A 71964-nucleotide genomic window follows, 5' to 3' on the forward strand; every position below is an offset into this window, starting at 1 on the left:
TCCCCGCGTTCGCCCCATGCGTACCAGTACGGCTAGCACAAAAAACTTTCGAGTCCGAATCGTTTGCGTATTCGAATCGCCATCAAAAGATTTAGTACGAAAACTACAACAGCGCCCTTGTGAACGTGTCGTAAAGTGAACTTAGTACGAGAAATGGTTGCATGATTGCTTTTGAGAATCAAAATTGTCACGTTATCGTTTAATTAGAAGGCTGAAAATCGAATTTTGTCGAATAAGCAAACGATTCGAAGACGAAAGTTGTTCATGCTAGAGGTACAGAGCGTCGATGTGACGTCACGGCTGCCTGGTGCGTAGTTAACTCGTCCGGATTGTATGTAATCAATCCACTGAAGTGGCACGCCCTACGCTATACATAATACGGAATTGACCACCGTGTTTTCTGTGAACCCAATACAAAATACCACCCAATTCAAATTGTATTTATATTTAAAACAATTTTTAGTAAACTTACAAAACTAATTTGGCCAATATATTGCACTACAAGCTAACTATGGCGTTATTTTTTATTATGACACGATATTCTTTAGTAAAAAATTGAGCTTTTGGGACTTTAGTTGAACTTGGCCCATGACACTGTTGTGCCTACGACTATACAAAACTATGTTTGTACATAATTTGGTTAGTAGCTTAATGTACATTAATTTTAATAATAAATGTAATTTAAAAGGCACTTACATTTTAAGAAATAAATAAAATGACGGAACTTTTTACAAAAAAAAAGAGGTCATTTAACCATTTAGAATTTATTCAGTAATTTAACGTTAATTTATGAACAGTGTTGCCAGTATATCAAATTTTAATAAAAAACAAAAGTGTGCGGTTTTACAAGCGCTCAGACGTATTTGAAAGAGCACTAAACACTGAATATGTTTGCCAAATTAAAAAACTACCATTAACATTTACATTTTCGCTGCTGGCAACACTGGACTCTTACCCAGGGGCGTCTTCAGCCTACTGGGGACCCTAGGGGCCTTTTTATAGTCAAAATAAATGGTGGCAAAACGAAAGAACTCTTTATTTGAGACAAGGGCCCGATTGCGGGGCCAAAAAGTAATTTCAAATAGCCCTTAGGCATTTAATATTTCTCCCAAACCAAAAACTACCATTTTTTTACATTGTGCATTTTCATTTATGGCAACACGGGCTAAGGCCGTATTTAACCTACTTAAGACCCAAAAAGGGTAATTGCAAAATTGAATAACTTTTTATCTGTTACTATTAATTTTTAAGGACTTAATTTCAAAAATCCCTTACAGAGGGCCGAGTGTGAGTTTTTTTCAAACGTGCTCACTAGTGAGTGCGTCAAAAAATGACATTAAATGTATGACGGATTGTACAGCGCCCCTAACGGGAAACTATCAAAAACTAAAATTTTCATACAATTTTTAAACGCGCTCACTAGTGATGTAAACTCACACTCAGTCCACTGAATATTTCTGCCAAACCAAAAACTACCATTCACCTCGCGTTTTCATCACTGGCAACACCGATCTTAGCCCGGCGGCCAGCCCATCTGCCTTCCTCCCAAGACATGCAGGTGCAAGTGGTAGACCGACTGCGCGCCGTCACGGCCGTTGTTGATGACCAAACGCCAGCCGGACGGAGCGCGTGCGCATCCTAAAGAACGAGCTACTAGCATCAGGTGCCCGAGCAGCTGGAAACGAGAAAAAAATGAGTAAATAGTGACTGAGTTTCTTGCGCTGCTTCTTCTCAGCACTGGCCCATTTATTGTCCTGAAGCAGTGGTAGGGTTAATACTGGGACGTGTAAAAGTGCTTTTTTTAAGCCTATTTACAGAAATAAATGAGTTTTATGAGAGTTTTTTATGTTAAAAACAAGCTTTATACCCGGAGTAGCAGCCGCCCGCGACTTCGTACGCGTGGATCCCGTTTTACCCCCTTAGGGGTTGAATTTTGTTTTCTTTATTCAGCACAATATGGTGGACAAAGCAAGAGTAGACATGATTAACTTAATATTAAAATATGCTGAATAGGCGCCCGCTCAGTAAAAATCGCGACATGACACAAACGTCATGCCGAGAAGTTGGTTTTCAGCGGGAACCAACACGTGATGAGGATTGCGCGCTCTTCTGGTAGAGACGGTTTGATCAGACAGTGCCAGACAGGAAAATCCCGTCTTAGTGAGCACCCTACGTTCTAAAATTTTAGACTCCTAGCACTTGTAGTTCCTTAGATTTTGTGATGAGTGAGTCAGTGACCTTTCGCTTTTATAGATACAGATCTATGTATCTATAAATAAAATAAATAAATCTGTTGTTAGGTAAGAGGACTAGCGACTCAGTATCTTAGGGTAAAGGGACCCTAAGCTCACGTAAGGCATTTCCACACTTACAATCACTGCTCCCTGTGCTAATTCTCCGATGTTTAATTTTTAAGTTTCTAAGAGCTGGTCCTACATAAAATTATCAATTACAAATTCAGCCTAAAAACATGACCCTCACATCCACAGTCGGATAAAAATGAGTTTTTAAACACCACGCCTCGGCCGGCAATCGCGTTATCAGCAATAATCAGCGTTATCGCGTGCCTTTCAGTTAACTCACAGATAACGGCCGGGAGACTATCACCCATTAGCTGAGATAATGGATTTCACTAGAAAGGGGCGTAATGGTTGCAGTTTAGACAAGGCTTAATGGAGAAATCTGGTAACCAATTAGAATAAAAGACGTTCGTTTCAGCCAAATGACGTCCACTGCTGGACAAAGGTCTCCCCCAAGGATTTTCGCTGCGCTGCCCGCATCTAGGCTCTTCCCGCGATCTTTACCAGATCGTCCGTCCACCTAGTGCCCAGAAAAACTCCGAACATAGCCCGCTCCATCGCCCTTTGGGTGACCTTGAGCCTTCTTATGAGGCCCATAGCAAGCGACCACGTCTCAGGTTCTCGGTTCAAAGACTTGTCTTGAGACACTGCGGTATTTCGGACGCGAGCATATCGCGACGGTTCCCGAAAAACAAAGCAGAGTACAAAACAGTAAGGGCTTAAATAACGGTGAAGGGGTCAGACTGGCTGTTTGTTTCATCCGGGAAACGCGGGTTCGAACCCCACTGACGCGCGACTTTTGTGATGAGTTCACTCGAGTACAAGGGGCTAAATTACTAATTTATGTAGACCCGTTAGCCCCTCGTATTCTAAAAAATATAGTAATAAAGATTTTGTTTAAAATCAACCCATTGTATCAAAACAAAGTCCTCCGCCGCATGTCTATTCGCAAGAAACTTAAGCTTTTCAAATGGATACGCATCTGTCTGTGACAGACCAATATTCACACGGGTGAAGACATGGGAATAAAGTAGTAAGAAATAATTGAATTCTCAAACTTTTTGTGCCTGTTTAACTCTTTAATGATAATACCCCAAATTCCAATTCTTATCAAAATTGGTGCAATGATTAGGTAAGAAACAGATACTTTCCTATTTTATCTACATATATCTATAAAAGCGATAGGTCACTGACTGACTCACTCATCACGAAATCTCAGAAATTACAAGTGCTAAGCTTACAAAGATGGATTTACAAAATTCACCCCCTAAGGGATCCACGAGTACAAAGTTGCGGGCGGCCGCTAGTAGTAATATAGATTTATTTGTCATACAATATTTACGTACTTTACAGACAATGGAATAAATAATAGTACTACGTAGCTCAATGGAATGCACAGCTGATGCTTATCTTTATGATTGTGACAAATAACTTGATAGCACGTTCTTAAAAGATACCCGAGAACGATGAGTATTACGGTTAATTAATGTTGTGAAAACTAATGCAATTCTGTACATTAGCTATAATAGCCAAATACAATATTATAGTTTTGCAAATAATACTAAAATTTTTTTCGCAAAATAATAGCTGAAAAAACTAATTTAATGAACAATGACAAGATACATTCAAATAATTTCCACCTTGTAGTTGTTTTTTTATACATATATTTCAGATAAGTGCAAAAAAATTAATAAATTTTCAATTAGCTGAAAAATAAAATAAATCATCATCATCAAAATGAAATAGGCACATAAATGCAATGCATAAATGACCTAGGCTCATAAAGGATATTTGTGTTACCTAAAATTTCAGTATGCAGAAAAAGAATCTAATAAGTCCATGTTATAAAAATTTTATCACACACAATCATGGCAGATCATCTCATTTACGGACATTACTGTAGTTCAGCACAAGACTATAGAAAATAAAATAAGAACGAACTGACCAGAGCAAACAGAAGAGACATACTCAATTTTCATTTTAATTCTAGCTTACAGCGCGTCAAATATTCTGATACCATGTTTCTGTCTCAGTTGTAATCATAAATAACAAAAGCTAGCACTACTATGCATATTACTGTAGCTGTCCAAAAAAAACTAAGAAATCAACATGCTAAAATTTCTATGGACAAAACTGGTTAACCTTGAGGGTAGTGTAAAAGCATCTTAGGTTATCACCAACAATCAGAAACCTATTCTCTTATTTTACTTAAGAAAGGCACATTCTAGAATTTTAACAACAAATAGCTATAAAACTACGTGGTTTCTAGTACATACCTCTTTATCGGAATCCACTGAGTCTTGAAGCCTAGCAATTCGCCTCTTAGGTATAACCAGGAAATGTACAGGAGCTTGAGGCGAGATATCGTTAAAAGCGAGGCAGAACTCATCTTCGTAAATGATATCCGCCTTTATTTCCTTGGAAATGATCTTGTCAAATATCGTCGGGCCGGGCGTCGCGATGCTCTGGGCTTGAGCGCGTCGCACCTCGTCGCTGTACGGCCTCTTAACCGCAATGGCGGAGCCCCGAGACAAGTCATAGATGTTTGTGGGATAGCTCTTCTTCAGCCGGAACTTGAGAGCGCGTTGGAGCACTTTGTTAAACATTTTGCGCAAAATTTTTCGACCTCACATCGTTTGGAATGTTGACCTTTGTTTTGACATTGACGTTTGTGGAATGTAGAATTCGATTTTGACATTTAGGTTCAGTGTTGCCACTATCTTGGAATTACTACTAAACGAACATCCGCTTTTTCATTGAAAATACTATATCGTCGAACAGGGCCGCATTTTAAATTGAATAAATATTAATTTGGCACACAAAAAAAATATAAACATTTTTTGCTGATAATAGTACAAGTTTTAATTAGGGGTGTCCACTTTGAAAAAACATCGATGTTTTTTTCGATTCGATATATTGAAACTGTACATCGATTTCTTTCGATGTATTGGAAGAAAACATCGATGTTTTGTATAAATCGAGTACTTTTTTAAGATTTTTTATAATCCACTAATTTAATCATTGTATTATTAAAAAAACCGGCCAAGTGCGAGTCAGACTCGCACACCGAGGGTTCCGTACCATTGATTTATGAAATCAAAATTATTATTTTTTATTTAAGTTATTAGTATGAAAGATTACGCGGTAATAAGCGGTTTACGATTTACGAGGTATTAAAAAAATCTCGTTCAAAACAATTTTCGTTGGTAGTTTTTACTTTTTATAGTAATGTTCATCATATGTTTTTTTTAGATTTTTCATTTTCTTATTTTAGAAGTTAGAGGGGGGGGGGACCAGCTTTTTTCCACTTTGGAAGCGTCTGTCACGCAAACTATTCGGTTTAGAAAAAAAGTATTTTAGAAACCTCGATATCATTTTTGAAGACCTATCCATAGATACCCCACACGTATGTGTTTGATGAAAAAAAATTTTTTGAGTTTCAGTTCTAAGTATGGGGAGCCCCCAATATCTATTCATCAACAGCCCTTTACAGTCCACTGCTGGACTATGAGCCTCCTCCACTAAAGTGGAGGTTCTTCACCATACCATTTATATGACCATGTTAACTTGGGCTAGTGTCGGCTCAAATACCCATTTACCTAACACCCTGTATATTAAAGTAAGAACAAAAAAAACATCCGCATTTATTTTTATAAGTTGTTGTTTTGTTTTTATTTTTATTAGTTTGTTATATCCTAAGTATTTCCAGTGTTCTTTTGGAAGACTTTGCAAAAACAACAGTTTATTTAAACGTTTGCCTTTCAGCCTATTTCTTTGTTGATTGACACAAACAAACTCGCCAACCGACACGCGTGACGCGACATTGACATAACAGTTTTTTTTATTGTCACTAGAGACACTACTCACTGCACTCGTACGCAGTGTTGCCAACATTTTTAAAATACAAGTTGGGTTGTCCGTATAAGTAAAATTTTAGTGGTCAGCAGACTTGAGTTTTATGAAATTTTAATTGGTTATAATCGATTCGATGTTTTAACACTGAAAACTTAAAAACATCGATACATCGAGTATTTCAATAGCTTTTCAAAACATCGGATNTTTCAATCTTTAATAGTTAAAAAATATACTAGTAAAGCAAAGGTGACACATCCCCGAACAAAGAAGCTTATCATGAATATTGGATTATTTCCATTATAGAGGCGAGCCCCGGAATTTTTCCCATCCCTCGTGCTTAATCTGACGCTATTAGGATGTGTCCACGCCGGCCGGGATTAAGCGTGAGCTACTAAACCAATTAGTCCTCCCGGACCTGATACAAAACGGACATAGCTGATGAAGAGGAGCTAGGATTCCTAGCTGCATCTATCTGTAGGTATTAGTACTACCGTTTTAGAACGACCGTTTTTTCTCGGGCAGATACAAACCCCAAACGGCTATGGAGCGTGCTATTTTTGTTGCGTGTGAGTTTCCCTGCGTGATCGAATCAGAAATGAGGACATCCACAGGAGAACCAAAGTGACCGACATAGCTCGCAGAATTGTTAAAATCGAGTGGCACATAATTTGCAGAGCTGATGGCTGCTGGGGCAGAAAAGTTCCCGAGCGGCGACCACGGGCCGGAAGATGTAATATGGGCAGGGCCCCCACCTGATGGACTGACGATCTGGTAAAGGTCGCGGGAGGTACCTGGATGCGTGTGGCACAGGACCGGTCGTTGTGCAAATTCAGGCCTTTGTCCAGCAGAGGACGTCATTTGGCTGGAACTAAGATTCCCAGCTGTATCTGTCTATTACTTACTAAGTTTTATAACGACTGTTTTTTGTTTCCGAAGCTACCACCTACCTACCTACCTATCCACGAACTAAAAGAAAATCAGGTTGCTTTCTGTATTGGAAGATACAATATTAACATTTTATTCAAGATAATGGATACTTTACTGCATTGCATCTTGGTACTTTCGATCGCCTGATAGCGCAGAGCTAGAGACGCAATAAACTAGCAAATGTCTAGCAAATAAAAAACTAACTTGATTTTAGGTTGTTTCGAATTCGACTACGTAAGCTCAATATACTTAGCTATCTTTTTTTAAATTCGCACGTGTCTAGTTCGTGAATCCTCATAACAACATTTCTACAGATCGCTCAAATGGGAAAGAACGAAATTGACTTCTCCGATCTCGTTTATGCATGAACCTTTACTATTCCCGAAGAAAAGCGCTGTATTTTTTCCCATCCAACGACTGCGCTTAATCTGACGCTATTAGGAAGTGTCTGCGCGGGGATTAAGCGCCAGCTAATAAACCAATTAGTTCTCCCGGGCCAGCGACAAACACGAACTAGGATTCCCACGGTGTACTCTAATGCAGTCTTCACACCAATCCCGCCGACATGAGCCGTTGATTTTTGCGTCGGCGGGTTAGTCGGCGACTTCACATCTCTTTCAAATTGGAAAACTTTATTCGTGGCACGACATCAGCAACTTTTTTGGCAGTTACTATCAACTCTCAACTCGACAGTTACTATGTAGTGTTGTATTTCTCTAGTTTCGGCGGACAAATGAGCAAAGTCGAAGAAATGCCGCCCACATGTTACCACAACTCGCCGGGCGACACGCGTTCGTAAAAGTTGTCGACATGATTCTTTTGAAATGAAGCCGCCGACACCAAGCCGGTGTTTCGACGGTATTGGTGTGTAGAGTCCCTAAGATTTACAACGACCGTTTTTCGCTTCATGCAGCCGTTTGCATAACTTGGGAAATACGATAAAATTGCACTTTGCAGAATGGAAACTTTAATGCTGCATTTTGAATATTAAACATAACGTAAGTTAACGTGTTTGTATGAGTAAGTAGACGTCCCACGGCAGGACATAGTCTTTACCTAAGTAGTGTTTAAACTGTATAAGTGGTTATACTAGCCCAGTGGGGACTGCTCAGCAACCGGGAGTGACGCAAGTACCTATGTGGAACTATGGAATGTAAGCAAATTATAATAGGCCATATAATTTTAACTGTTAGGGGCCATCCATAAAGTACGTTACACGAATTTCATGATTTTTTGACCCCCCCTCCGTCCTTGTCACAGGTGGTCACATTTCTGAGACCCCCCCCCTCCCTAGTGTGACGTCACATGTTTTGCAATTTCACATCGAAAAATTATTAAATTAACGGCAGTTCCGAAATTAGTTTTATTTCCATTTAAATTAAGTACATTTTTTTATGAATACAACATTATGTATATCAAACATTTAAAACAATTGAAATGTGATGTCACGAAACTTAGGACCCCTCCCACCCCTTGTCACACTTTGTCAACCCCCTCCCCCCCTCTTTACGTGTGACGTACTTTATGGATGACCCCTNTAGAAACTTCACCTTAGTTAGATTCGACAGCTATGAAATTAACACATTTCATCCAAAAATTTGTAGTAGGATACCTACTTGCTTTTAAATGGACCGGTGGCTTAAAGAAAGTTAGCTGCAGCTGGATTAAAATAAAATGATAGGTATTGCTGTTTACCTAAATATTATAAATACAGAATGTCTGGGAATTGGATCTCATTAACTGTGAGTTTAAAAACAAATATTCCCAAGCGGATAACTAGATAAAAATGGTCGGTTAAGTATAAAAGTTACAAAGGAATGCTAAAATGGATGAAATGAATGGCCGGATAACTTAATAAAGTAAAAATTGGAGGGCTCCATATTAAATTTTGATTTAATCAAACCTTTTTCGGAGCACCCATTGGAGCGTGACGACTAGCTTTCCTTCAATATGCGCCTTGTTCGAGTATCTGCCACTTATGAATTTAGGAAGTTAAAACGAAAATTATCTTTTGAGGAAAATTATTCTTGAACGAGAGGATTTTGAATAATTAATTATGTAAGAATGAAAAAATAATATAAGAAGTGTAAACAATAAAATATCCTATTGGCGTGATTATACCTAAATAGACTCGTGGATCTTACTTACTCAACTCAAAATTACAAATAAAATTTTTTGTAGGTATTATACTATCTGTACACTGTCAATATTTCAACTTTATTTGTGTTACAGTTCATGAAATCAGTCCGCTAGCAGACAGACTGATGGATGTACTCGTACAGCAGGGGCTAAACTAATATTGGGTCCCGTTGGCACTCTTTTGTACGAACCGCCAAAAACCAAAAATAGGTTGTTTAAAACCTCTTTATATGCTACCCTAAAAATATATAATGTGGTGAATCGTCTATAACAATGATGAATTTGTGCCGGAGTGTTGCCAGAGAAATGAAAAACTCCTTAAGAATAGGTAGCCTTATTATTCATGGGTTAAATCGTGCGGGTAAAACAATTCAGAGGGCTGTAGGCGTTGATGGCTGCCATTAATCGCACGCCCCTAAACCAGATGCAAACAACTCGTTTCTACTCTTTTTTCCCACCAAATAATTTTGCCACACCTTTCTTCTGTCATACATTTCTGAGAGTAAGTTAGTATAGAAGCTTTAAAGGACTATCTAATCATTTGTGATTAAAAAATAAATTAAAATTCCGTTGAAAACACCACCTAAACTAGGTTCAAAGTAAGTACCTAAGTGATCCCATTTGGCTGAAACAAACGAACAAAGTAAGTGATCCTTCAATCGACAATTCGACACCGAAACCGCTGGACTATTTGTCGCCTCTAAGGAAATAAATAATGCTTTAATTACCACTACCACATCTGAAAACTCATATACATACATACATTCTAAAAACATAGGTTCTTAGGCAATAGCAAGTGTTTCTACAATAAACAACGAAATCAAGTTGGTCGGCAAATGACACAGCTAAAGCCGTGTCATTTGCCGACCAACTTGCCCCTGGACGCGGGCCTACTTAGGCATGGACGCGGAAAAACTATCCTGATCTACATAATCTCTGCTCCTCTAGTGTCTGCTTTATTTATTATTTATAAAAAACTTTTACCGACAGAGGGCAACCCTACCATAAGGGTCTTCAGTGTCACGTACACGCAATAATAGGCACAAGGGATGCCTACAATTGAAAATGTATATTCGTACATTGCTCCAAGCGATTGTGTCGGCGGCTGGAAGGTTCAAATGGAATGCCAGGGTCATTTTTGCGTCACACGCTTGAGGACTATTGAGTATCTTAGTACGATGAGATTAGGTATTGCGACTTTCCTTCTTATCTCATTGATTACAAATTAATGGTACTAGTCAAAAAATATTTTTTATAATCATATGGGTTTTCTTTCCTCACGAATACTTACTTATACCTATTCAACCAACAAAATTTTCGGAGCGTTGAAATAGTGTTGAACATCCTGCCCTATATAAAACGTCAATTAAACTTTCCAGAATAGTTAGTTTAATGGTTTGTAAGTGCTTATTGCCTTCCAATTTCGAATGTGTCGTCCCGGAAGGGTCCGCACTACCCTAATTAATCGCTGTCACCCGACAAATTTCCCATGACTATGAACTCTGTGTTAAACCCTAATTTTAAAAAACAGTTTTGGTATATACCATCTGTCTCTCTCTGCCCTAACATATGTAAATGGGATGGATAATTATCCAGAGTCGACACCTATCGAATACTGTGCACGAGTGAATCGGTAACAGACGGGCGCACTTGTCGTTTGAATTGAAGAGTAAATACCCGAGCGTGAGGTGATGCTGTGATGTGGACACGGCTGCGTTCACATGGTGCATTCGATTTTAACTTCCTACCCTTAAGGTTCCATTTGCCATGTGCTTTATAGACGCCTGTTTACAAAATCTTTAGTTAGTTAATAATTAAGCTAACTTTATGCTTGTGACTATGTCAATACACGGTGCAGCGCGCATTTAGTAATACAAATATGCTGCAAACCGTTAATTTAGGTATTGCTTAAAAATGTGACTAACTAAACCAAAACGCATTACAGAAACTGCATCACGGCAGGAGCCTGATGCATTAGCCATGCATTAAGGTATTATGCCACCCTAATTGGATTTGGAAGTGTGTTTAAGTAACTCGCCCACTTAAGCACTTAGTAATAGTATTTAACTAAGTGTCTCTTGTTTTCCTTTTTATCCACAAATAATCGTTATTTCTCTGGAACGTGTAGACATAATAGGAAAATCATTGTTAAGAACTTGGAAGCTTCTATCGAAATTAGCGTGATAAAAATACTTGCTTCACAAGAATCCAAAAACCTTTGCCAGTTCTTGCGGTTTTTCACAAAAAAAACACAGTGCTTGCTTGCCTTATAAACTGTTACTTTTCTCGTATAAAAGTAACCTTCATTTTAAATTCAATATTGCCAAGAAGATTCAATTGGCCCATAAAACACTTGCATAAAAGTAAATCTATACAGAATCCTAATAATATTCTCCGTGGATGACGCCTTTATATAGCAACAACCTTCGATTTAAATCTACTGACAAAAATATGAATTGACTTAAAAGACGAAGAGGTTGTAATACTCAGTTATAGAGTCTAAGCGCTGGACGCAGGCCGCTACCAACCGGGTAACATGGAAAGCATTGGGGGAGGCCTATGTTCGGCAGTGGACGTCATATGGCTGAGATGATGATGATGATGATGATGATGAGTGTCTGCAAAAATCTGCAAAAGTGTAACGTCCTAACTACGCCTCTTGTAAACATTGCATGTGTACATCAGACATAGGGTTTCTGCTCGAGCTTTCTCGAACTCGAGAAAACTCGAGAAATTTGGCTTCATTCGAGACGAGAAAAAAATTACCGGAGCTCGAGAATTCTCGAGTTTCGATTTTGAAGCTTTAATATTCTTGAAAGCCTATTTTCTTAGACAAAAGTAAGTTTTTAATTATTTAATAGGTTAATGTTGCGTTTNACTGCTTAGTTTCAAAGTTATTACGTTTTCTTTACAATAAGTAATTGGAAGAAAAAAAAATCTATAAAAAATTAAAAAAAAATCTCAAAAAAATTTTGACCACTTTTTTGTCGATAAAAATAGGTCTAGTTTCATCTATTTTCATATGTACACTTTAACGTGACTCACACTGTATAAAAGAAAGTCGTGTTAGTTACTCCACTTATAACTCAAGAACGGCTGAACCGATTTAGCTGAAAATTGTCAAGGAGGTAGTTTAGAGCCAGGAGAAGGACATAGGATACTTTTTATCCCGTTCGAAATAAAAAAAAGTTTATTGCCATTAAGGCGGAACAAAGTTCGCCGGGTCAGCTAGTGTCTAATAAACTTTACTTTTGTGCGTTACCAATTCATAATCATTCATTTGACGAAACAATTTACTTAGTATGTGAGGGATAAAATTTAAAAACAAAACAAATGGTTGAATCATTTTATATAAAAAATATTGCACTTATAAAATACCATTAAAACTAATATCACCATTCACCATATCAACATAGGGTGCCTCAAAAAAGACATGAAGTACAACTTGTACGTTTTATTTGATACAAATTCACGAACAGACTTAACTTTTTTGAGTAACATTAAAACGATGAGCAATCACAATATTATTAACATTAAATTATTTATAACAACTTAGATACATAACACTAAACAAACATCCTTTTAAAAGTCTTTGATGCTTTAATTAAAAATTTTCCTGTTAAATAAAACTGACATAAATAAATTACAAAATATTACGTCTATTACAGCACCAGGTTTTTTTGTCAATATCTAATTTTATTTAATAACTGACTCCAATTTTATTATTAACATGATTAAGTAGCTAATTTCTTCAATCATTTCACAAAGAATATTCAATCACTGAAATTATAGTTATTGTGGCTAAGATCTTCCTTTCATGATGCCTTAACTTTAGCTGTCATGTAACAGTACAAAGTGAACATAAATCGGACAACGCCGCGGACGAATTCGTAGATTAATGCATTTTTAAAAGTGAGTCGTAGAAGCAGGGTTAAAGTGAAGAAAATTACACCATGGTGTAGTAGTTTCATTCTGAAACAACAATGAAAGATTTTTTTATTTAAAAAATATTAAAAAACTATAATCTAGATCACATTACATAAATAATGTTAACTGACCAATATAAATTCAAGGTACACAAAATATACGAACGACACAGACATAAGAGGAATAACTTATACACCACTACATTTTTATCACCGAAATTTTTTGAACAGGTTATGTAAAAACGTGTGAAAATTTTAAAGCAAAAGAAAAAAAAATGTTTTTCATAAAGTTATTTTTTTTATTAAATTTTCTTTGGTCCGTATTTTACGCGTCACAGCTTTGTCACTCCGCTGCTCGCTAGAGTAGTCGTACGCGCTCGCACATTGCTCGGTCTCGCTCACGCCTCGACCACGCTTCCAGTGTTATTATTACATACTTAGCTAACTTAGACCATTTTGAGTTCTAATAAGTGTTACATTAGCTTACGTAAATAGTGCTAACGACGCGTGTGTCCATAAATTACCAATTTTAGGATGAAATTTCGAGTAACTTTATTTAACTTTTTTTGCATAAATGAGTCGTCTAGTTTCAAAACCCGCTAAAACGCTCCTGCAACGAATTTCTGTTTATATCTCTAAATGACGTTACTGCAATTTTCTCATCATACTGTTCAATCATTTTCGATCAAAATTCACAAAAAGACTACTAAACTAGCACTTAAAATTTGGTTTGTGTTACAAACTCCGCTAAAACGCCGTCCGTTTCTTTCAAAACCCTCTAAAAGTTGATTGACCAATGGCAGCACGGTATTTTGGTCACGTGACTGCGAAATCAGTATGGAGATTTTTTCATAACATGCTTAAAGTTGCTGCGGTTTTTTATTGTTTTTGATCCAAAATAATGGAAGATTTGTCTCAGTTCGTGGAAAAATGTAACCCTAAAGACGCAAGAAAGAAACCACGTAATGAAATAGCCTGGAAACGCACCAAGGAGCGCCAGAAACGGAAAGAGAAATTTGTTAAAAAACTACTTTTGAAGCAGCTTTGATGGTGTTATGCAAAATTAACCATTTAGCTGTCGTTGGTTATTGTTACTATTAAGTGTTGGTGATCACTACTGGGATTATAGAAACTTCACTAGCTCAATGCCTTTAGACGAATTTAATTATAAAGGTATGTTACTTTTTACCCGAGTGCAGGAGGGTAATGTGTTTCGAGAGTAGGTAGGTATGTATGTGTGTAATGTGTATGTTTATATCCCTGTACAGTCAGTCAGTGAAGTAAATATATAAATATCGTGGGATGTTTTTTTTTATGTGACAGGAGGCAAACGAGCAGATGGATCACCTGATGTCCAGATGTCTAGGAATAAATATTATGTTATAAAAAGGCAAAGACAAGATTGAGAAAATAATTTATAAAAGTTTCTTATTTACATGCTGTAATTTAATTGTTTTTTTTTAATAACCTGATAAAACTTGATTAATCTAATAACCTAACCAATAAGTGCAATCGCTTTGAATATTATAGAATGGACAAATTATACGGACAATTATTTATTTTATCATTTTTTGGGTTATTTAATATTAGACTTTATTGTAGAACGCCATTCATGCATTAAAATTTGTTCTTATCAAATCCCGCTAAAATACAACATGTCCGTTTCAAATCCCATTAAAACGGAATGTTCGTAACAAAGTACGCCAAAATGAAAATAGTTTTCATTATAATTCAAATTATATTTAATTTAAAGGTGAATAGGAATTACTGTTAGTATTGCCAGATGACAATAATAATTCGTATCATATATTTTTTTGCCTAAGGCCAAAGCTATATGGATAAGCGGTTTTTTTCAATTTCTCGAAATCTTATCAAAATCGTTTTAGCGGGATTTGAAACTAGACGCCTCAAATAGGATCAGTATCAATAACTCATTACCCAGAATTTTTTTTCGGTGATAAAAATTTAGTGGTGTATAAGTTTTATTTCGACGTTCATTCATATTTGTCGGCCGTTTGGTGTAGTGGTTCGAATCGGACTACTATTCCGGAGGTTGCGGGTTCGATTCCCGCACAGTACAAACATTTGTGTGCATGAACATATTTGTTTGTATTGGACTGGGTGTTTTCTATGTATAATATGTATGTATTTACAAAAAAAAAAAGTATTTAAGTATGTTCATATCCGTTGTCTAGTACCCATAGTACAAGCTTTGCTTAGTTTGGGGCTAGCGGCGCAGTGTAAAATGTCCAAGGATATTTATTTATTTATTTATTTATTTACCTCTGCAGATGTTTCTTGGCCTCTGGAATGTTTTCGTCTTTCTCTTTGAATATGTATTTCTTGGTTCCCTTTATGAAGTTGGCGCACAGTTCTTCCCAGCTATTTAAAAAACAAACAAAATATATTAGTTTCACCCTTACAGTTGAAAAGTTCAGAATGTAACATAGTCAACACGGAACTTGGCTGCCGATAAATTCTTTCAAAAAATATTTTATTGCCAACTAGCGACCCGTCCCTGCTTCGCGCAGGTACAAATTAATTAATTATACTTATATACCTTCCTCTTGAATCACTATGCATTAAAAAGAACCGTATCAAAATCCGTTGCGTAGTTTTAAAGATTTAAGCATACATAGGGACAGACAGACAGGAAAGTGACTTTGTTTTACAATATCTAGTGATGTGTTCTAGCAATGATGATAATTATGGCTTACTTGATAGTTTTAACGTCGAGGTTAAAAATAGCAGCATCGGCAGGCGTCAGCCGCTGTCGTAGCCGCTCCATGTTATTAGTAATGAATTTCCATTCTCTCTGTGAGAAGAATTGAAGAACTGTGTTCATTGCTTGCAAGCGATTGCTGACCATTATAAAACTGAGTCTGAAATAAATAAAAAAATATTTAAGTAAACGATATTTTACACTAGCTAATTATATGACAATAACTACTATTATGGTAGTTTTTAAAAATCTAGCAACTCAGACATTTGCAGTTCCTTTACACGCATCAATAGTACCTATTTTCAGCAGTCATAAATTGGAGATTTTAAAGCATATTAAAATAAAATTTGCACATCAAATAACTTATCGCATATCAATTAAATTATCTTTAACTTACTTCGTTTTTATGCCAAAAATGCGGGAACAATAATCAGCCAAATGAAGTGGCATCGTTTGAAGTAACAACTCCAAACATTTTTGTGCAACTCTGAAAACAAAAAATAACGTAATGAAAAAACAACATGAAAAACTAACTTACCCCACCAAAAACATTTGGGCTATCGTTTTACCGCTGACTAGAGTGACGCCATAAATAATGTGTGTTTTGTGGTAAATAGGCCAATGACAGGACGTGCGACCAATGACAGGACACGCGACCAATGACGGGACGCGCGACCAATGACAGGACACGCGACCAATGACGGGACGCGCGACCAATGACAGGACACGCGTCCTGTCATTGGCCTATGCACGCCAACTAACTCACCCATTCTCCACGATACTCCCGTAGGGGTACCAGAAGACCTGGTCCATTGGGTGCTCGCGTATGTAGCGGCTCAGCGCCGCCTCGAAGGTGCGCCACGTCGTCGGGTTGTTGTACGAGCTGCAGTTGTACACGCGGACCTCGGAGGACCTGATGGACAGACGATTATCATGGTTAACTCGCAGAAAGAATCGTGTGGAACGCATGTGTCTTATGCTGCGAGCGTCCACTATCCACGTTAAATCATAAAATTCATTTTTCTTTTCTGCTAACTCAAGAGCAGGGTGAGCAGGATAATATCAATCGTGTCTCGCGAGCCCAGTGACCGGTGTGGATGCAGCTTTGGGAACATAGACACAACTGTAGTACCTATCTGGATATGTTCGTTAGCTGCTAGAAAGCGCAGCATCTGTTACGAGACTATTCCCTCCTTTCGTTTCCACCGCTGCAACTCCTGCCTTTGGAGATGAGACGGGACTATTCCCACCTCTCGTTCCCACCGCTGCAACTCCTGTGTAGCCAGGTGTACGTTAATTTATACCCGATGTACGTAATTATATTAATATACGTTATATTCAGGTATATTATTGTTGTTGTCCACTTATAAGTAATGTCCACTTTATAAGTTAAGTCCACAAAACGTACGTCAGAAGGTTGGAACAGTAAAACATGTGATTTCTTTAAAGGTGTATTTGCGACTAAAATAAAACTGGCGGGCTCAGCCGCCGACACATACAAGGAACAGTATAACTATTGTTTTCTATTGTTGATTGTATTGGGCAATGATGTGGGAACGCAGGACGCTACTCAATACGCTCTGTTCATTCATGGAGTTAATTTATTACTCTGATTAATGTGTACCTACACCAGGATCTACAGCTTGACCTGGAGATGATACGGGGCTAGTTTGAATCCATGAAGCCACTCACCTGTCAACAGCAGTCTCCCAGCCCACCGCCAGCAGTGCGTCGATGACGATGTCCACCGGGATCATGTCTGCGCGCGCGTCCCTCCGGCACGAGAAGAAGTGCAGCAGGCCTTTGCCCACGCCCGCTATCACTCCTGTGGGACCGTTCAGGTTCTCTACCCAGCCTGGGAAGGGAGTACGGAGCGCCGAAACCACTGGAACAAACACGACACAAGTTGTTGATCATCCATCTATCTATACCTATCTATAAAAGCGAAATCTCGGAAACTACAAGTGCTTAGAGTCTTAAATTTTGCATGGGGTTCCTTTTAGAACGACGTAGGTGCTCACTAAGACGGGATTTTGCAAAATTTAACCCCCTGAGGCTGTAAAAGGCGTACGAAGACGCGGGCGGCCGCTAGTAAAGAAATGAAAAGCGCGTAATCCCCGTTTCGCTTTGGTACCCGAAAACCACCTGAGTGAAATGGTTCCGGGATGAAATGTGTAGGTATACTAAAAATCTGGGGGCACGGCAGTGCCCCCACTAAGTCGAGCAAAAAAGCGGCACGGCCCGTACCATCCTTTTCTCGAAGCAATTCAGGCCATTTTCGACCGCCTGTAACTTCGTTGTGGATAAAACTAGAAGGCTGAATTTTCATTAGCTATGCAGGCATTGTAAAGACACGGTATATTTAAAATTTCATTCAATTTGAACCAGTAGTTTAAGAATTATAACGGGTCAAAGTTACTTAATTCTTTATAACTCAACAACTATGATTTCTTTAAAAAGTTGATTTTTCAATAGGTTCTAGTAAATAACTAAACACGTATTTTTTATTTTTGTTATTTTTTAATTATGAAAGTAACAAAATTACAAAATAGGGAGTGTGACATATCCGTTACACTGTCTTAAAAGCGCTTCATACGTATTAATGTTTTCTTTAAGACGTATGAAACGCTTTGAAACAATTGTTTTGTTTGTTGTAGCATAATGCTACGCCACACTTTTCACATAATGTTTGTGATACGCCAGCGCAGTTAGGGTACTTGCAACGAATCCTCTTTTCTGCCCATACAGGCCAATGCCCAACTTGGTCCTGTCGCACAGCTATCGGAGGGACATATTGGGCTGGACCTTTTCGTTTTTTGGCCTGAATTTCAGGTTCAATGGTTCGCCGTGTTGTGTTCGCTTTGGTACCAATTTTGCACAATATTGTAGCAATCTCTTCGCGAAAATCTGCTGAAGACAACAGCTGCGCATCTTGCGGGTTGTTCGCCTTGCGTACCCTTTTATATAAAATCCAGGCATTAGACATGACAAGGTCCAAGAGATGATAGAACATTCGTACCTGCCATCTCTTGCTTCTTAGTTTTATTTTGTATCGGCCCATTATGCTGTCGATTAGATCAACACCACCCATATGGCGATTGTATTCTCCCACGATGTTTGGTCGGTCAATTGTCACATACCTTTTATTCACTTTGTCATATCTTGAGACTTGTGACTTGGGCAGCTCACCCACAAAACTTGATGCAAGTGTGACTATTTTATTGTCTTTCCAGGCGACTGTGGATATCTCCGATTCTTCTACACTGCCAACATACTCAACCGAGTAGCCACGATCTTTTTTGGAGATCTCTTTATCCGTGGGCAGTTTGCAGTCTGGAATACGATTGCGTCTGATAGTGCCAAGACTTAGAATGCCTTGTTTGGTCAGATATCCCAGTAGTGGTAAGGACGTAAAATAATTATCGAAATACAAGCGGTAATTTTGATTTCGCGGTATTTCCCGAGAAAGCCTGACTACAACGTTTGATGCAGCACCTAAGTCCGGTTCACTAGACTCAACAATGTTTTCTGCTCCTGTCTCGGGCTCAAATTTATATGCAAAACCACTTACACCACTAAGGACAAAGATTTTATAACCCCATTTATTTGGCTTTTTAGGGTTGTATCTTTTCAAATTGTGTCTTGCTTTGGTAGAACAAATTTGTTCATCAACACAGAGATACTTTTCATAGGGCACATTCTGGAATGTCTCATTTAGCCTTTTTACTATTGGCCTAATTTTGAATAGTCTGTCGTGGTTATTATTATCGCGAGGGACAGCTTGCGAATTATCGTTGAAATGTATAAATCGCCTGATTTTCTCGAATTTATTTACTGGCATTGTACTTTGTACTAGAGATGTTCCTATATTACCGTTCCAATGCTTTGTTACTCTTGGAAGGTGTACCAGCGACATAATATAAACTAGTCCAATGAATTGTTGGATTTCCGTCTCTGTAACCCGAAAAGTCATATTCGGGTCTTTCTGAACTATGTAAAGATTCGTTTGATTGGCTATGTCGGTAATCAATTCCTTGGGAAATAGTTTGAAAAAAAACTGGATAGGATTATCGAGTTCTAAAAACTCCGGTGACAAGGTTTCAGCACCCGTAAAATGGAGTTGTTGCTCATTTCGTTGTAAGTTTTTCTTTCTCCAGCGTACATTCAGTTTAGGCTTGCTTTGACGACGAGCTGATGGTCCTGGCTGAGAAGAAGATTCTATGGTAGCTGAAGGCTGAGAAATACTTACATCGTGCTCTAGGTTCTCAATAATATCATCGATATCTAATCCTTCAACCACTTCAACAGCATCATCTTCGAACGGGTGCTCCAGATCCGGAATAAAGTCAGGGTCCGCAACGCTGTCGTCATCATCTTCATATCCATCCTCGCTGACCTCATAATCAAAAAGATGTTGCTCAATTTCTTCTTCTCTTAGGCTCCGAGAAGCCATTCTGTCAAATAATAAAACAAAGTTCAATGTACTGCACTAAGGGAACATTATAACGCAATGTAACAGAAATGTCACAAACAAATATTCGATGAATTTATCAAGAATTACGAAAGATTATGCGTTACTAACAACAAATAGTCATAATCATAAACTTACCTATTAGATTATACAACAGCTTCGTAGTTTACTTCGAAATCGTATTTTTTTTCAATTTTTCCATTTACGACTCGCGAACGGTTCTTACAACTGGGCGGGAAGTGACTTTCGTCCAACTTTTGATACTAGTAACGCCATCTCTTATGCACAAAAGGCACTAAAATGCATAGAACGGTTTGTCACCGTCGTGCGACATTGATTTAAAATGGAATAAAATGTATGTTTGGAATTTTATGACGAAGTAATTGGTTTGTAACTGTTATGTCACACGGTGATATAAAGGGTTAAATTCATTACAGAATGTAATGTTTAATTGAACTAATAAATATAAGTGGTAAAACTGTTTTTGAAGTTGACTCAGACTTGATTGTGACCATCTACAGAAATCATATCACTTGGTAACTATGAGACCGAAAGGGGTGACATATATCGCTCCCCTTTTCAACAGCAGGTTATATTTGAACAGCCGCCATTTATAAGGGAGAGTCCGCTAATTTGGACCAGTTTTTTTCAATCCCATTTTACACATAGTTTTATTTTGTTTTTGCTAATGTCCGTGGTATATAATAAAAGATACATTATTCAACTTACTATTTCATAAGTATTAATTAACATGATTGTTGTATATTTAGCACAAATCAACAAAGTACGAGTTCAGAGCTTCGGTCCAATTTAGCCAACCGGTTCGATAATTTGTACCACAGGGTTACTAAATTGGATTTCAATAAATTTCAAGCCTATAAAAAAACTATGGCAAAATAATATACGATACATTCGTAACAAATTAGAAAACGAAAAGGAACAGTAGTTAANCCTAGAAGCTTCAAATTTGGAATATAAGTAGTGTTTGGTGTATGAATCAAGGAAAAACTAAAATATTTGGGGGCACGGTAGTGCAACCGCCAAGTCGAGTAAAATTTTTCAATTTCGGTCCAGTTTTCTAGATACATAACTGCTGTCTACAAAATACAAAAAGAAATGAAAACACGTGTAAATTAAATTATTTAGTGTGATGGCCAAGTCAATATATTATGTAAAACGTTAAAGATTTCCTGGCCTGGACTTGGTATTACATGGATCTCACAACTTTTTACCGTAGAACAACTGAGTTGCGAGACTTGGTTTATTTGACAAGTATTGTTTTTGATGGGTTAAATTTTCTTCACCCAGGTTTCATAGTCGGAAGTAGCCACGGCCACCTCTCGTTCCCACCACTGCAACTCCTGTGTAGCCTTTCGTTCGTTCGTTTCAGCCGAAAGACGTCCACTGCTGGACAAAGGCCTCCCCCAAGGACTTCCACAAAGACCGGTCCTGCGCCGCTCGCATCCAGGCACCTCCAGCGACCTTCACCAGATCGTCGGTGCACCTAGTGGGAGGCTTGCCCACGCTACGTCTTTCGCCACTCAAGAACTTTCCTTAGCCTTGACCGCCAATAAAACCCAAGCAGTGAAGGTCAAATTTGGACCGGGGGAAAGTTTAACTGTGTGTGTGAATAAAATCAGAAGAACATAGGAGGAGTTCGTAGTCTAATGAAACGGCATATTGTTCTGGTATCTGTACCTAAACTGGTTATGTTTACTCACCGATGGTGGGCCGGAAGATGGCGCGAGGGTAGCTGCTGTTATGCTGCTGTACAGCCACCTCCGCGATCGCCTTCGTGAAGGTGTACGTGTTGGGCTTCGGGTGGATGTACCTGTAGGAGAGAAAATGATGACTTTTTTCTTTTGGAAAAGGGTTGTGGAACTCTGTAACTACAATACCCGAACCCGGAGCAGTTAATAGCCATGTGGCTCCAGAAAAGTAGAAGAGAACTGTTACCACTTTTGCCGTGGAATGGATGTCGTAAAAAGCGACTAAAAGGGAACCATAGGTGCGAACATCAGGCCTAGGCCTCAGCCTCGAGTTTAGCGGGCAGCGGGGCGGGAGCGGCGGCGGCGCGGGAGCGGCAGGATCTTATGCGTAAAATCAAATAGACCGGTTCTCGAAAACAGCGGCGCGGCAGCGGCGCGGGTGCGGGCAACGAGCGGGCAGCGGCGCGGGAGCGGGCAACGAGCGGGCAGCGCACTCCTTCTTCTGCCCACAATAAATCGAGCGTTAGGAATAAAGGATGATGGGCACTTTTCTATGGAATCTGGGCGTAAAACCAACAGAAATGTAACTACTATTATTTGTTAAGACTTAATATCAGAAATATATTTTCTTATAAATAACTACCAAAAACTCCCGGGTTTGCTTGGAAATTGGCATAATGTGCAATAGTAATAGGTGCTTTATTGCGCAAACAAAAAATATTATTAATTAATATACTTATCTACTTACATTTTAAATACATTACGTTATTTATCCATTATTATGTCCAACAGTTCAGGAGTGGGGCCAACAAATGGTATATTTAAACCATGTTCTACATTATAAGCGTAGGACCATACCTAGGTACCATTTAGAGAAATGACATGAACACAGTCATGTTTCAATGGGATTTCTACCAGTTAAGTTGTAGTGTTGTCGCGTAATCGATCACGGTTCGATTATTAATAGATATTGCCAAATAACGATTAATCGATTAACAATTCGATTAATCGATTTTATTGATTACCATCATTACTATCATTTGATTGTTAATTCAATTCCTTATTTTCAGCAATATAATCGATTATTGCAATCGAATAATCGATTATGATTTATTCGGTATACATACTTACTAAATAATCGATTAACAATTCGATTAATCGATTTTATTGATTACCATCATTACTATCATTTGATTGTTAATTCAATTCCTTATTTTCAGCAATATAATCGATTATTGCAATCGAATAATCGATTATGATTTATTCGGTATACATACTTACTAAATAGATAGAATCGATAGTAAGATATGATACAATACTCTCAATATGATCGATAAAAGCAATCTAATTGACCTAATACTATTTTTATGACCCTAATGTGATGTGAAATACTATGGAAACTTTGCATATTCAACGACCTCTATCTCCGTATCCCCGCGTATTTCAGGATTGTTGTCATACTATGAAATGAAGTACTAGTATTAAGCTTTAATTTAGTGTACTTTTTGTTTCTGTTGGTTTAACGCCCAATATGCCCATCATCCTTTGAATCGAAATAAAATTGTCGCCGTTGTTCAGCAGATATTTGGTTTCCGAATAAAAACAAATATCTCGACAACACAACCCCGAACACAACACTTCGCCGCTAAAGTGCCGCGCGAGCTGCCCGCTTGTTTCGAGAACGGGTCTGCGTTGCCCGCCCCGCTGCCCGCTAAACTCGAGGCTGAGGCCTTAAGGGTCTAGTAAGGTTGAGGAATGTAGACTAAATTCTCCATTTTCAGGTTGCACTCGTCTTTAGGACCTGATAGGAACATGAGGACTAAATAAACTGATGATAGTGAACGCCTTTGCGATCGCGATTCGCGAATCTTCTAACTGATCATAGCTAAGCGCTTCAGAGTGGGAAACCTGCTTACGCTTCTAACGGCCATCAGTTCTACAAAATCTGCTTACTGCTCAAGTTTGGTAAGTCTGCATTGATTTGATCGCGCTCGTCGCTGACTTAGGACGTCTCATGATCCTATCATGTAAGGAAACTTAGTGTGATGTAGTTGTAATAGGATCTAAACACTTATGTACTTCCCTAGTGACCATGAGGTCTTCATGGCCCAAGCTAGAGCCAGCAGTTGTTCAATGCTACACGCACACAGCATTGTGACTTCTATGCAGTGGTAATAGAGCTTACTTCCTGGTGACGGCAGAGTAGAATACATTTTTAACCAACCCCTACTCTTCCCGCGGGTATCATAAGAGGGACTTAGGGACTACACATCAAACAGAGAACGAGCAGAAGCGCTCTCTGAAAAACATCCATCTTTTAAGAGCGTTTACGCCGTTTGGCGCAAAAACAGTACTTTTTCAACTCGTTACAATCATTAACCAGTAATACTACAAATATGTTATAGGCATAAATATTTAGGCAATTTCGTCGTCTAAATAGTTAATTGAGAAAATATTGCGATTAGTTGAGTATTCAAGAATTATATCAAGATAAGTCCACACAGGTTTTGTAAATTTCCACTTTAGCGTCAGTTTACAAGCTGAAATTTGTATAAAAATACTGTGAAAACGATTTAACAAACATTTATATCCTATAGCATAGATCCTTGGGCAAATAGTTATCTGAGAAAATTTTTAGATTTAAGCATTTTACAATAAGAAATCACAAATTAAAAAAACGTGAAATACCCAAAAATCAAAGTGATTTTTTCACCAATATTCTTCCTTTATTCAACACAAAAATAGCTTAATACAATAGAAGAATATCTTATCTAAAATATTTACTTTAAAATTTAAAATAATTCATTGTAATTTTTTTTCTATGAGTATTTGAAAACTACTATAAATCGCCACGCACGAATCGTTCAAATTCAGTCCGCCTCGAGGCGTTCCAGAGTGAGGTCACGTCGCTCGGTGCTCTGCTGACATGTGTCACGCGTACGTTGATCTTTGACAGGTAGCTGGACTTTTATAGTGTATCCGCAAAATCTTGGTGGTAGATTTTGCGATCACGTGGTAATTAAAATATTTTATTGTTATTTTTCATTACAGTCTATTTTTACTACAAATTCTATTTCAGACGTAATGAAAAATAAAATTAAGTTATTTTTAGCGATGAAACGAAAACGAATGACGAAAATTTGGAACAGCAAGTTATGTATGTATACCTACTAATATTATAAAGAGGAATAATACTAATAATTTATTTGCCATAAATAGGTGGTTACAGAATAGTTAATAGGAATGCTCTGCCAGCAGGGTCCCACCTAGTTGTAGGGGGAACATACACAACATATTACAGTCGGAAAATCTTTGCGGTAGGTACCTCGGATTGTAGTTAGTTGGACAGTGGTCATTTGACCGCCACTTGAATCGTCTCACCCCTAAGCTTTTGGCTACCGCCGGCGCACTAAGCCGGTTGATGCCTAATCTCGGAGGCCCGGCTGCACTGAGTCGCTGACTATACTTTTGCGTCGCGCGTTATATGGTCCTATATGGGGCTCGAGTATGGCACAGTGCTGTGTAGTCGTGGAGCATCCTACTGTTCAAAAAAGCGCAACGCATGATATCACTGAGGCACAGGCTGAGGTAATTCGTGGATACCGCATAGTATCCGCAGTCCGTCTATTCCCGGTTGTGGACACTGACTATGTCCCTACTGAGGATAAATGGGAAAAAAAATATTGTCATTAGTGGCGACGTATAACAATCCTACTAATATTATAAATGCGAAAGTTTGGATGTCTGGATGTTTGTTACTCTTTCACTCAAAAACTACTGAACGGATTTTGTTGAAACTTTACAGTATTATTGTTTATAAACCAGATTAACATAATTATAGGCTATAATTTATGACGATATGTGACAAATAAATTTCAATAAATAAATAAGACGTGTCTAAAAAGCGCAATCTATCGTCATTGGTTAAAATCTACAGTGCTGGACAAACTACTGTTTTTGACGTTCGTAAATATTCATGCGGGGGAAGCCGTGAAACGCCATCTATCAACATGATATCAAACAACAGATTTTACGAACTAAGGAGTAAAACGAGGTCCACGCGTACGAAGTCGCGGGCGGCCGCTAGTTCAAAATAAAATTAATAATATTTGTATTCATCTGGTCTTACTTGACTTTTACTTTACGTATGTCATGCACGATGACATTTGCGTCAATATTTGTGTACGTCCCCACTAGGCATAATTGGGATGTATTATTCTAATTTGTCATACCTAAGTTGTGAGAAAGCCTGTAGCTACAACTGGGAAAGTATGTGTCACCACTGGTGACAATCGATATTATTTATGCCATTTATCCTCAGTGGCGACAAAGCTAGTGTCGACAACCGAGAATAGACGCCAGTTGCGAGGTGACCATAGGTCCCAAGGGGAAATGTACGTGTACGTGCACCACGAGAGGTGGAAACCAAAAGGTAGAGGCTTGAGGATCTAGGCCCCAGAGTGCTGAAGGGTACGCCTGGCCGTCAGCCAAATTTTACGTCGCACCATAGAGGCAGTTCTGCCTGTATTAGAGGAGTGGGTGCGACGGCATGATCGCCTCACACAAAGGGCGACCCAGGTTCTACCGGGCCATGGGTGCTTCGGGCCATTCCTCCACCGTATAGGCCGAGAGCCTGTAGATGGTTGTCAGTTAACACTACAGTCTTGGCACGTGAGTCACCGCAGCAGACTGACACGCTCCAACAGTGCCCAGCCTAAGCGAACGAGCGGCGGTTGGAAATGACCTCTCCCTACCAATCGGGAAGAGGCGTGAGATAGATAGATAAATTGTTTATTTGTTGTAACACACTTTTTTTAATGCTTTTAACACACACATTATGTATAGTTGCTATTGAAATTCAATTCAATATCGAAATAAAGTTAGTTAGTCAAGAAACACACTAGGTGACACCACTGGTATTTTGTTACACAGGTTAGTAATAATTTCAACAGTTGCAACATAACAAAAGTGACAAAACAACATAAGATAAAGATGACTAGCGTTTCAAATAGTTCCCTGCGTCAGAGTGATGTGTGCCGCAGCGATGCAAAAAGCAAAGAGCTCAGTATAAACACTACCCTCAAAAGGGCAGAACACTGATTTTCAGCTTTTGCTAGAGAACGCATGAAGCGTACAGGTACGGAATGAACCCGCTCGCTTTCGGAAACAATATCTACATTAGTAGGTATAAAATATATGATGAGACAAATAATCTTATGGTATAGTGTGCTTACTTACGTGCTGAAAGAACACTTTCACAGAAAGAAGCAGTGGAAAGGGGGAGCGAGAGGCCTCAGCCGACACTCCGGTTATCCGCCGCCGACACCCTGGGCGCAAGAGGACAGCTTATGGTCTCCAACTGTCCCTTCCTAACAGGCCTCGGTCGCTAGACATGGAGGTGTCTGGTGGCGGCTAAGGACGAATGCTACAGGCAACAGCCAATGGCGATGTCCCGCGTTCCCTCATATCACTCATATGGATCATGGCAGAAACAGTCAGGTTTTTAGTGGGTGTAGGGGCTACCCACCTTCTGGTAGGAAGAACCCCACATAACCCACTAGCTGCCCCCGCAGCTGGTGGGTATGAAATGTTATGCATTTTCCGGATAAAAAAAGAATAGTAAACAGGAAAAGTTTGTTTTGAATAGAACCGATTTGAAAAAATCTCTCACCATTAAAATTCAATTTTTTTTCTGCTGAACATAGGCTGTATAAAATATTCTCAAAATAGTAAAAAACCTTTGATAATTTACTATTTGATAAAGAATTTACGTATTTATTATTGATTAGGACTAATGTATACCATTATTTATAATTATGGAGTCGGTGTTGGAAGATTTGAAGATTTTATAGTTTCTTTGGGCTGTCACTTGACAGCCTGGCACACTTTTACGATGGTGGATCAAAGTATTTTGGTTTGACTATAGAGCGTGAGAACACGCACACAGTCATAATTATTTTAGTGTGAATAAAAATAGCATCGAAATTACCTAAACTTGACATGCCACGCTAGACGTAAACGCTCTAAGTAGTTGTAAGCTATTTGCATGTCAGTTGTGGTGATTTGTGCGAACTATTTTTATATTGACATCTGCTGTACCGCTTATCAAGCAAATACTAAATGGATTTTGATTGATTTGATTTGATTTTAAACTGCGATCTCCATACACCTGCCAAGCGTGGAGATTATAGCAAAACCCTCCACTATAGTGGAGGAGGCTCATAGTCCAGCAGTGGACTGTAAAGGGCTGTTGATGATGATGATGACACGCGTACCTACTCCATTATGACAGCTATGCAGTGCATAATAGAGCTTACTTCCTAGTGACGTGGCCATCCATCAGGTCTTCAGGCATGGCCCCCGCCAGAAACTAGTGGTTGTTCAATGCTACACGGCCACAGCATTGTGAGATCTATGCAGTGGTAATAGAGCTTACTTCCTAGTCACGCTAGCCATCAGATCCTCAGGCATGGTCCCTAGAGCCAGCAGTTCAAGCTGCGCAGACGAGTACATGCGTATAGCATTGTGGCAGCTAAGTATGCAGTGGTAATAACGGGACTATTCCCATCTCTCGTTCCCACCGCTGCAACTCCTGTGTAGCCAGGATCTACAGCTTGACCGCCAATAACCCAACCAATGAAGGTCAAGTTTGTCCCGGGGGAAAGTTAAACTGTTATTGGACCCGCAACGAAATTAAACAAAACATAGGAGGAGTTCGAAATTAACAGTGCAGTGGTAATGAGCTTACTTCTTGGTGACACTAGCCATCAGATCCACAGGCATGAGCCCCGCCAGAACCAGTAGTTGTTTAATGCTACGCATACACAGCATTATGGAATCTATGCAGTGGTAATAGAGCTTACTTCTTAGTGACGCTGGCCATCAGGTCTTCAGGCATGGCCTCTGCCAGCGCTAGCACTTGTTCAAGCGGCGCAGGCGGGTACACGCGCACAGCATTGTGGCAGCTAGTGGTAATAACGGGACTATTCCTACCTCTCATTCCCACCGCTGCAACTCCTGTGTAGCCAGGATCTACAGGTTGACCACCAATAACCCAACCAATGAAGGTCAAGTTTGTCCCGGGGGAAAGTTAAACTGTCATTGGACCCGCAACGAAATTAATCAGAAGAACATAGGAGGAGTTCGAAATTAACAGTGCAGTGGTAATAGAGCGTACTTCCTAATGACGCTGGCCATCAGATGCTCATTAATGGCCCCTGCCAGAGCCAGTAGTTCAAACAGCGCAGGTGGATACACCCGTATAGCATTGTGTCTTCTATGCAGTGGTAATAAAGCTTACTTTTTAGTGACGCTGGCCATCAGGTCTTCAGGCATGGCCTCTGCCAGCGCTAGCACTTGCTCAAGCGGCGCAGGCGGCGGGTACACGCGCTCCTCCACGACGCTCAGCTCAGCGTTACTGTATCCAGTCGATACGTATACGAAGGCCTGAAAACACATGGTTAAAACCTAGTAGATGCTGGATGCGATACGGAGAGCCGAGCAAGGACCTGTTTATCACCAGGACCTCACAAGTAGTCGCAGTAACTGGACGCGTGAATTCGCGCACTCCTGGCGCACAATCAGGCGAAGTTTCGAGAAGAAGTATGACATTAGCAGCCCGACGCGAAATACCGTTTTTGTGGTGTCAAGCCCAAGATGGGGGAGAATTGACTATAAAAAGGGACATGGATTAGTGTTTGTAGGGCAAAGCGCTCGGAGAAAGGAGCCCAGAGCAAGTACCCGCGCGCTCTCCCGAGATTCAGGCAGGAAGTACATGGGCTTGATCAAGAAAAAACGAACACGAAGAAAAGTCTTTACCTTAAGTAAGTATTTTTAACAAATCAAAAACTAAGAAACCACTCCACGTCCCCATAGCACAATTCGTGTATGGCTCAGTCCTATTAAAATCAGTAAAATAACATTTTTCTTGGCCAGGTTTCCGTTTAAGGCAGAGAGATGAAATAATAATAGAAAATTAAAGGACTCAACATGTAAAAAAGTGGCCTGGTTTTGAATAAATCTATCATACATAAATGTGTTTTGTAATCACCACAATATCGTCATACCTGCATGTTGGGCAGCATATCGCACAGTTCCATCAGTCTGACCACGGAGCGGACGTTCTGGTCCACCGCCAGGCCGAGGGCTTCATCGAACTTGAGGGTCGCAGCTGAGTGGAACACCACCGACACCTGTGAAGGAAGGCATCATTATCATTATCACATCACCACGTCATCGTGATGACTTATGGCTAGGAAACGTGGCCTCTTACTATAGGCCTTATACAGAAGCTCAAAGTTACACAGCGGGCTATGCTCGGTGTTTCTTTACGAGATCGAATCAGAAATGAGGAGATCCGTAAACGAACTAAGTCGCTGACACGGATTAGCAAGCTGAAGTGGCAATGGGCAGGGCACATAGTACGCAGAACTGACGGCCGATGGGGCAGCAAGGTTCTGGAATGGAGACCGCGTACCGGAAAACGCAGCGTGGGACGTCCACCTACAAGGTGGACCGAAGACATCATAAAGGTAGCAGGGAAGCGCTGGACGCAGGCCACTACCAATCGATCAACATGGAAAGCATTGGGGGAGGCCTATATTCAGCAGTGGACGTCCTGTGGCTAAAATGATGATGATGAAAATGATGACTTCATCATGTGCAGTTTCCCGAAACACAATTAACATGTTGCACTTCTTCTTGTCGTGTCGACAACAAACCTATTCAGTGTCAGTCCAAAACTCCGCTACAAGAGTGGCGTTATCAGTAGCACTCTGATGGAACCTAACCTAAGAACCCTCAGACTGCTGACTTTTAGTCGGCCCGATTCTAATTTGTATGAAGAATCGGCCGATAGTGTAATTTGCGCACTCTCATACATGTTCATACTGATTTAGATAATGTCATCCACGCAGACGCGCCCATCCAATGTTTGGTTTCGTTCGCGAGGGATGCGGGGAGTTTGATCCGAGCAATCCGAGCGTCATTATTGTAGTGTGCGTGTGCATCATGGATTATTTAGCGAGTACCGATAACACTCAAACATTAGCGGAAGATGGTGGGGCGCGTCTTCGTGAATGAAACCCGACTCAACTATCGGCCGACAAAAAGTCTGTGTGCTAGGCTAAGAAAACACGACATGTACTTGTAATATTGCGGATGTAGAAATAACGTCAAATCCAAATACAGCCAATACACATAAACTTCGATTTGTTTGCCTAACTCTTTAAATGCAACGTGACTTGGTAGTTAGGTACGGACAGCGCGCATCAAGCTCATACAAAGTGGCGGTTTATTTCTTTGAAATATAGGCTATTTTGCGAAAAAATTGTCTGATGTGCTTGAGTATACCTGATCTTTGCATCTATACCCAGGGCCACACCATGAGTTTCAGGGGCCCCGGGCTAATACTACTTAGGGGCCCACCTGATTACTCAAATTATAGAAAAAAATGAGAGAAATATTTTTTTGACTTGACTTAGCTGGGGGCCTTAGATCCACGGGGCCCTGGGCTGAAGCCCAAAAAGCCATATGGTAGATCCGGCCCTGTCTATACGTAGGTACTTATTAACTACTTAATCCAGAATATCAGTCTGTCACAGAAAGAATAACGAGTCCGTTCGTTCGTTTCAGCCAAATGACGTCCACTGGACAAAGGCCTTCCGCAAGGATTTCCACATGACCTGTGCTGCCCGCATCCAGGTAGGTACTTTCCGTGACCTTCACCAGATCGTCGATTCATCTAGTGGGGGACCACTACGTTTTCCGGCCCCAACGGCCATCAGCTCTACAACGATAATATTTATAAAAGTGCGTGTTCCCTTTTTAAAACGCGACTAATGCCCGTATGAGGTCTCACAGTGTGGACGCAAAGGGTGACACACAAACCAATCACAGAGCTCTATTCAACGCTGTGCGTTCGATTTGCTGCTTCACTTAAGCAAGCATCGTTTGTGAATACGGGCGTTAATTACTTTACCAATGTTATTATTTTGTCTTGTCGACCACTTGTAACTTCAAAGTAACGTAAGTTCAATGCACTTCAGACTCGAGTATTTGCGGACTGCCCACACAAAGTTTAGTTTGAGTCTATGTCACGTGTACTTCAAAATACAGGGTGTGTGAAAAATACAGCCTGTGAAAACGGTAAGAAGCAAGGTTGAAAGGCATTTGATTTAGGTAATTTTGTAATAAAAAACACTCATAAAGTAATTTATTTTTGCAAATAGGCTTTTAAATAATAAATTAAAAAGCACTTTTACACGCCGCGTCCCAGTATTAACCCTACCAACTGCTTCGGGACAATAAATGGGCCAGTGTTGAGAAGAAGCAGCTCAAGAAACTCAGTCACTATTGTTAGCCTCCTTTTCAAGGTTTTACAGTCTTTAAAATACACAGTCATAAATATTGATGCGAGCTTGGCAATTTATAACATTCCAAACATATTATACTAACGTAATATTCCCTTTATTTATTTGTTACTAAAAATAAGCCACCCAGTCTGTGCACCCTGTATAATTTGTTAGAACCCCTGTTAAAACATTCCGAACCCAAACATAGTGCGTCACGTGGGCAAACATTTCTCGAATATTCGAGCTTTTCATGTTTGCGGTCTTCAATAACATCGCTTGTGTCTTAATTACCACTTTACAATGATGATGATGAGTTTTATTGCCAATTAAAGGTTGATTAAGGTCAAAGTGTGGCAAAAAAGATTAAAAAAAACGCGCGGAACAACGCCATCTAGTAACGAGACTGTGAATTAAGTACTAACTTAGATGGTTTAGAAGCAAGTACAGAGAGCCATCTAGTAACGAAGGTGAGAATTACTTACTTACATGGATGGCTCAGAAGTAAGTAGAAGATGCAAAAAAGAATTATGGAAGTTAAGTTCAAAAACGGAAGAAACAAGATTCAATTTTTATTGATCGCAGAGGTTCCAAAATGGCGACGTAGTATGTTGTTTATGAACTGGTTCATAAAAATATCAGAATAAACATGTCTAACACGATGCTTGCAAGTGAAACAGCAAATCGAACGCACAGCTGTGGCACAGCGTTGAATAGAGTTCTGTGATTGGTTCGTATGTGACCTTGTGCGTCCACGCGCACTGTGAGACCTCATAGCAATGTTTGTGAATACGTGCTATATTAAAGCAAATCAGTCTAAAAATGCCTAACGGAAATATTTGAAAATCATATCTAATTATTTAAAGAAACAATTTCGATTTATTTCCTATACTTTGGTTAGCACGCCCCAGGGTTTTCTTAGAGCCTTGTGGGTAATTCAAACACACACAAGGCTAAAAGTACGGTAAGCAAATATTAATACAGCAAATATACGATGACGATGTTTACGAATAACTTAGGATCACTTTAGAGGCACTAGCCTTTACCTGTGTTATGTAGGCACTATAATAATGTAAGCATCATCATAATGTGGAAGAATTTTAAAGATAATTTTAACTGATTGACTGACTCACTCATCACGAAATCTCAGAAACTACAAGTGCTAGAAGTCTCAAATTTTGCATAGGGGTTTCTTTTAGAACGCAGGTGCTCACTAAGACGGGATTTTGCAAAATTCAACCCCTAAGGGGGTAAAACGGGATCCACGCGTACGAAGTCGTGGGCGGCCACTAGTTATACAGTGTGTCCGGGCATGTAGTGATCAAACTTTAAGGGCGTAATCTATGGACAATTTTATCGGTGAAAATACTTTAAATTTTGGGCTTAACCCATTTCTCGCATATTTAGAAGGATTTAAGTTTTTAATTTTAAGTTTTCACTTCTTCCTTCAAAAACAAGTGATAGCGTGGGTAACTTAACATTAATAAGCAAATATTTTATATCATGCGATAGCCAATAAAATTATCTATTCGTAGAAGTAGAAAACAGACACAAGTTTCATACAATTTTAAGGGAGTAAGAATGGATTTAATTAGAAAAAAACACGACTTTTTTCACTTAATTTTCAGATTTTTCAGTTATTTTCCAACACAAGAAAAACCAGGTCGTTAAGGTATGTTTTATTTGCATTGTATTATTAGTATTTGAGCCATTCTACAAAACGAATGTAAATTTATTAGTCTACGTCTATTAGTTTCGACGTAATTGTTGAACAGAGATACCCCTTCCCAGCGGTTTCCATAGTAATCAGAATAGGTTGTGTGATTCTTTCAGGCAGTGCATTTTCGCATGTCGCGTGCGCTATGGAAACCGCTGGGAAGGGGTATCTTTGTTCAACAATTACGTCGACTCGAAACTAATAGACGTAGACTAATAAATTTACATTATTTTTGTAAGATAGCTCAAATACTAATAATACAATGTAAATAAAACATACCTTTACGATCTGGTTTTTCTTGTGTTGGGAAATAACTGAAAAAAATGTGAAAAAAATCATGTTTATTTCTAATTAAATCCATTCTTACACCCTTAAAATGTATTAAACTTAAATCTGTTTTCTACTTCTACTAATAGATAATTTTATTGGCTATCGTATGATATAAAATTTTTGCTTATTAATGTTAAACTACCCACGCTATCACTTGTTTTTGAAGGAAGAGGTGAAAACTTAAAATAAAAAACTTAAATCCTTGTAAATATGCGAGAAATGGGTCAAGCCCCAAATTTAAAGTATTTTCACCGATAACATTGTCCATAGATTACGCCCTTAAAGTTTGATCACTACATGCCCGGACGCACTGTATATTATGGGTAGGTACTTGATGGGCACTCAACATTATAATAATCATGTGTTCACGTCTCTTTGTTTTTACTTTATTATTATTTGAACTTTGTCACAAACGACATAATATCTAAATGTTAAACTAACTATTTTAACAATGTCTTAAATAGGTATTCTTACCTACAAACTTATTATTGTAATTAGGTATTTGCATTTATTGAATAGTACCTAGTTATGTGAACTATGTACCTACTTCATTGTATGACTGCATTTATGAACCTAAGTTTAGGTAGGTATAACAATTTGTACGTAGCCTCAATTTTCGTGCGCTTACTATCTACGTATTCACAAACATTACTTTGAGGTCTCACAGTGCTCGTGGACGCACAGGGTGACACACGAACCAATCACCGAGCTCTATTCAACGCTGTGCGTTCGATTTGCTGCTTAACTTAAGCAGTGTCCCAAAATCTAAGACAAAAGGGTTGAGCCAAACTCGTAACACAAGCATATTTAGAAAGAAAGAAAGAAGAAAGAAAGAAAATATTTTTATTTAGCTTACCACGAGGGGCTATAGGGTTAGGGACTAATCTTTTTAAAACATTAAAAAATAATAATAAAAGAACTCTAGGGACTAATAATCTTTAAAAAATAAATGATAATAATAAAAAAAACTCACGTTTCTCAGCTGCGCGATGGACTCCCCCGTCATCCCGAGCTGTGGCTTGGTGATGTCCCCCGGCACGATGCACAGCTTGTCCAGCTGAGCAGGACTGCACTGCCGCACGTTGTCGAACACCTGGGAACAATCGTTCAAGGACACTGGATTTAATTCATCATTTAAAGCCGGAAGAAGAAGATAGTCAGAAGACTATAGTCATCATCATTTCAGCCACAGAACGTCCACTGCTGAACATAGGCCTCCCCCAATGATTTCCATTATGATCGGTTGGTAGCGGCCTGCATCCAGCGCCTTCCTGCGACTGCTACCTTTATGATGTCGTCACAATACTGAATTATCATCTAATCTACATATAATTGCCAAGTTTCATGATGATACAAGAAATAAGTGCGTGTAATTCAGATTCTTAGATTCCATTACATGGTTAGTTACATACACGCCGACGACCTAAAAGCGTGTTAAAAATGTAACTTAAGATACAAAAGACAATCGTACCAAAACCAAAGGCTACTGACCTGCGACTCCTTGAGCTGTTGCAGCCGCTTCTCCGGGCCCACGTCTCTCTTGGTCCGCATCAGCAGGAACAGCTGGTCTACATCGGGGCACGTCGTCAGCAGGCGCTCCACTAGGACCTGGAGACAATGGATTGTGTTCTAGTGTGGTTCAAATGTAAGGTAATCCGAGTCTCATCATCATCATCTCAGCCATAGGACGTCCACTGCTGAACATAGGCCTCCCCCAATGCTTTCCATGCTGCCCGGTTGGTAGCGGCCTGCGTCCAGCGCCTTCCTGCTACCTTTATGATGTCGTCGGTCCACCTTGTGGGTGGACGTCCCACACTGCGTTTTCCGGTACGCGGTCTCCATTTCAGAACCTTGTTGCCCTATCGGCCGTCAGTTCTGCGTACTATGTGCCCTGCCCATTGCCACTTCAGCTTGCTAATCCGTCGAGCTATGTCAGCGACTTTAGTTCGTTTACGGATCTCCTCATTTCTGATTCGATCTCGTAATGAAACACCGAGCATAGCATAGACATAAATCTCATTGGCTTTGTCACATATTCAGGGTAGATTCTTAGTTTAAAAGGATGCCAACGATTTAAAAGTCACCCTGTATTTTAAATGTGAAAGAAACTGCAAGATTTCTAATTTTCTTTATCCATTACATTCTCTGAAAGCAACGAGACTCAAACTGTTTCTCTGCGTGATGGAATCAGTAATGAGGAGATCCGCAGGAGAACCAAAGTGACCGACATTAGCTCGCAGAATTTCTAAAATCAAGTGGCAGTGGGCGGGGCACATAGCTCGTAGAGACGATGGCCGTTGGAGCAGAAAAGTTTTCGAATGGCGACCACGAGCCGGAAGACGTAGCGTGGGCAGGCCCCCAGCTAGGTGGACCGACGATCGGGAGGTGCCTGGATGCGAGCAGCGCAGACCCGGTGTTTCTGGATATCCTTGGGGGCAGCCTTTGTCCAGCAGTGGACGTCTTTCGGCTAAAACGAACGAACGATACCCTCTTCAACAATGGTCACTAAGTATTTACTGAGACTACAAAGATATTGTAACAAAGAAAGGGCACAGGTGCTGCCCTCTGCCCTCGCTGCAAGTTTGTAACTAGAAAGTGAATTTTTATGCAGGTAATTTGTATTTCTATGCAGGTATTTACGTTCCGCTGTTTTAATGTCTCGCTTGTAGGTGATTGATAAATGAGTCGTTGATTTATGTTTAAAGTAATACGTTAGCTTTGCGGTTTCGGCCGCGCGAATTTCGATGTTTTCCCTGGGTCTCAAACTAATCAATCATCATCATCATTTCAGCCACAGGACGTCCACTGCTGAACATAGGCCTCCCCCAATGACTTCCACATCGCACGGTTGGTAGCGGCCTGAGTCAATGCGAAAAAACGCTCAACGGTTGGAATGTGCAGGGGTCAAAATGTCCATACGGACCGGCTGTTAGTGTGGCAAAAAGTATGAACGTCAAAAAGTCCCATGGTCAAAATGTACATTATCACCATGGTTATAGATGACCCACGCTGAACTGTCCCACCAAACTCAATGACAGGGGGGCGCTACCATCGTTCAACTATACAGGGTGGCCAAAACAGTGAGGTCTAAAAGAAAAATTTAGATTCCTTACATCAAGGTGTACCTAAATCACCCCCATGTATGTAATACGATTGTGCTTAGTTTAGAAGATAGAGTTAATTTTGTGATATTTTAAAATTTTATGACCTAGTAGGCTTTAAACATTTTTATCTTTTTTTTGGGTTGACTTTTTTCAGATTTCTTTTTTTCGACAGATTTTTTATTAATTGCAGATGTTTGAAAAAAATAATCACCTTCCTATCTTTGATTCAAGATACAAAAGTTTTGCTAGAAACATTAAAATTATGCTTTTATCAGAACACTATCAAATTTTCAACTTCAAAGTTTAAGTAAAAAAAAGAACTTCCATAGGTCCAAAACCATTTTAAAAACTGCGCCGTTTCCTGAACATTCATAATAATACAAAAAAACATGTAGTTAATGGGCCACTATTTTCTGTAATCAGTCCACTAAAGTGGTAAGTCGGAGATTCCGTTACATGTTTTTGACTTTCTTAGAGTAAATTAATATTGGGAATCCTCGAAGTTTACATTACGTAGAACAGATTTAGAGCAGTAACTGGACAGAACATGATTTTATTCTAAACGAGGAAGCTCTTTCCCTTCATCACTCCTGGCGGAAACTGATGATTAGGCTGAAGGTGGAAGGGAACTTCAATTACTAAGGAACTATGGCCTCCTACCTCCAAATTCCGGAACACATTGTTATTTTAAGTAAGTTTTAATGAACATACACCAAATATCCCTCCTTCGTCTTCTCACTGTAGTAGGTATTTCAAGGGTAATAGTAAAATGTAACAACTGCCTCTGTCTTCAAGTGGTAAGAGGTAAGCTTCAGAGGTCCCGGGTTTGATTCCCAGTGGAGGTGAAATTTTCTGCTCCGTTTGGTTGGTGGTAGGGTTTGATCTAAGTCTGCCTGGCTAGCAACTCTATTTTCCTAAGTCTGTCACTATAAAAATAATGTTAATGGCATTACTGTATTCCGGCATTTGGAGGTAGGAAGCCATAGTTCCTTTGTAGTTGAAGTTCCCTTCCACCTTCAGCATAATCATCAGTTTCCACCAAGTGTGATGAAGGGCAAGAGCTTCCTCGTTGAGAATAAAAACATGTTCTGTCCAGTTTTTGCTCTAAATCTGTTCTACGTAATGTAAACTTAGAGGATTCCCAATATTAATTCACTCTAAGAAAGTCAAAAACATGTAACGGAATCTCCGACTTACCACTTTAGTGGACCGATTACAGGAAATAGTGGCCTATTGAGTACATGTTTTTTTGTATCATTATGAATGTTCAGGAAACGGCGAAGTTTTTAAAATAGTTTTGGACCTATGGAAATTCTTTTTTTTACTTAAACTTTTAAGTTGAAAATTTGATAGTGTTCTGATAAAAGCATAATTTTAATGTTTCTAGCAAAACTTTTGTATCTTGAATCAAAGATAGGAAGGTGATTATTTTTTTCAAACATCTGCAATTCATAACAAATCTGTTGAAAAAAAGAAATCCGAAAAAAGTCAATCCAAAAAAAAGATAAAAATGTTTAAAGCCTACTAGGTCATAAAATTTTAAAATATCACAAAATTAACTCTATCTCCTAAACTAAGCACAATCGTATAATATACATGGGGGTGATTTAGGTACACCTTGATGTAAGGAATCTAAATTTTTCTTTTAGACCTCACTGTTTTGGCCACCCTGTATGGTTTCCAACATGGCAAAAATCGGAACCAGCGATTCGGTATTGACGGTGGCGCCCCACTGTCAATGTCAGGGATAGGACAGTTCAGTATTTTGGAACTATACAATGGTTTAGTGACAAGGTACACATCACAAAATACAAGTAGGTACAACAAAAGGTGTGATAGATAAAATGATCAACTGATATATTGTGCTCATGATTAAATTAATAAAATTAAATGTCAATATGTTCAATGTTCTTGTAGTCCAGTCAATAAAGAGTTTTTGGACATTTTTACCTTGATGCATTTAAACACGTGTTCACGTTAGCTATTAATACAATAGTACGCTTGTTCGAATAAACCCGAAGACATTTTAACTTCAGATAATTTTAACCATTGCTCATTTCGACGTTCATACTTTTTGCCACATTAACTAACAGCCGGTCTGTAAGAACATTTTGACCCCTGCACATTTTAAGCGTTGAGCGTTTTTTCGCATTGACTACCAACTCCCAGAATGCCAAATATCATTAACTAGCTTTCCGCCCGCGGCTTCGCCCGCGTGGAATTTTGTCTGTCACAGAAAAACTTTATCGCGCGCGTCCCTGTTTCAAAAACCGGGATAAAAACTATCCTATGTTCTTTCCCGGGACTCAAACTATCTCTATGCCAAATTTCATCAAAATCGGTTGCGAGGTTTAAGCGGGAAAGCGTAACAGACAGACAGACAGACAGACAGACAGACAGACAGACAGAGTTACTTTCGCATTTATAATATTAGTTGGGACTAGTTGGGATTTAAATATTTGTCCGATAGTTGCCTCCTACGAAGTCTACTGTATAGCGGTCAACATGTCGGAATATCATGCCAGAGGTCCCGGGTTCGATTCCCGGCCGGACAGAAATTGAAAGTCCAAAGATTATTTTAGCCATAGGACGTCCACTGCTGAACATAGGCCTCCCCCAATGATTTCCACAATGCAATGGCCGGTTGTTAGCGCCCTGCATCCAGCGTTTTCCTGTTGAGCTAACTTTATGAGGTCGTCGGTCCACCTTGTGGATGGACAAGTTTTATTTGGGACTTTGCAAGCTATGCCATTGTCCAAAAAAGAAATAAATAGGTGTAACATCTGAGGGTGTAACAGACAGACAGACAGTGGATTTTGCATTTACTCGTTATATTATTAGTATAGACTTCCCGCTAGCAGTTCTAAAGCCACTTATAGTTTTATGAACCTATTGTATCACAGCTGGGCCAAGGTTAATTCTTATTAAATAAGGTACTATAATATTGGCAGAGAGCTGCTGTATTATATTAGACAGCTTTAGCCAGCGGCTTCACCCGCGTGAAATTTTGTTTGTCACAGATCGTCATAAATTATAGCCTATATTTTATTCTGGTTTCATCACAGAATACATAATAGTAGCAACAGAAATTGCACTCCTTTGTGTAGGATCAGTGTGCCTACCATGAGTTTACGTTAGGTGTGCTCGCTAGCGACTGCGTAAAAAAATGACATTTAAATGTATGACATATTGTGCAGCGCCCCTAGCGGCTACTTTCAAGAAATAAAATCTTCATAGAATTTTTTGACGTATTCGCTAGCGAGCTCACTTAACGTAAACTCATGGTAGGCACACAGATGCCGACATTTTAACGGTAATAATAATAATGCAAAATACCCAACGCACATGGTGCATTCGAAATCGCACCTTACTACTACGCTCACAAGAGCGCATTTTTTAGGGTTCCGTAGCCAAAATGGCAAAAACGGAACCCTTATAGTTTCGTCATGTCCGTCTGTCCGTCTGTCCGTCTGTCCGTCTGTCCGTCTGTCCGTCTGTCCGTCTGTCACAGCCGATTTACTCGGAAACTATAAGTACTACAGTGATGAAATTTGATGGGAATATGTGTTGTATGAACCGCTACAAAATTATGACACTAAATAGTAAAAAAAAGAATTGGGGGTGGGGCCCCCCATACATGTAACTGAGGGATGAAAATTTTTTTTCGATGTACATACCCGTGTGGGGTATCAATGGAAAGGTCTTTTAAAATGATATAAAGTTTTCTAAAAAACATTTTTCTTAAAGTGAACGGTTTTTGAGATATCAGCTCTCAAAGTCGTAAAAAGTATGGTTTGTCCCGGGGGAAAGTTAAACTGTCATTGGACCCGCAACGAAATTAATCAGAAGAACATAGGAGGAGTTCGAAATTAAGGTTCGACTTCCCTCCATCGCAAAGCGGATGACAGGTGACAAACAAAGGTTTAAAACCTTTAAGAAAAGATTATGCACCACGGACAATAAATTAAATTAAGGGGGCCTATCTTATGAGCAATTAGCAACTACCTGCCAATAATATTTTTCACAAAATCGCTTAAAAGCACGGAAATTTTTCCTTGTCGCGACAAGATCGGTGTAATAAATTGCGGAAACAGATGTATGTTATATTGAATTAAGCATTGTATCACGTTCATGTTTCCAAAGATCACACTCCCACAAGAAGCTAGCAAAGCTTCCCACTGGAAGAAGCTAGCAAAATATAAATTTGTATACACACCTGGCGATAATTTCTGCTTCCAGCGCGAGGTGTTTCTTGAGAAGCGCCTGCGACTCGGCTAAGGCGTTGCCGTATTCCTCCGATAGCACAGCCGCCTCGCGCTCCTTCAGCCTTTAGAAGAAAATAGAATACATATTTACAGAAAAAAATAGAATACATGTTTGTTGCGGCGCTTCTTCTCAGCACTTGCCAAATGTTGGTCTCGAAGCGCTGGTAGGGTAAAAAGATTATGAGACATGTAGAGGCTCCTTAAGAGCAAAATGACGATTTGTAAGAACTATTTATTAGTCTAAACAAATAAAGAAATTTTGACTTTGACTTTGACTTTGACAGTAAGAAATAACATCCATTGAGTTACTTTGAGATGATAAAAATTCACTCAAAATTAATAAAGAAACATCCCATTCGAGTAAATTAATTTGAACCGATTGAAAACCGCCTTTCTTGGAGTCAATTAACCTTTCAACTCAATTTTTCTATTATTATTATTATTCTGTCTAATGGCTTCAATGGTGCAATTTTAAGCACACTGGTTTTGCCAATGTCGAGTGTTTATAGAAACACAGTGGACAGTAATTTTCTTATAACAAATGGATTTTTTGCCGGTTATAACCGGCAAAAAATCCATTTGTTATAAGAAAATTACTGTTATATGCCGGGAGTCGGTATTAGCTACAGTTGAGGAGTTAATGTTTTTTAGGATTCTGTAGTCACGACAAGGAACCCTTTTCGTCATGTCTGTCTGTCCGTCCGAGGTTTTTCTTAAAAACTATTGGCACTAGAGGGCTGTAATTTTTTTTAAAGAAACTTTTAAAATTAGTAAATTTTATAAAATTTCATCACGCTCACTTTACTTTGCGCTCACTAGTTGTAATTTTACTGTTTTATTACCCTTTTTAAATACATTTGTGTGTGATACCTGTTTTCATCATCGATCCCAAATTTTCAAGTGACCCCTATAAAAACTAAATTTCTGTTATGTGTCATAGGGGTCACTTAAAAATTAGGGATTGACGGTGAGACTCACCACTTGAGTTCTTCGTCGGCGTCCCTCTCCCAGCGGTGCAGCAACGCAGCGTCTTCTAAATTGTCACGTCTGATCTGCATGGGCTCCTGGAGTTGGCGGTATCTAGGGAAGACACGGGATACATTTATAATAGCGATTTGAGTGAACATGTGAAGACTTTCGAAGCCACGATAGCCAACCAGTGAAGGGGTCGGACTTCTTGCCGGCTCGAGATCAGAGGAACGCGGATTCGAATCCCGCCGCCGCTCGACTATTGTGGTGAGCCTACTTGTAACACAAGCTTATTTAGCTTACTAAGAGGGGCTAACAGGAATATTAGTAACGACTGGTCTGGCCTTTAGCTATGGAAGTACGGATCCATTTTAATTGATTTAATGTGACATTTTTGTTAAGTTTTTGCATGCCGACATTCGGTAGAGCACGCATTGCACTTACATACTGCTTTATGTATAATTTGAACAAATATGTACCGTGTCTCTTACGCAAATAAATGATTTCTATTCTATTCTATTCATTAGTAAATCTGTGAAAATCAAAAGTAGTGAAGTGGATTATTTTGAGAAAGAGGCGAGTAGTGTCGCTGTTTCGCTTGCTGCCCACTTGTTGTTTTAGACGAGTGTGTTACTGGGGCTAGATCCTTGCCTGGTTGACTGCCAACTTACCTCAGGAACCTTTCTGAGCTGCCCGATGCCATAACTATTTTTTGGCGTCCATGCCTCAGACGAGGGAGAAACACAACACATTTCTTGCGCTTCGACCAGTATAAAGCGTAAGGTGGTTGGTGGATTGTCGGCTCACCTCTTAACAGCGCTGTCGGCTTTGTCCAGTATCTCGTCGGCCATGAAGTGTCCGCTGTCGGCGAGTTGTCGGGCCGTGTCGGCGAGCTGTGCAGCTGTCTCGCTCTTGCTGCCCACTTGCTGTTCTAAGCGCGTGTGGCGCTTGAGGAGAGCTGTCACTGACGCTAGGTCCTTGCCTGCGGATGATAAAAAAGTTCATTCTCAATCACAAGTATGGATGAAAAAATAGAATTTTATTTTTAATCCACTAAACGAATATTATGGGACTCGTTTCTGCTAATCATGGACAAAAATTGAGAATGCAAATGTAGATTAGTTCAGTGGATAAAATCCGGCTCGAAGGACCATGTACGCACAATATTGAGTTGGAGAGCGAACTGTATGATAATTCAGGCGATTATAATACAGTAACAGAGATTAGAACAGAAAAATCTGCCCCCAATGGGAATCGAACCCGGGACCTGAAGCAGGTGACCTTGCCACTAGACCACAGAGGTGGTTAAGGTCCAACTGACCGTGATCCTCGCTGAGCAGCTGTGCCTCGACGTCGTCGAGCCAGGCCGTGAAGTCGTCCAGGCTCCTGGTAGGCTTGTTGTAGGCGCCACGGCTGTCTAGACAAGTCTAGAAGTGAGAGGTCTAACTGACCGTGATCCTCGCTGAGCAGCTGTGCCTCGACGTCGTCGAGCCAGGCCGTGAAGTCGTCCAGGCTCCTGGTAGGCTTGTTGTAGGCGCCACGGCTGTCTAGACAAGTCTAGAAGTGAGAGGTCTAACTGACCGTGATCCTCGCTGAGCAGTTGTGCCTCGACGTCGTCGAGCCAGGCCGTGAAGTCGTCCAGGCTCCTGGTAGGCTGTTGTAGGCGCCGCGGCGGAGCTCACGGCTGTCTAGACAAGTCTAGGAGTGAGAGGTCTAACTTACCGTGATCCTCGCTGAGCAGCTGTGCCTCGACGTCGTCGAGCCAGGCCGTGAAGTCGTCCAGGCTCCTGGTAGGCTTGTTGTAGGCGCCACGGCTGTCTAGACAAGTCTAGAAGTGAGAGGTCTAACTTACCGTGATCTTCGCTGAGCAGCTGTGCCTCCACGTCGTCGAGCCAGGCCGTGAAGTCATCCAAGCCACGCAGGTACACGCGAGCCTGGTAGGCTTGTTGGAGCCGCTCACGGCGCAGTTTCACGGCCGCCTGTACAAACATAAACACTTCATTTAGTCATTATGGTCATAAGTTGAGACTTTGAGCACAGAATAATAATAAGTACTACATACAGAAGTTTTACTCCGCGAAGGTATTTTAAAAAAATTATGCTCAATGTCATTAACAATATGGTGTAATTTAGCCTGTCTCAAGAGTCAAGCACCATTTTGTTGACAAACGTCAGTGATCGGCACTGCGCCGAAGCTATAGGGCTGACTTCGGTAAAATGATGTGACGTGAGGTGCCAAACTGCGGAAAATGGCGGAGGGAATACATGATTTAGCATGAATAACATTAACTACTTATTTACCTCTCAGTGTCTTGAGGCAACTTAAAAAAGTACATTCTGTGTTTTTATTATTATTTAGGCAGTTAAATACTGCACAGTATTTAGTACACCATTTTCTTTATTTTCTTCCATCATACACAAGAATACGCGTGCGTGAGTCAATGTTCGCTCGTATGTGAGGCCTTGTCGAATAGTACCCTGTAGGTGGGCCATCGTGCGTGTTTTGTTTTCGATGTAAACTCGCGGAGATGAACAGGCCTGCTTATAGTTTAAGATCACCATCAATGTACACTTATGAAGCAATAAATGATTATGATTATTATGATTATCTTAATGTAGTTTAGTTTCCGCGGGAGCACGCAATCAGTCCATGTTTTAGGCCCCTCGCCCACGGCGACTTTTTGTAGCGATTCTGTCGCGCGGTTCCATCGATACAGTCGTAATNTAATCGTACCATCTCTAAAGTACCTATTAATAAACTTCAGTGTTGCGATAATTCGATATTAAACAAACAGTTTTAAAAGCTGTAGTGTCGGAAAATAGACACGGTGAAGTAAAGTTAATGTTTTTATTAGCTAAAATAATTTTTTTGCTATAGTTTTTTGTCATAAGTATTTCAAAATAATTTATTATTTAAAAAGTGTAGTTTTTTTTATTATTTAAATCACTACAGTTAATTATGATTCCTAAATATTACAATTTTTCATTAAAGAAGAATAACAGTGCTGTTGGAACAATAAAATTTGATTGAGACTATGATCGACCGAGCGTGTATAGATACGCGTGTGCAAACAGGCGCGTGGCGGCCCGGACTGATTTGCAATGTTTGCAACTTGAAGTTGTCGCGCGCTGTAGGTAATTATCTCGGCCGGCATAGGCGAGTGACGGAGGCCTGGTTTCATCAAAATCCGTTCAGACGTTTTATCGTGAAAGAGTAACGAACATGTTAACATCCAGACATCTATACAAACTTTCGCATTTATAATATTAGTATTTAGTAGGATTCTAGACTATTGACCCTTCCAAAAAAGATCCCGCGTTTCCTTATTATATTTTGCCAAGGATTTAAAAATGTTATTTAGTTTTAACAGAAAATTTAAAATAAGCTGGTATTTCAAGTTATTAATCATTTAGAATGGAGGCCGCGTAAGCGTAAGCGAGACGTCCACCCACAAGGTGGATCGACGACATCATAAAGGTAGCAGGGAAGCGCTGTACGCAGGCCGCTACCAATCGATCAACATGGAAAACATTGAGGGTGGCCTATGTTCACCAGCAGTGTCCTATGACTGAAATGATGATGATGATGATGAATCATTTAGATGTTCATTGCAGGGGATTCCCTACATAAAATCGCAAGTTGCTCCAAGAAATGTGACGACACCAATTTTACTGTGCGCGAACGGTCATCAAACCGAGTAACGTAACATCCAATGTCGTGACATTGAATATTTACACGCAATATCGACAGGTAAAATCATCAAATGCCGATGCATGATGCTGCCGATGGGGCAGAAAGGTTCTGGAATGGAGGCCGCGTACCGGAAAACGCAGCGTGGGACGTCCACCTACAAGGTGGACCGACGACATCGTAAAGGTAGCAGGGAAGCGCTGGACGCAGGCCGCTACCAATCGATCAACATGGAAAGCATTGGGGGAGGCCTATGTTCAGCAGTGGACGTCCTGTGGCTGAAATGATGATGATGATGAAAACCATCAAATTAACGTATTTACACCGGCCGACAGTTTTTCCCCCGGGACAATCTTGACCTTCACTGGTTGGGTTTTTAATGGTGGTCAAGCTGTAGATCCAGCCTACACAGGAGTTGCAACGGTGGGAACGAGAGATGGGAATAGTCCTTGTACCAGCTGATATTCTGTCCCGACGGTGGTAGAGGACAAACTTGACCTTCACTGGTTGTGTTATCGGCGGTCAAGCTGCAGATCCTGGCTACACAGGAGTTGCAACGGTGGGAACGAGAGGTGGGAAGTGTTGTGTATCGAGAAAATAGTGAGTTAGTGCATGGCGCGCATGGGAAGGGCACATAGTACGCAGAACTGACGGAGGATGGGGCAAGCAAGGAGGCTGCGTACCGGAAAACGCAGCGTGGGACGTCCACCCACGAGGTGGACCGACGATATCATAAAGGTAGTAGGAAAGCGCTGGACGCAAGCCCCTACCAAACGGGTAACATGGAAAGCATTGGGGGAGGCCTATGTTCAGCAGTGGACGTCCTGTGACTGAGATGATGATGATGATAATGATGATGATGAGTGAGTTGGTGAAAGGTGGTACGTGAGGCAATTGTAATAAAAGACTGCGAAAGAGGGTGGACCGATATGTCTGCCCTACATACTACTAAAAATTTTGAATTTCTACGTAAAGACATTAATGAATCATCACTAACCTTCCCCATGAATCCCGTGGCTCCCGTGATGAAGATGGACCTGCCAGCGTAGAACTGTGGGATTTGCGCCGTGACGTCATCCTTGCAGCTCACCATGGTGACGTCTGGAAACAGAAGATCTTAAATAAATAAAGAGAAAATAGTTTATTTAGCACACGTCATCTTCATCAGTTCATTTAGTTTCCACAGCAGGCGACCCTCTTTATTCTTCTTGCTCCCCTCATTGATGAGGATGCGAATTGCGACCACATACAGGGTGGAAACGATAAGACGTGATCTCACTCAATATTTCTAAACTATACAGGATATCGAAAAACTGGTTATTTTGTAACCTATTATTGGTACCGTTGGATAGAGCTCGTGAAGCACTTTCAGGATCAGTAACAAGTTTTGGAATATCTTTATAGTTTAGAAATAATCGAGTGAGATCACTTATTTTTTCCACCCCGTATAGTGTTCCTCCACAGACTGCGGTCAAACGCTGCCCACCGTTTTCCTCACCGCGTCTGACCATCTCGTCGGTGCCCTACCGAGCACGTCTGCCTTCCATTTGTCTCTCTAATTTACTAGAAGAAAATGTAGAATTGGTCTTTTTCTAGTTTTTTTATTTAAAATCACATTTAATATTTAATGAGAATGTTGTGTATGATTCCAGCAGAGCTAGTATATAGAGCCACTCTCATTCATCTCGTAGATGTCGCAAGAGGGCACTTAGGGACAAATAATGCGAGGATCAGGCTTCACTAATCCTTCACTGGCCAGTGGGGGAGTTTAGGCCAAATCACTCTCTGAATTTAAGACTAAATGACCTGACGATGGCTTAAAAATTGCACGTAAGTAACATCTATAAATAAACCGCCATTAAGACTTGCTATAATGAATTTATAGCGAAAAAATCGTCAGTCGTTATCGTTAACATGTGACGCAACAAGCCCTGTACAGTCAACGTAGTCAACCAACCGCCTCTGTGGTCTAGTGGTAAGACCACCTGCTTCAGACGCAGAAGTCCCGGGTTCGATTCAGTGGAGGCAGATTCTTCTGTTCGGTTTGGTTGGTGGTAGGGCTTGTTCTAAGTCCGCCTGGCTAGCTACCACCATCGTACCTAAGTCTGTCGCCATAACAACAATGTTAACAGCATTGTTGTGTTCCGGCAGTTAGAGGTAAGATAACCAGTTCCTCCGTGGTTGAGGATTCCGGGTGAAGCTCGCTTCCACCTTCGGCCTGATCATCACTTACCATCAAGTAAGAACAGACCAAGAGCTTCCTCGTTGTGGATAAAAAAAAACCGGCCAAGTGCGAGTCGGACTCGCGCACCGAGGGTTCCGTACAAACCTGCAAGGTTTACAAAGTTCGTTCATTACGACAATCGAGTCATAACTATGGTATTTTTATTGCAAAATTTAGTTTGGGGCTAGCGGCGTAGTGTAAAATGTCCAAGGATATTTATTATTTATTATTATTATTCCTTTATTCATCTTACTTTCTTATTTTTATTTTTTTCTTTTTACAATGTAATTATTATCAAAAAATAAAAATACATTATAAAAACAAAAATCTTAAAAATAGTTAACCCGCTGGCAGCGGAGCAGGGCCCAGGCTACCGGTGGTCAGGGTCACAGGCTGAGGAACCTCCGGACAATGCGTGCCGTGCTGAGGATCACCGCCTTTTGAATCTGACCCTTGAGCCAACCATCTAGCGAGAGCTTCTTTAGATGTTGGTCGAAGCTCTTCGCTATTATTATTATTAAATGAAATTCATAAGTTTATATTTATTAAAAAATATATATTTTGTAATGTAACTAAAAATTTAAGGTTTTCGGAATTTTTCCTTTATGTGTGCTATAAAACGTTGATTCATGCCAAATTTCAAGATTCTAGGTCGACTGGAAGTACCCTTTAGGTTTTGATTACCTTGCGAGCCCAAGTAACACGCAAGCTGTATATTCACTGAAGTTAAAAGATTGATTTACGTTTTAAAGTCAGACTATCACTTTAAATCAGTTTTGACTTAGTTTAAATGCTTTTGAGTAGAATGCGGTAAAATTTACAATGCATGAAGCTATTATATGNCCTACCTAATTGGAGACAGATAAAATTGAAAGACGTGGAGTAGGGGATCATGACGTGATTAAAGGATTCTAAATTATTGTTTCGGTACCCTGATTAACACTAAAGCAATCCATTTTTATGACGTTTAAACCTAATGAACATTATAACGTACCTAAAAAGTGTTACAGTAATGCTAAAGATATCACTTAGATATTTTATATGTAGGTTGTTGAAAGTTTAAAACATTAATATTATCTGACGCCATTTGCTTTCTGTTTTCTCTAACATAGAAAATAAAATTATAATACACATATGCATGAAATACTACTTATTATCCTTTTCTTAATAAGACACTAGTTGAAAGTTTAAAACATTAATATTATCTGACGCCATTTGCTTACTGTTTTCTCTAACATAGAAAATAAAATTATAATACACATATGCATGAAATACTACTTATTATCCTTTTCTTACAAGCGGAGTATCGATAGAAGCAATTTTATAAGTTAAAATTAATCAAATCGTTAAAAAAAAACACAAAAAGTGTCATATGTCGATTCTAAATTTGTCCCTATTTTATTAAAAAAAGGATTTCTGTGAGGGCGCGTGAATTATAAACCACAAACATATATATAGGGTAACTCCAGGATAGATGCCCCACTTTTTGAAACAGCTCTGTAACTCAGTCAGTAAGTTTTTATCAACATTTTGACCTTAGTATCTGTAAACTTTGGTCTTTCGTCTATGATATTACTAAAATTATTTTAGTTTAAGTTATACCGATTCTGAGAAAATACCATTTTAATTGACCTCTAAAAAGTGGGATAGACGCCTAATGTGGGGGATAGAAGACTCACTGTATGATTGCTTCAAAGGATAGATGCCTGATGCAGCGATAGATGACTCGTTAATATAGTTTTTGAATTCTAAGGATCACATGCATTTTGAAATCAAACAAGCCAAGTATTATTATTTAAGGTTGTTTGTTATTAAATGAATTAAAAATAGAATTTAATATTTTTTATTAAAAATAATACTACTCATTCTAGCGCAGTCGGGTAAAAAGGTAATTCGATCAGAAGGGCACCCTATTTATTACTTTCATAAGGTTAGCCGTACTACATTCTTTTTTTCTTCTTACTTGATACCTGTGACAAAAAGAGCAGGTTAGGATAGATGCCCCTAGGTGCATGGGGCATGGCCCTAAGGGCATCTATACCCAAAAAAAATTAGGCAACTATCCTTTTAGCACCGGATAGGTGCCTTTTTTAATAAAAAATATAATAACACTAAAAATCGAATTAAACATAGCTATCCCGTATAATTTATAAGATAGTCTATCAAATTATATAAAAATCTGCTTCATTTTACAGCTGACAAAAAAATTATCCATTTAAAGATACTTACCAATATTATTTCGACGCTCGCTAAGGTCTGGCCGCGGAAGATTTTTGCTCTCACTGGCTAAACGAACGCACTCTTTGATGGTTTGCGAGGCGAAAAGTGGTACAGGGAGGTCCCTTTCTATTATACGTACTATAACTTTAGGCTAAATTGCTTGTAACATAGTGTACTTAAAATCGCGGCACCTATCCCACTGGGGCATGTATCCTGGAATTACCCTATTTTCACATAAGACTAATACTCCCAGCTCATTTTCATTCTTGAAACAAAAAAAAATGATACTTACCTTATGATAAATTATTTTAAACAAAGACATTAAAACATCTCCTCACAACACCATTGCACTGCAATACTCTAAACGAAAAATAATCAAATCGGACAATAAAATGCGATAAGTTTTTTCGAATACTTTCNCGTAAAGTAGTTCGTCCGTCACACCCAATGTAGCCAATAAGATCGCTACACGTCTTTGTTGCAATTCAAATAAGGTTGTGTTATGAAATTTTTGTCTAGCTACTTTAGGAGTCACGAACTATTTGACGCTGACTGTACCATGTTTGCGATCGGTTGGCGTCCATATTTGCGCAAATTAACGTCGAGCACTCTTGCGCATGTTTGGTTAAGTTTTGACACATCGGACTGTGAATGACGTGTGCGGTAACACTGTATACATGTCCTACACTGAACCGTCGCAGCTGTGACATTGACATTGACAAAATTTGCAACGTGGATTAGTAGATTTAGAACGTAGTTTCCTTTTAGAACGTAGGTGCTCACTAAGACGGGATTTTGCAAAATTCAACCCCTAAGGGGGTAAAACGGGGTCCACGCGTACGAAGTCGCGGGCGGTCGTTAGTATTTAAATTCAAAATAGCCAAAAAAATAGTAAAATGGTAATTAAATATTTTTGAAATTGCAGCAGACATGAGGGTTTACTTATCATTTTTTTTGTTAAATTAGATGTTATCATGTACCTACGCGGTCAAGGCACACGAATCAATAAATCATTTTTTTATTATTCGTTTCTTCTAGAGTCTAAGTTTATAAAAAATACTAAATTAGTGGTTAAATTAGCCGGTTAATTGGACGTTTTTTATGCAGCACAAAGCAGATATTTGACTGGAATCACAACCGATGTTAAGTGAGATGCAGTCTAGGATGGTACATATCTGCCCTGTTAGTGCCTATTCACTCTCGCCTTGGAGAGGCCCGGACTATAATGCTTGGGAAAGACAGCAGCAGACAGCGAATTCCAGTCCCTAGCTGTTTGCATTATAAAAGGTGGAGTGAATAAGCACTTACAGGGCAGATATGTACCATCCTAGACTGCATCTCACTTAACATCAGGTGCGATTATGGTCAAATATGTTACGCATAAAAAAAGTCGGTGGTCTGAGCCTAGGCTTTGTTTTTTTTACTATGCAGAATTAAACAATAGTTGTTGACTTCTCTGTTACATCAGGATCCGATAAACTGTCGTCATCGTTCCTAAAAGTCAGTGGTTCCCAAAATGGGGGCGCGCCCCTCAGGGGAGGCGCAAAGACCTTTAAAGGGGAGCGCGGGCCATCTGTGTACTTAAGGATAAAAAACTGACTGCTCGATACGACCAATAAATAATCTTGACTGGAGGAGGGGGAATTTTTTGTATTGTCGAGAGGGGCGCGTCTCAAATAAGTTTGGGAACCAATGCTATAAGCGATGTTTTTGTTTTTCCCCTTCGATAATTTGCTATATCCACTGCTAGGGCAATATTTATCTTTAAATTAGAATCAATTTGACACATACGGCACTTCGCAAGTCGCTTATTTATACATTTACTGTCAAATTATTACTTGTAGCTTCCTGGTTGCTGTAGACACGAAAAATAACTCGCATCACATTGTACAAACATACGAAAAATACTGGTAAGTACACTCAGTGTCAAATAGGTAGTTCGTGACATCCAAAGTAGCCAAAAAGTTCGCAACACGTCTTTCGCCCGTATTCACAAACGATGCTTGCTTAAGTGAAGCAGAAAATCGAACGCACAGCGTTGAATAGAGCTCTGTGATTGGTTCGTGTGTCACTCTGTGCGTCCACGCGCACTGTGAGACTTTATATCTCGTTTATAATGTGAACAGCCAGGGACTGGAATTCGCTGCCTGCTGCTGTATTTCCTGAACACTATAAGGCAGATATGTACCATCCTAGACTGCATCCCACTTAACACCAAATGCGATTGCGGTCAAATACCTGCCTTGTCTAGCATAAAAAAAAATAGTAATGTTTGTGAATACCTAGTGGGAGGTCCAACGCAGTGTGCGTTTTCAGTAAGGTTTCAAGGCTTTCAAGGTAGTAACACAATAACTATCCCACCGCGCCGCTCGACTATTGTGATGAGCCCACTCGTAACACAAGCTTATTTAGCTTACCACAAGAAGCTAATGGGACTATTAGTAATTTGGGAAATACAAATTGCTAATAATCTTTATTAAAAAAATACCTTTAATGAAAGTATGAACTGCTAATAAAAGTCTTCAAATTGAAAGACAATTCCTTTCATCATTATCAGAATACATGCAAGTAATTACCCTTAATCTTAAAACACAATGCGCAACTTGATGAGATTGTAATGATTTGTCACACACAGGTCACCTCAAGCAAAAACTTCATTATTAAATGATGTCAGGAAGGTTATTATTGTTATTTTACTAGCGACCCGCCCCGGCTTCGGACGGGTGCAATGGATTTTCTCGGATTTTATCTTCTATAGGTAAATCATCATCATCATCATCATCATTGTCATCTCAGCCATCATCTCAAACCTTTGAAAAAGAGGCTGACAATAGTGACCGAGTTTCTTGCGCTGCTTCTTCTCAGCACTGGCCCATTTATTGTCCTGAAGCAGTGGTAGGGTTAACACTGTGACGTGTAAAAGTGCTTTTTTAAAGCCTACTTGCATTAGAGATGGGTTATACTAGGTAAATTTGATACTAGGTGCACCTATTCCTAGTATTTATTAATACTCGATCCAAATACCTATTCCACCTAGTAGTTACGTAGTAATTTAGCATACTTGACGCGACTAGTGCGGACTAATCCACGTAATATGACTTTAAAATACAATTTTCTTTGAAAAGATACAACCGTAGTATGAATAATGCAATTTGAAATTGAATAATAATTCCCCCCTTCATACTTCAACAGGCTTAGGACTGTCAACTTAAAAGTTGGCGTATTTAAAAATAGGTGCCGCTTAGTACTGTAAAATACCTAGTGTGTGGATCTGTTCTAGTAAATACGTCTCATCTCTAACTTGCATAAATAAATGACTTTTATGAGATTTTTATATACGAGAAAATACAGTGTTCAAAATCATCCGAAAGTACGGAACCTTTAAATTGCAAGTCCGGTCACACTTGGACAGTTATTTCTGGCACCTTGTGAGGGCATGGGCATGCGCTATCATTAGTGTGTAACATTGAGGTGTTTAACTACTGTAAGCACTAATTTGGCAAGGTTTATGACCCTAATGTTGGCGTAGGAAGACTCAAAGCAAAATCAACGCTGGTGACATTACAAAGAAAGGTTTTGTAAAATTTGTGACAGACCGTAATTTATCTGAGCCGTTAGAAACAATTATAAATAGGTGCCTACTAAATAACTTTAGCTAAATACATAATGTAGGTAAACCCTTGAAAACGACGCTGACAATAGTGACTGAGTTTCTTGCGCTGCTTCTTTTCAGCACTGGCCCATTAATTGTCCCGAAGCAGTGGTAGGGTTAATACTGGGACGTGTCAAAGAGCTTTTTAAAAGCCTATTTGCAAAAATACCTAAATGAGTTTAATTAATCATTTAAACAGTTCAGTAGACCGTGACCAGTGGTGTACAATTATTTCGATTAAAGTAGATCTTGTGATAGTTTCATTTAGGTACTTCTGTATGGAGGCAATCTCATATACCTACGATGACTGTACAAAAATATATTTACACGCATACTAAGTTGCAGGACTTACAGGTAAATCAATATTATATTTGTACAACACTAATATTATAAAAAGGACTTTTCCTTAACCACTGAAAGTAAATCTAATTTATACTAAAAGCGAAAGATCAGACTGACTCACTCATCACGAAATCTCAGAAACTACAAGTGCTAGGAGTCTCAAATTTTGCAAGGGGGTTCCTTTTAGAACGTAGGTGCTCACTAAGACGGGATTTTACAAAATTCAACCCTTAAGGGGGTAAAATGGGGTCCACGTGTAGGAAATAATAAAAAGAATTAACAGACTAATACGGAACCTTCTGTACGCTAGCACAACTCGCACTTGGCAGATCTCTTCTAATTAAAATGCTTGACATTACAAAACGTATGTTATGTTTAAGTTTTGAAATTGGTACATATTTTAGTACAAACTTGGAACAAAAATTAATGCAAAATATCATCTAACTTCAGCTTAATGATTAAGGTTTGTGGCTTTCCATAGCTCGATAGGCTTATATCATCCAAATGTATTTCTTGGTGCACCTTTGTAATGACGTTAAGTATGTTACCATGTGTAATTGACCGCTTGTTTACAGGAACTTGATCCAATTCTCAAACAGCGTTTCGGAAAAATTCTTAGTTTCGAAAATCGCTAAAAACAGCGCGGGTAGTATGTCGTAGCAAAATTTGTTCTACAACATGAAAATATAATATCTGAGGATAATTTCTATCAATATTTCGTTACGGAAAGTAATGGAAAGTATGTACTTTCAGCCTTGTGAGTAGTTGTGAGTATAATTTTTAAGGTCGTTTTCAATCACTGATTTTGTTATTTTTTATTAAATAAATAGGCTTAAGTTCTATAAACACAAATACATTTTCTAAAAGACAGTACCTTGAACTCTATAACCCATATTTTTAATCGTGTAAATATTGTCAATTGACCAAACAGTGCCTAAATGAATATTTTAAAGCAATATTTTTGTTCCAAGGAAACCTTGTTATCGGACGCCCTTCTTTGACCAGTCATATTTTCATTTCTGTTAGCAATCTATCCTCAATATTTTGCATTTTCACGACACACATATTCAGTTTGAATAATAGTTAATCAATTTTCGTTTACGGTCAGTTTCCAAAATTTGGTTTTTGTCCGGCCGTGGCAACACTGTGCGTCGTAGCCCGACTGAATTTATTAGAATACGATTAGATTGTATTTTACTTTCTCTGTTAATTAATTGACTTAGCTTAGCTTGGTGGTTTACAATCTACAGTGCCAGCTGTTGCAGGTTCAATTTAATAACTAGTGACCCGCTCCGGCTTTGCACGGGTGCTAAGTATACATACAGGGTGTCCCAAAATTAGCACGTCACACTGACACTGGAGGTAGCTGAGTCTAAGACGCATCGAACAAGTTTATGTTTTAAGATATGACCAATTTAGTTATTTTTAAAAATGGACTTAATATACTTGTGTACCTTAATTTCGAGTCTCCGATATTTCGGCACTGTTGCAAGCGCCATGGTCACGATGTAACCGAGGAACTGGCGGGTGAAATGTTATGGGCAGACAGTCATATCAGTTTCATCCACGAAGACGCGCCCCACCATTCTTCCGCTAATGTTTGAGTGTTATCCGTACACGCTAAATCATCCATGAGTGCACACGCACACTACAATAATGCCGCTCGGTTTGCTCGGATCAAACTCCCCGCATCCCTCGACCAAAAATTGGTGGGGCGCGTCTTCGTAGATGAAACGATATATACCCATATCGGTACATCGTAGCAATCCCATCAATAAAAATGAATGAAATTATTCTGTTAGTGACCATGAAAGTTTAAAACAATACACGCATGCATCCGAAGCTGCAGGTATAAATACGAAAGAATTGTGTTGTATTCTTTCAAAAAATACATATGAATCAGACTGCATCTCATTGCAATTGCGGTCAATGTCTGCCTTATTTTGCATAAAATGTTTTAAAAAATATACTCGTGGTAGCTAGACATACACTGTTAACATTTAGATTAAAGACAGCACAAGGCACAAGTTAGGCGGTCTTATTGCTAGGAAGCTATCTCTTCCAGAAAACCCTGCGAGTGGAAAGTTGCTTGAAATATAAATATTAATAAGTTATTAATATACACTTACCTCAATTTACCTGTATTTAATAATCACACCACTGTCACTGATATTTAAAATTTTATCCGCAAACGATGTTTTATTTACGACTTAACAAAATAATTATGTCCCTCAATTATTTACAAATCAGATTAATTTTAAATTTGGCGACTGTATCACGTCTTCCTGTTTAAATAAAACACAATACTTTTTGATTGTCAGGACACAACAGTTCGGGTCAATTGATTCCATCAGACTGCGTTGATGCGATCTCAGTGCGCGCGCGCAAGTGATTGATCTGTCAATATTATGTACAGTACAGTACACATGGCATCTCATCGCACTGCACACATGTTGTAAAACCATTCTTAATGTAACCACATAGATGCCATAGCTTGATGTACAGAGGTACAGCCAGCGTCAAATAGTTCCTGACAAAGTAGCCAAAAAGTCCGCAACAAATAGGGACGTTTTCTGAGTAAAAGCAAGAGTTTTAATTAGTCCGTTACTTTTAAAAAATACTCGAGAAGTATTTTTCACTTTTTCAAACTAATGATAAAGAGATAAAGCGCGCGAAGAGGCCCGTGACGTCAATGAGTGCTTAAAAGTGTTCAGCACTTTGTGACGCCGCGCGGAACTTCAACTTACAAAACTTTGTAATTATTTGTTTGATTGACAATTATTTGGATGGATCCCGTTTTACCCCCTTAGGGGTGGAGTTTCGTGAAATCCTTTCTTAGCGGATTTAACATCATAACATCTACCTGCATGCCAAATTTCAGCCCGATCCGTCCAGTGGTTTGGGCTGGGCGTTGATAGATCACTATGTCAGTCAGTCAGTCACCTTTCAGTTATATACATAGATAGATTGACGGATTAAAAATCTTCTTTTAGGAAACTAGCCTATTGGAATAAGGTTGTGTTGTCTACCTATTAGCCACTTTGGGTGTCACGTAGTATTTAACGCCGACTGTACAAGACGGATGTGATGCGATTTCGCATGGACGTGCAAATTAAGCGGACGTCAGTATCAGTTTATTTTATTTATGACTTTTGGACGAGTAAGTACGAGTTGAAGTACATGTTATTTTCTTCCTGTCCAAATAATAACTAAATTATTAATAACTGAACTAACTAAATTATTTTAATTAAACTAGACTAGCGGCCGCCCGCGACTTCGTACGCGTGGATCCCGTTTTACCCCCTTAGGGGTAGAGTTTCGTAAAATCCGTTCGTAGTGAGCACCTACGTTCTAAAAGGAACCCCCATGCAAAATTCGAGACTCCTAGCACTTGTAGTTTCTGAGATTTCGTGATGAGTGAGTGAGTCAGTCAGCGACCTTTCGCTTTTATAGATATAGGTAGATTTTGTGTTCCCAGACCCCAAAGTAAAGACTTTCATATTTATGTAAAAACTTAAAAAGGCTGCGACACAAGCTATGCTTAGTGCAGAAGCCGCTAGTTATTATTTTTTATTTTATTTACACTTTTGCACATACAACTGTACAGTGGCGGACTTAATGCCAGGTGGCATTATCTGCCAGTCAACCACAGGTCGAGTAGAGAGACTAAGGCGGTGCAATAAATATGACGTTTAATTAATATACTTACATAGCATTAGATAAAATAAATAACATTCTGTATTTTAGAGCAAGTTGGAAGCGTGGAAATTTTTATAAGTAAAAGTTTCCATTATTCTCCATCATCATGTGACGTATGGGATATTTTTTAACCACAAGGAGGAAACTTCAAATTAAATCGTTATTTCAATATTGACCTACATTTGGCACATAAGAACGTCCAAATTGGGTGAAAATTGGTAAAACAGCGACGTGTTTTGAAAAAACATACAGGGTTACTCTGCAATCAGTATCCAAATTTTTAGAAGCTACTCAGAATAATTTTTATCCGCTGCGCGCTGTTTCAAATTCGGTGGATAATTTGCTTCGTTCATAGATAAATACGTACACACAGTTAACTGCAAAACGTAATGGACATAACATAGCTAATTGTATACTGCCGCACAATTTATAAACGCAGTAAGTAACACTTGAACAGTTTCGAGAAAAACGCGATCAAAGTTGAAATTTTATTTTGGGGTGTCTACAATTAGTTACGCAAATATTTGTAAAAAAAAATATATGGGCTTATAGAGCTAAACTCAAAGTTTATTTTGATATGAGGTTTTTATATTTTAATTAATATTTTGTATTTAAAATTATTAAAAAACTGTTTATGTTATGGATTAACTAAGTTTTCGTTCGATACTTACTACCCATGAATGCAGTATGATTGTTCCTTACTGCGTTTATCAGTAGTTTTCGTTACTTACGGTACATGTGTTAAATGATTGATTTAAATTTTAGTTCTTACAACGTAATATATGCGCCGTATCTTTACAACTTACTGCATTTATGAGTGGGAGTGTGAATCAAAATAATCTATCAAAACTTTAAATGCGCAGTAATAATACAATTATACTGCGCTTATCATAAGCCAATAACGCTTTCATGTTGAACTTTCCCAAATGACCAAGGGGTAAATGAAACAAGTATAACAAAATAATTGCTGAGATCGCTTGTTATTAAATCAAAAATTAATATATGGCACCCACTTTTAGATCTTAAATATACCAATCTAATAAAGTAAAGACTCGGTCGTTCGTTTCAGCCGAAAGACGTCCACTGCTGGACAACGGCCTCCCCCAAGGATTTCCACAAAGACCGGTCCTGTGCCGCTCGCATACAGGCACCTGACGCGACCTTCACCAGATCATCGGTCCACCTAGTGTGAGGCTTGCCCAAGCTGCGTCTTCCAGCTCATGGTCGCCACTCAAGAACTTTCCTGCCCCAGCGGCCATCAGACAACTTATAGTGTCTCCAACCTTCAGAGGAGTGGGTACAGCACGGCATTTGACATGATTTTTGTCTTGTCCATTAAAGACCCATTTGTTGAGAGGCTCTATTGAGGCAATCGAGGATTGAGCTTAGATCCTCCACGTTCTCAGCCATGACTACGATATCGTCCTCGAATCAAAGATGGGTGATGTACTCGCTGATGATATTTATGCCCAATCCGCTCCAGTCCAGAAGCTTGAAAACATCTTCCAGAGTGGTAGTGAACAGTTTTAGAAATATGACATCTCCCTGTCTGACCCCTCGCTGCAACTGAAGTCCTGATCCCGGAGACGGACTGACATTGTGGCCTATTCGTACAAGCCCTTCAACGATTATATCTATAGTAAATTTGGCACCGTTGGAGAGACTGTAGCTTGAAGAGAGAAGTCTTTCTCATAGACCACAAATGCCAGACAAAGTTGCTGATTATTCTCCTCAGTTTTCTGCCATAGATAAGTATGTGGTCTATCGTACTAAAGCCTTATCGGAAACCGATTTGTTCGGGAGGCTAGATGTCGCGTGAAACCATTCATGATGACTCTCAAAAACAGAATCAGAAGTGAGATGGGTATAAAATAAATTCTTCAACAAGGTTTTGTTGCCTTTTTTGAAGAAGAGTATCACCACACTTCTGTGCCATGCCGTAGGCGTTTTTCCCTCAAGGATGACGGAATCGAATAGCTTCTAAAGAGCCTTTAGTACCGGCGTTCCGCCTGATTTCAGAAGCTCAGCCGTGATTCCATCATCGCCCGGTGCCTTGTTGTTTTTCAGCTGTTTGAGAGCCATTCTAATCTCGTACAGACACGTCCGGGATATCTTCGGTATAGTGTCGGGTCAATCTAGCTCTTGGGTCTTCGGCTAGATTTGTCATTTGGACAGGTTTTCAACTTCTTCCAATAACGTAAGAGTCAGCCACTGCGTTCATAACATGTTAACACCTAGGCAGCACTCTGACAATCCTTAGTATGTACGCAGTATAATTGTAATTACTGCATTAATATTAAGTACAAGTCATCTGTTTTTCCTATGGAAACATAATATCAGTGTGTGTTTAAGTGGAATTACTGCACATATACTATGTGCAAGGTGAACTTAACAATTGTAGAAACATAATAAGAATGATGTAATTGGCACATACTGCACTATTACTGTGTAGCAAATTAAGTAAGCGCGAGTATTCACGTAATATTAAGTTATTATGTGCTCTTACTGCTAACATAGTATGTGAAGAAACCTACAATCTGCTCTTTACTGCGTTTATGATAATATGTATCTTCCGTTCTAAGATAGATAGAAAAAAACGGGTCTTTGATTCTTATAGATCGCGATGTCAGGATTCAGAATATTCAAAACAATCATAAATGCAGTAAGTGGTACTTACTGCGTTTATAAATTGTGCGGCAGTATACGAAAATAAACCTTAATCTTTAAAAAATAAGATATGGGCTGGTGGGCACCCGCGAATTAGATTTTCAATATTTTTTCCCTAAAAAATACAACGTTTAAAAATAATTAAGATAAAGTTGTATTGTTAAATTGTTCTAAGAACCAGAGCTTATTAAAAGGATACTTATTACAAAATCACCCTGTATTGCCTGAAAACGTTGCAATGTGTAAAACACATTTATTTACATTTCCTAAGAAATATCATCTCAGAGACTGCGCAAACAATGTCACTTTTTGTTGCCTACACGGCACATATCTAATTTTATAGGATCACTAGCTGTTGTAGCCCGTTGGACGAGGACAGCGATACTTTCGAAAGAGTCGTTTTTCCGGTTACGATTTTCATTTCCTTACGGCTATGCTAGCACAATAAACTTTCTAGTTCGAATCGTTTGCGTATTCGAATCGCCATCAAAAGATTTAGTACGAAAACTTTAACAGCGCCCTTGTGAACTTAGTATGAGAAATGGTTGCACGAAACTTATTTTGACAATCAAAATTGTCACGTTATCGTTTAATTCGAAGGTTGAGTATCGAATTTTGTCGAATACGAAAACGATTCGAAGACGAAAGTTGTTTATGCTAGAGGTACGGTCCGTTCATCCAACACCGCAGCTTGGGACGTCCACCCACAAGGTGGACCGACGACATCATAAAGGTAGCAGGGAAGCGCTGGACGCAGGCCAATCGATCAATGTAATTTAATGAAACTAAAATATCCATTGAAACTGTCTTGTACGCGACAGTGTCTACGTATGTGCAGCCTCTAAATCCACTCTAAGCAAATATTTGCCGAACATATTCGCAGAAGTTCACTTGTTTGTTTAGACACTACCGATTATGACTTCATACTCATCCATCCAGTAATTTAAATCAACACGTTTTCAAGCACCTAACCTAGGTACTTATTAGGTAGGTATAAATATGTTTATAATAGTCTAGTGTACAAAAGGTACGCAACGGACTTTGATGCGGTTTTTTTACCCGACTACGGCAAAGCAAAAGGAGGGTTATGATTTTGACAGGCTATGTATGTACAGTCGCGGAATGAAAAGGTTCGTCACCTTAATGTCGGTTTTCGCTTGTACTAGGTACTTTACTGACGAACAGTTAAAGATTATTTTCTCTAACTCGAGATTATTCTGTAACATAGTTTCAAAAGGTAATATGTGCTCACGATTCGTTGAAGGAATCAATTTGAAAACTGACGAACCTTTTCATTCCGTGACTGTACATATGTATGTATGTTCATATGTTCATCTGTTCACTCGTAACTTCTAAACTACTTATCAGAATTCGACAAATGGCATATCATTAGAAGTTTTAGAAGCGTCTTAATTGTCCGCTGGTTATACGAGTAGGCTATAATTATGGGGTTTCACAAAATCTAATGTGACGCCCTTTAGCGGACAAAACATACAGAGTAAAAAAATAAAGTTAAGATAAATATGCCGTGTTTGGTATCATTTGAAAGCGCTTTACTTGTACATTTTGAATATACAGGGTGGAATTTTGTAATGCCCCCTGGAGGAAAAATATCCTTAATATACATAGAAAATTCTACTCAAAGAAAATATTCCTTTATTTTTTAAAAGAAAGAGAACTGCAATCATAGATTTTTGTCGTAATTGGGTTTTTTAATAGATAGAGTGATTCAAGAGGAAAGTTTTTAAGTATAACACTTATTATTATTCTGTGGTATACTTATTACCTATTATTCTGTGGTATAACGCATACCTACCTATGCTAATCAGGGGCGGGTCGCTATTCTAAATTAATAAAAAAAATCATGAAACATGCATAGCGCGAGCGGCATGACCTTGAAATCTTACGCTGTACGTTCGCATCTCTCTTTAGTGATTCTGATCCCGTAGAAAATAATAAAATGCAGTAAAAAACCGACCGAAGTTCTAACCAGGGATGTTATGGATATCCCCGTAACCGAAACTATCGGATATCCGAAATAAAAAAATATCCGTAACCGAAACCGATTCAATAGTTTCGGATAGTTTCAGATACGTATAGGCGGAGTCTATTAATATTTTTTAATATTCGTTACTTGTCTGGCATTCCCTGGCACCATCTAATATCCCCACCTGTTTTACCTTTATCATAGATGCCATCATAGTACTTAGGTACATAAGTGGCTATGTGGGTCGCGACTCGCGTAGTATCTTGCTATTTCAATTTTACATTTTCAAAATTCTAATATCCGTAACCGAAATTTTCCGAAACTTTCGGATAGTCCGAAATGATTTCATATCCGTAACCGTGACCGAAACCGGTATAATATTATTCTAATATCCGTAACCGTATCCAAAACCGAAACGTCATATCCATGACATCCCTGGTTCTATTCTAACCAATCTACGTCGTAGAACAGTTGTGAAGCCACAAAGCTTGAGAACTTTAGGGATCCGTAAGCGTTTAGTCAGCGTCAAATAGTTTGTGACACCCAAAGTAGGCAAAAAGTTCGCAACACGTCTTTCGCCCGTACCTATTCAGAAACATTACTATATCTCACAGTGCGCGTGGACGCACAGGGTGACACACGAACCAATCACAGAGCTCTATTCACGCTGTGCATTCAATTTGCTGCTTCACTTAAGCAAGCATCGTTTGTGAATACGGGCACATACGGGCGTTAGATATGCAAAAAGTGTACGGAACCCTATGCGATCAAAACCACTCGCACTTTGTCGGTTTAGGTCTAATTGATTCAGCTTATAGTCCAGTCAATGAATGCCTTAACGACGGTGTAGAGAGAAATCCGTGGAACACAATTTCTGACCTCGGGACTTTATTTAGCCTAGTTAGGTGGTGAACATAGCAAAAGTCCCCGCCCTTAGCCCTTGAGCCGGCGGGGAGAGGGGGTTTTAAAGGTACCACTTTTCGGTTTTTCGCTTAATTCTCGGAAACTATGCGTCCTAGTGACATGACTACTATAAACCAAAAAAAGCTTATTCAATTTGCTACAGGTGAGACCGTCAAGTTTTGCTATATCTTGTATAGTTTTTGCGGCATCTGCTCTAGAAGGTCTGTAAAATTGGAAGTTTTATTGTTGTCTTACATGTTCCTTTCAGGAGAAAATCGACTATATCAACATTGAGCAAACACTATAGACATGCGGGAGCATGATAAGCCTAGTTCCATGGAGGGGACTGCACCGTGCGTATATTTAGACGAACCAATTAGAGCCACTTTTGACTCCTCATCATTCAAAAACTACTGTGCATTAACACTTCAAATTTGGCTCATGTATTGAGACTTGCAAGATATACATCAGCTTCAAATTTCATAAATATACCTCAAACGGTTATTTAGGTATTGACGTTCAAAAATCGATATTTAGAGCACTAAAATCTATCTATCACATGTGAAATGTTAAAATTTACTGGTTTTTTATTTGTTCCTTTGTATTTACATAACTACCTTTCTGGATGCCAAATTTGAACCTTCGAGGTCATCTGGAAGTGGTTAGAATTTGGTCTATAGGTCAGACATGTAGATTTTTGGACGTCAATATCTAAAGAACCGTTTGAGGCATATTTATGAAATTTGATACTGATGTATATCTTGCAAGTCTCAACACATGAGCCAAATTTGAAGTGTTAATGCACAGTAGTTTTTGAGTGATGAGGAGTCAAAAGTGGCTCAAAGTGGTTCGTCTAAATATACGCACGGTGCAGTCCCCTCCCTGGTACTAGGCTTAACATGCTCCCGCATATCTAGAATTATTGCTCAATTTTGATTTAGTCGATTTTCTCCTGATGGGAACATGTAAGACAAAAATAAAATTTCCAATATTACAGACCTTCTAGAGCAGATGCCACGAAAACTATACAATTTATAGAAAAACTTGTCCATCTCACCTGTAGCAAATTGAATATGCTTTTTTTGGTTCAAAGTAGTCATGTCACTAGGACGCATAGTTTCCGAGGATTAAGCGAAAAACCGAAAAGTGGCACCTTTAAACCCCCCTCTCCCCGCCGGCTCAAGGGCTAAGGGCGGGGACTTTTGCTATGTTCACCTCCTAACTAGTTTAAATAAAGTCCTGAAATCAGAAATTGTGTTCTACAGTTTTCCATCTATAATGCTTTATTGACTGGACTATTATAAGTGACAAAAATACTAAAAAGGTTATTCATTACTTAGCTAGATTTAATAACTTAAATTATTACCTAGGTACTATTATGTATTCTGTGCTAATACACGAGCACGACTAAGATTTATTACTGTATTATATTACCTATGTTAAATTAGGTGCTATTTTGAAACAAAACCAAAAAAAAACGTTTAACGTTTATCTTAATTTTTTTCAAATTGCCAAATTACAAAATAACTAGCTAACTCCTCCTGAATGAATACCTATATTTTAACCGTTTCTGTCTTGTTGGTTTGGCTCACATGGTTGTTTCAATTCAGTAAATCAAAGGCTAGTATTAAGTATACTTATTAACTTAGCGTTGTGTTAGCGTTTCGAGTCGCTTCTCAAACTAAATTATGAGTTCGTTCGTTAGTTTTAGCCAAATGCCGTCCACAGCTGGACAAAGGCCTCCCCCAAGATTTTCCACAATTAACAGTCTTGCGCTGCCCGCATCCAGGCTCCTCCCGGCAGAAAAGTTCTTGAGTGGCGACCACGGGCTGGAAGACGTAGCGTGTGGGCAGGCATCCTACTAAGTGGACCGTAGGCAGGTAGCTAATAGCTCATAAGATAGGCCCCTTAATTAATGTTTATTGTCCGTGGTGCATATCTTTTCATAAATGTTACTAAAGCCTGGTCCGTGAGCACGTAGAATTTTGTCCAATGACTCCAAGCTACCCATCCTTATCGCTCGCGCGTAATTATGTTGCTGTCGCGCTCGCACACTCACTGCGGGCGCGCGTCGCACAATCGCGACAGCAATATAATTACGCGAGAGCGATAAGGATGGGTAGCTTGGGGTCATTGGACAAAATTCTACGTGCTCACAGACCAGGCTTTAAACCTTTGTTTGTCACCTGTCATCCGCTTTGCAACGGAGGGAAGTCGAACATTAGTTTTTACTGGCGGTCTAGCTGTAGATCCTGGCTACACAGGGCAGGGGTTGCAGTGGTGGGAAAGAGAGGTGGGAATAGTCCCGTACTAGGTGGACCGTCGACCTGATAAAGGCAGCAGGAAGGCGCTGGATGCAGGCCGCTACCAACCGTGCGATGTGGAAGTCATTGGGGGAGGCCTATGTTCAGCAGTGGACGTCCTGTGGCTGAAATGATGATTATGATGATGAGGTGGACCGATGATCTGGTAAATTATGAGTAGGTAACTTGAAAAAAATGTGATGGAAAGCATTCGCCCGACAAGCGAAAGGACGTGGGTTCGACCGCCATAAGCAGTTCGATTTTTCAAGTTATTTATAACTAGCTGTGCCCCGTGGTGTTACCCGCGGTAAAACGTGGCCTAGGTGTGTTAATCTGGGGTGTCAGCTAACTCCATACCAAATTTTATTGAAATTGCTCCAGCCGTTTAGACGTGAAGAAGTAACAAACATAATATACACTCAAAAACTTTCGCCTTTATATTAGTACTAGCGGCTGCCTGCGACTTCGTACGCGTAGACCTCGTTTTACCCCCGTTAGATATCATCACAGATAATATAATACTAGTATATCACGTTGATAGATGGCGTTTCACGGCTTCCCCCGCATGAATATTTTCGAAAGTCAAAAAACAGTAGTTTGTCCAGCGCTGTAGATTTTAACCAATGACGATAGAAGGCGCTTTTTAGACACGTTTTTTTTATTTATTGAAATTTATTTGTCACATATCGTCATAAATTATAGCCTATATTTATGTTAATCTGGATTACAAACAATAATATTGTAAAGTTTCAACAAAGTCCGTTGAGTAGTAACAAACATCCAGACATCCAAACTTTCGCCTTTATAATATCAGTAGGATAGTGTGATTTACACATCACAATTTCAAAGTTTCCTGTACTCTGTTTATTTACCAATAAATTGCAGTTTTACGAGACCATAATTCATTTAACGCCCGGTTGCCCTGATGGGCTGTCATTATAACAATTTTAAAAAGCTTCCGCACTTGAACTTTGCGCCTTGTAGGGCTTTTAAAGATTACCGAAAACGCACAGACATGCAATTAGTTTAAAAATAGTGGGGTCATTAAATACAAATAGTCGCTGACCGGTGGGTCGATGGACGATTGGGACATTCGAGTTTTCGAGAAAAGTCTGGTTAAGTACACCCGTATTCATAAACGGTGCTTGCTTAAGTAAAGCAGATAAACCGCACAGCGTTGAATACAGCTGTCCTTGGTTCGTGTGTCACCCTGTGCGTCCACGCGCACTGTGAGACCTCATAGTAATGTTTGAAAATACGGGTGGAAGTGTTGTGAAACCATTCAACATGAATTGTAAAAATGTTCCATTCTCTTCCATTACAATCCAATTTTTTTTATAAACATAGGCAGTACGAAGTTCCCCGGGGCAGCTAGTTAAAAATAAAATCGCTATTTACTAAATGCATGACACTATACCACAGAATAAGTAATAGTACCAAGGTAACTATACTATCATCATCATTTCAGCCTCAGGACGTCCACTGATGACCATAGGCTTCCCCCAGCAAATAAAATATGACCTAGAGATCTTCTACATAATATGAAAAATTAAGTAAGTACTTACATTTTTTGTCTGTTTAATCTCCATCTCCAACACGGTTGAAGCGATGTTGACGGCATTTTCATTGTCAGATGGCGCAAACGTATCTGCGGGAAAAATTAAAACCAATGAAATACCCACTATGACAACCTGAATTAGGCTGCGTTTCCACCAGAGATGTTGGAGGATGCGAAGCGAGGGATGTGTTTGTAAAGAGCCAATAGAATCGTTTCATTTACCGAGGCGAGGTAAATACAGCAACGCATACACATCCTCGCACATCTCTGGTGGAAACGCAACCTTAGAGTACCTACCTAATATTTATCCTCATAATTTTTATGAGTTTTCGGCGCAGTTGCTCTGGTTGCACCTGTGGGTTGCACGCACCATGATCAGTTAATTGAAATAAATGCGAGTGGATGTGTATTGCCAAAAAATCGGTCTACCCTCTTTTGTACTTTGTTTCGTGTGAGACTGGTATCATCGCTCACTCACTTATTACTCGCTCTTGTCACAACTCTTGTTCTCGATTCAAAATAATATTCGACGGCGCGCAGCGTTGGAGCACGGTAATACCACAAAATATAACAGAAGGTAAACTCATGTATGTGTCGCAGGCAAATTGTATGATTCCGCATTTTACAAACGGCGTCGTCAGTTCACAAACGCTCGCTGCTCTATGAAATGCCGAAGGCAAAATGTAAATTGCCTGGGCACTTTATAATATGCCAAAACATTTGATAGCCAAGTCAATTGCTGTTTACAAAATGCCGCGGCAAATTGAAGTATTTAGTTCTATTTCTTACCACGCGAGGCGCTGCTAATCAAAACAAGAAAAATGGCGTCGAGTCGTGGTGTTGTGATACAGAAAACAGTGCAAATTCTACGTATTCAAAGGACTTTTTACAAAAAAAGACATTTATTATACTTAGTGAATTAAAAATATTTTACGATTCACAAATAGGAGCAGTGAAAAAGCTATGGAAAAATGAAATAGTTTTTGAGGTTATCCGGCACGTAAAAAACGCTAAGGTGACAATGTTTTATGATGGTCACCCTATTGCAACAATCATAGTCGAAATTTTATCAATTGAACGAGTCGCCAATTTGCCTTCGGCATTTCATAGAACAGCGAGCGTTTGTAAACTGACGACGCCGTTTGTAAAATGCGGAATCATACAATTTGCCTGCGACATATGTACCTCGCTTTGCATACCTCTCTCGCTCGCACGCTCGGCCGTCGCGCTAGGGTTGTCTTGTCATGTGTTGCGTTTATTTCGTTATGATAGAAAAATGTTACACTATTATCCAACTGTTTGTTGCTCTTTCACGCAAAAACTACTTAACGGATTTTGATGTAACTTTACAGTATTATTGTTTATAACCCAGAATAACATTAGGCTATAATTTATGACGATCTGTGACAAACTGAATTTCACGCGGGTGAAGCCGCGGGCAAAAGCTAGTTATCCAATAATTCATAAAACCTCTCTAAAACAATTCGATATTCCTAATAATTGAGTTGGTTTTCAATTTCAATTGAAATTCAAATAAATTTAACTTACCTACTTACCTCCCCGAATCAACTGGTAATTTAAAAAATGAAAATTCGGTATTTAATGATGAGTTTAAGCAACCAAATACCGAACAATTATAATACGACTTTTTCTGTTCACTCATTTTCGTCAATTTCGCAAAACAAAATAATATCACAGGCGGTTGACCGGCGCGTGACTCAAGCGAACCACAGCGAACGTGTGGCGAACGTCTGTCGCGCTCGCGCCACGTCGCGCTCGCATTCGTCCAAGACAGTCTTGCTAGAGCGGTGTCTATGTGTGCGTGTCTCGTATAGTATGGAGTTTGTCTTCTGTTATATTTTGTGGTAATACTATCATACAGTATTGTAACTTCATATAAACGGACGAAACGCGAGCTTTCCTTCGAAATTCAAATCTCGGTATGCGCTCGACATGCAAAAGTCGGGGGTGTCACGAATGTGCCACAGTAATAAACGGACGATGTGTTGTTTTATAAACAGTAAGCGCTCTTTTTTTTATAAAAATAATTACAAGTACCTATTTATACAGGATGTTAGGTAAATGGGTTTATAACGACACTAGCCCATGTTAACATTAAATGGTATGGTGAAGTCAGTGATATCATCATTTAATTTTTTTAAATTTTCACACAAAATAAAATTTATAAAATCAGATTTGTATAAAAATTAAAATTATGATATCAATTTTCTGACTTCACCATACCATACACATGTTAACATTGGCTAGTGTCGGCATAAAAACCCATTTACCGAACACCCTGTATAATAATCAAGCATTTTGTTCGCCTCAGTAGAGGCTCATACATTTTACGGTCGCAATTTCACGATTTGTTACTAAATCTTAACACAAATATTTTTTTTTTATTAAATCCTAAACAACATGCATTTTTATTTTTTATCCTATTTCATTCACAAANCGGCGCGTGACTCAAGCGAACCACAGCGAACGTGTGGCGAACGTCTGTCGCGCTCGCGCCACGTCGCGCTCGCATTCGTCCAAGACAGTCTTGCTAGAGCGGTGTCTATGTGTGCGTGTCTCGTATAGTATGGAGTTTGTCTTCTGTTATATTTTGTGGTAATACTATCATACAGTATTGTAACTTCATATAAACGGACGAAACGCGAGCTTTCCTTCGAAATTCAAATCTCGGTATGCGCTCGACATGCAAAAGTCGGGGGTGTCACGAATGTGCCACAGTAATAAACGGACGATGTGTTGTTTTATAAACAGTAAGCGCTCTTTTTTTTATAAAAATAATTACAAGTACCTATTTATACAGGATGTTAGGTAAATGGGTTTATAACGACACTAGCCCATGTTAACATTAAATGGTATGGTGAAGTCAGTGATATCATCATTTAATTTTTTTAAATTTTCACACAAAATAAAATTTATAAAATCAGATTTGTATAAAAATTAAAATTATGATATCAATTTTCTGACTTCACCATACCATACACATGTTAACATTGGCTAGTGTCGGCATAAAAACCCATTTACCGAACACCCTGTATAATAATCAAGCATTTTGTTCGCCTCAGTAGAGGCTCATACATTTTACGGTCGCAATTTCACGATTTGTTACTAAATCTTAACACAAATATTTTTTTTTTATTAAATCCTAAACAACATGCATTTTTATTTTTTATCCTATTTCATTCACAAAGTATTTTGTTTGTCAAAATACAATCACAAAATACATTTACAAAACTAGCTATAGAAATTCTAAGTAGGCAGATCACGGCAGATGTAATGAAAATAGGGTCGGCAAGTGGGCAGCCCTATCGCATGTTGTCATACCGTGACGTTCCGCGCGGCTGTTGACATTTATTTTAAAAATATGGTCGAGTTGGAATACTGTATAGATAGTATTACCGTGGTTGGAGTAAAGCTTTTTTTGTGTTCCACATTTCAAAACGGGGTTGCTTAGAATACGCAGGAAACTTGGGAAATATTCCCGCTTCCCGAACAGCTTTTGAAATATTTCGTCGTACGCCTCTTTTACGGGATCCCAATCAAACTCCCTTTAATGGGATGACGAGTCTAATTAATTTAAAGTATGTATACGAAATCATAAAAAATCCGTATAAAAACCAGTAAAAAAACTTATTTATTTTTGCAAGTAGGCTTTTAAAAAGCACTTTTACATGTCCCATTAACCCTACCACTGCTTCGGGACAATAAATGGGCCAGTGCTGAGAAGAAGCAGCGCAAGAAACTCATTCATACAGGGTGGCCAAAACAGTGAGGTCTAAAAGAAAAATTTAGATTCCTTACATCAAGGTGTACCTAAATCACCCCCATGTATGTAATACGATTGTGCTTAGTTTAGGAGATAGAGTTAATTTTGTAATATTTTAAAATTTTATGACCTTGTAGGCTTTAAGAGCGTT

The 71964-nt window shown here is 39.2% G+C and overlaps 2 protein-coding genes across 2 annotated transcripts; both read right to left on the reverse strand.

Moving 5' to 3' along the window:
* Positions 1–204: 204 nt before the first annotated feature.
* LOC114356519 (histidine triad nucleotide-binding protein 1) lies at positions 205–4977 on the reverse strand. Its single transcript, XM_028309747.1, has 2 exons — positions 4577–4977; positions 205–1675 (listed from the first exon to the last, which is right to left on the reverse strand). The coding sequence occupies exons 1-2, from the start codon at positions 4904–4906 to the stop codon at positions 1514–1516; spliced, it is 492 nt and encodes a 163-aa protein (XP_028165548.1). The 5' UTR covers positions 4907–4977; the 3' UTR covers positions 205–1513.
* Positions 4978–13034: 8057 nt separating this feature from the next.
* On the reverse strand, positions 13035–47567 carry LOC114356492 (putative fatty acyl-CoA reductase CG5065). Its single transcript, XM_083287606.1, is given in 13 exon segments — positions 13035–13180; positions 13183–13193; positions 15431–15529; positions 15865–16029; positions 16267–16356; positions 16636–16782; positions 17562–17754; positions 22062–22171; positions 29350–29495; positions 30116–30241; positions 35419–35538; positions 35937–36053; positions 47472–47567. Coding segments are annotated over 13 exon segments (1473 nt in total). The 3' UTR covers positions 13035–13127.
* Between the last annotated feature and the right edge of the window lie 24397 nt (positions 47568–71964).

Source organism: Ostrinia furnacalis, unplaced genomic scaffold, assembly GCF_004193835.3.
Source record: "Ostrinia furnacalis isolate ACB-3 unplaced genomic scaffold, ASM419383v2 OfSCF0213, whole genome shotgun sequence".
Lineage (NCBI taxonomy): Eukaryota > Metazoa > Arthropoda > Insecta > Lepidoptera > Crambidae > Ostrinia > Ostrinia furnacalis.

Bases quoted from the DNA above. Each gene is read 5' to 3' on its own strand.
- LOC114356519 (XM_028309747.1), bottom strand. From the start codon at position 4,906: ATGTTTAACAAAGTGCTCCAACGCGCTCTCAAGTTCCGGCTGAAGAAG. The intron at 1,676-4,576 runs GTATGTACTAGA...TCTCGTTTCCAG, and splicing joins CAGTGGATTCCGATAAAGAG to CTGCTCGGGCACCTGATGCT.